This window comes from Azolla caroliniana, unplaced genomic scaffold (assembly GCF_043228905.1).
Source record: "Azolla caroliniana isolate FFs.n. ecotype wild unplaced genomic scaffold, voAzoCaro1.0.p SCAF_5, whole genome shotgun sequence".
NCBI lineage: Eukaryota > Viridiplantae > Streptophyta > Polypodiopsida > Salviniales > Salviniaceae > Azolla > Azolla caroliniana.
Genome location: NW_028230440.1, coordinates 2256711 through 2328799, shown reverse-complemented (window position 1 = coordinate 2328799; position 72089 = coordinate 2256711). Strand labels below are relative to the sequence as shown.

Below are 72089 nucleotides of genomic sequence, written 5' to 3'. Positions count from 1 at the left end.
TCGGTGTCTGTTCGCGTTCTCCGTGCTGAAGGGCCGTGTCCCTGTGTATCCCCGGTCCTGCGTAGCCGGTTCTCCCTCTTTCTCCTCCCTCGCTTGCTCTTTGGTTCGAGACCCCCGCGGTCCCGCCTCATCTCCACACGCACTTGCAAAATATCTCGACAACGGGATATTAAATGGTCATGCCCGTAACAAGATCACACTGACGACAATGTGTTGGCCAATAGAAGGACATTCGAATCAGCTATCATGGGACCCAACGATGTATTTCTGGAGAAGTCAAGGATGAATTGAGGGTGCAAAGTTGGTTCAAATTTTTAGGTACAAAACGAAAATTGGGAGGCAAATTATTCTAGAACAAGAACACGACAAGATTGCAACCCATAAATTTTGGATACAGGAGGCCATTAGTGAAAGGAAATTAGATAAATTCTGGAAAATTATATGGCATGATAGTAATGATCGCAAGATAATGATGTGCTTATGGATTATTGTGCATGGAACCTTGCTAGTAGGGACGTGGGGTAAAGGCTCCAATATAGACCTTAGATGTATAGTCTGCATGTGGACAATTAGAAAGCATTTCCCATTGTCTATGGGAATGTCGTGAGGCAACGGTTGTATGGGGAAGGGCATTACATTTGTTATGCCATGCCTCTAGCTTGTTCACCCTCAACTGAGAACATGCTTGTTGGAACTATCTTGAGGATGATGTGGCGAAATATGATAGCACATGCAAAGCAATGTACAGAGGGGAGAATGGAATTGTTCGGTTGATCGTTGATAACAGGGTACATATAGTTATTGTGCAGAAGCAAAAATTTGGAGATCTGTGGATGTTGCTTGCACCCAGTACCATATGGTGCATATGGATAGCAAGGTGCACTAGGGTATTTTCAACAAACAAATGCCCTCTAGCTAAATTGATTAAGCTAATATGGCACACACTAATAATTACTACATTAAGAGCACAATATGAGCGGATTGATGGAACTAATGATGTTTCAGAACTAATGAGGTTGAATTTCAAAGAACGTTGGTGTATTACACCGATGACTACAACAAATGGAATGGATATACGATGGCAATATGTAGTACCCAAATGGTTGTTCCCCCCTCCCATTAGTTGAAAGAAGGGCATGAATGAGATGACATGTGGGATATTGAATGCAGGTGATGTGTATGAAAGTTTGGCTAGAGACACATGTGAAAGTGTAAGATAAATAAGTGAGATCGCTCATGAATGATAGGATAATTTAGGCAAGGACTAATTCTAAGATGTGTACATTTTAACTATATGGAGTATATTCTTTTTTGGTAAAAAACAAAACAAAAAACTACGCATTTGCATTCCTTAACTTTATTTACGAAACACATTACTGAACGACATTAAGTAAATACAAATAAGTTTCTACCATTGTTTATTATTGTGTTGTGAAGCTGGGGCATTTGTAACTAAGTCAAATCCCAAACTAACGACCCTGACTATAGTATGAACTATACGTGCATTCGCATTCGCGAATGTTTCAATCATTCGTGTAAGAAAAACACCCTCAAAGAATGATAAATACCATACTTTTGGATTAACTATTTATTATGAGGTAAATAAGCCTATAAAATAGAAAAAAAACATTAAAAAAATGGGAAAAAAACAAAAAAAAAAACACAAGAATGTTTGAATAAAATTCGCATTCGTTTTCCAACGTCAAAAAACGAACATTATGCTAGACGAACATGAATTTTACGTACTATGAGGTCCCTTACAATGAGCTCTCTTGCTCATTGTATAGCATTTTTTAGCTCTTGTCTCATAAATTCTCAACTTCTACATGCACCACTACTTGCTCATATTCTCAATTTCTACATGCACTACTACTTTCTTTTATGAGCATGCAATTTGTCCTTATCCTTGCATTATCTAATTTGCCCATCAATCGACAAAGATTATGATGGGGGTAAGCTCCAAGGAGAGGATCCTCTTCCATGCTCATCACCAAGCCATCAACAAGCAATTGATGGTGTGAACAACATGGGAGAAATGCACAACAAAGCTTGTGCAAAGGTTATGAGGAAAACTCTAGCCAACGTCAGGGTGACCTTCAACCAATGTTGTCGTAGTGTATCTCATACACTAAGTGAAAAACATACGGAGTACCTGATTGAATAAGTTGTTACATGCATAGGGCAAGATTCTAACCCTGTACCTCCATGTCAATAATTTGAAACCTTACCATTATACTAACTTATCATGCACAGTGTAATTATCCTCACATATAAATTCTCGAAAAGCTACTCATGCACAACTATTGTGCATGAAAACTTTAGTTAGAAGAAAATGAATAAAGCTTGCCATGTGGTAATATATACTTAGCCTCTCCCATCACTATATACGGAGGGAGAGCAAAATGTAATTGGTTGTTGAATTTTTGTGATTGATTAGGGTTCCAAGGGTCGATTAATATAATACATTATACTCGTGGGATTCATGAGTTTTCTATCTCTCTCTCTTTCAATCTACTCATATTTATATTTGCCTCAAATGCATCCTCCTCCTAGTACAAAACCTTGACACTTTCCACCCGACTCACGCAACGATTCGGCATCGAAAGGCATTACAACGTCGGTCACAGTGTGCACCATGACCACTTTTGGGCTCAACAGATTTATTAATGGGATATTTGCTAACATGAGTATTTGTAGATGATTTATCACTATATGTCTTTATATTCTAGAGTTGATTAGACATTATATGGTAGGGAAAAATCAACATATGTATTGGACATGATTCATCGTTAGATGCTAAAGATGATTATGAAAATTGAACTTTTTAACATTTATGTTCTCCATTTTCATACGAAATACTCTTCTTCTTCTCAATAAGACAAATTTATAGTACCATTGCTTATCCTTTGGACAAAATGCAACATGAGGTAACAAGGGATTGCCATTGAACGTTGCATAGGGTTTTCTTAAAGGTGTCTCGTTTTTTTCGCTCAAGGTGAGGAATGTCAAAGTCACACATCTCAATCTCGACCAAAGGTATACATTGTCATTGGGGTCATGTGGTGGGCATACCACAAACTACCATTTTGTTATCGACCATTTGGAAACTTGTTAGTTATTTAATTTTCCAACAATAATTGGTATCGTAAATACTACTTTCAATTCAAGATATAAATTTACAACCAATTTACCAAATATCCATATCTCCATGTGTTGAATAAATCCATTTCATTTTATCTACCCTTACATGCACTTGTATTGATACCCACATACATGCATTTAGATAGAAAGATGTGAAAATTTCTAGCCTAGGCCCTAGTCTCCATACGATCTTGTTTCTTGTGTAATTTATATAGAATTGATTCTATGCTCCATGCTCGTTTTATCGTACAATGTTTTGCATTAACAATAAGTAAATAAATAGATATTATATCACATTTTACAATTTCAAGGAATTCATAAATAAATCCTAAGCACCATGGCCCAATACATAACCATTCCTGATGTTGAGCTCATGATGTTAAAATAATGTAGTCAAAATAAGAGGATGCCTAACTAGATTTCTTGACCCGAGATGTATTCGATCTGGGAAATCTGATTTATTGATAGTAGCGTAACAAATGAAACCAAATTGATTGTTAACATTATAATGTTAAAATAGATAACTTTATATGGCATTTTCTAACCATGTTGGAACCAAATGGTAAAATCCACACCTTCAAGGAAGGTTCAAACCCTTTAGTTTTTGACAATGGATAATTTTATGCACGATTTCAGAGAAAAGTTTGTAAAATTTGTTGACTATTGATGCTATAATTCTCAACACAATACTTATTGGCATGAGTTTGTCGGGTGTTGTTCCTGAAGTGATTGGCAAGGATGACAAATACCCAAAAAAAATCATGGACACAAGTATGAAGTTTTGGGCACATTGGAACGCATTACATGCAAAATATAATGTGATGCACCGCCTCTTATTTGTGTATTGATATGCATGAATGAATCTGGTTGAATCTTTTCTTCTTATTTGGAGGAACATCACAATCAATTTGTATTTCAATAGACAAAACATAATTTATTTCTCATTATCTTGTTTGTAATATGTATAAACAAGATGAAATAGGATAGTAGAATCTTGATACATACATCCAAATATATATAATCACAATAATAGTTTTGAGCTCTTGATACATCCCTAAAAAACAACATGAAATAGCATAGTAGAATCTTCGTGCATTAACCTAAGTTGATAATAAGGTTAACACATTGACAATGTGTTATGCATGTTGTTGCAAAAGCATCTCCATTTCAAGTTGCTCTTATGGAGTGAAGTGTTATGTGATCAATAGCTCGAACATGTAAGCAAGAACATCTAGTTGTTTCAATTAAATAAAAAACATAACATTTGAAATCATTTTTTGAACATGGCTTCTCAAAACAATAGGATGTCTCTTTAGAGATTCATTGCTAATGACTAACAAAAAGTTTAAATTTTTTTGTTTTCAATTTATGATCATTATCATGCACAAACAATGTATCTTTATTTATTAACTTAAATGTACATTCATCTACTCATATACGTTGGAATATCTAATGACTTAACAATAATAATTGGTCTTAATCTTCGAGTAATAAAAGAGTGTTACACCTAGTTCGTCAAGTGTATGATTACCAAATACATATGTACATGTCTTTTGAATGTTCCAAATCAGATTTGCATGCATGTGAATGTAGACTTAACGACTCGTAACCCGATATCAAAATGCTCGTCATGAGATTTTACGTTTTACAATACATTGTGTTTCTTGGAGTATTGGGTAAAGAGATGTGCGAGAAATTAGAAGAATGGGACACCAACAACTTATAGATGCAAACGATAACGCATGTTTTGTTTCCTTTTACATGGTTTACAATCATAGGTCTATTTTTTTTACTTCAACCATTTCTAAATTTTACTACTTTCCCCCCGATTAGGATCAAACCATCAATATGTCATTATATAACTCTGGTTACACAAAAATGCTATGTAGTATGCAACATTATAGTTCTTGCAAATTTATGACACGGGAAAATCACATCACAACTGTGCTACGTGAACATTGCCAAGATAACCAAGGCTAAATTCTAAACTAATCTATAATATGGCTCATGGCAAATATCATAATATTAACGAGGATTAAATTCCACACACCCACGTGAAAATTCTCAGAGCAAAAAGGTAACATCCAATTTATGTTACAATTAATAACATAACTAGAGCTAAATCCCTAGGTCTCGTGATCTAATCGTCATATGCTCAATCAATTGCTTGTTCACATAGATTGTCTCGATTCAACATTATTAATGTGATTAGAGTAAGATTTGTAACTTCCCCATGCATATTGCACATGTTCCAAAATGATTACAAACATTTCATATAGTCTATGTTAAGATTACAAACATAACCATGATTAAACTCTTAGTTACATGTGCAAGATTATATGCCATATATTTCACTCACTTTATGTGACACAATTTATTGAGATAATGTAGGTTAAATTCACGACCCTCTCATACCAATGATGAATACCTTCATGGTATTCAAGAATTGTGGGACTTGCTTGGTTCATCCACCCACATGTTTTGGTTGAATTTGTAAATCACTTATGAAGTTCTTAAATGTGAGCATTATTAGCCTAACCATGGCCAAATCCCATGAAGAAATAGTTTATGTCCACTCTTGCCTCATAGATAGAATAGCAAGAACTAGAAGGATTTTGTGGAACGAGTGTTAAATGCTCGAGTTCCTCACGGAAAAAAATCTTATAACATGAGGTACGAGGGAGAAAATTTTGGGAGTTAAAAGAGTCCAAAGTCGGGCACGAGAAGGCCTTTGTGAATATGTGAATATTGTCACTGTAGGGAGGGTTAAAAACGATGAGAATTCCTCCCGACTTCCTCCATTGAAAGGGGTCATACATGTGAACACGAACTTAGGAAACTTGGGTTTTATATGAATATATGTATAAGAACTCAGTAAAGACAAGTTTCTCATATACATATGTATACTATACAGTATAACATTACTAACCTAACCATGGTTCAAATCTCAGCTAGCCACCATAGACGTAGTAGTGGTGGTGGTAGTAGTAATAGCAGAAGTAATAATAGTGGAAGAAGAAGAAGTAGTAGAAGAAGAAGAAGAAGAAGAAGAAGAAGAATGGTATCATGAGAAGCCCATACCATCCTCGTAATGACAAGAAGAGAACTATCGAGGAATACCATGGAAACTCGGATAGCTGTATGAACCCATCACTAAAAAGATCATTACATGATGGGTTAATTCCACCCATTCTTCCACCACAACCGACATGGTGTCAATCTTACTTAAATAAACCTAGAAATCTAGATCTTGGACGCAATAGAGATGACAACATCAACACAGTATGGAAACACTCATTGCTATGTCATGATCCTACCAATGTAAGTCTCTCGAAATCTTCAATACCATCTTGACATTTAATTTATTGTATGTGTGAATTTTCGGGTTTAATGTGTATCAAACTCATGAACACGGTCTGGTTTATTAGAGGGAAAATGTGATGCAGTCATTTTGTTAGCAACTCTTTCATCATCATTCTATGTGTGCTTTCTCACATCTAAGTAAGGTTGAAATGGTGCAATATCTATGGAAACCCTTTTGAAAGGCTTAGGGAATAAGTAATATCCCTTGAAGGAGTAGGCATTTGTTGTTAGTTAGGGTTTTCAATGCGATCAAATGAAGAAAAACTATGGCTATGCGTGAGAAAAATGTTCTTTATGATTATTATCTTTGTTTTTTCTTGGTTTCTCTGATATATTCCACATTGTTTTTGGTCAGATACAATGTGGTGAAGGCATGGGGAATGGGGCCCCAATGTTTGGAAGTCATATGGATGGTATGTTAACACAGTTATCTGCAGGTTGTGATGTCGGAGCCAGCCTTCCGGGAACAGCAAGGCCACGGGTTCGTGCCCGGCGAGGTCAAGCCACTGATCCTCATAGCATTGCCGAACGGGTCTGAGGTTTTCTTCTCTCAAAGCACATGTCACACATACACATGCATATATACACATCCGCATGCATAGATACATCATACACATGCACATGCATATACCCACATCCACATGCATATCATATAATTTGGTCTCCTTCATTTATGTGTATATGTTATTCTGTAAGTGAGCTCTTCTTTTTTTCAGCTTCTTTTGTGTGTTTTTGCAGCTATATGCATATACACACATGCATGCATATCACATTGGTCTCCTTCATTTATGTGTATGTGTTATTCTGTAAGTGGGATTTTTTTTTCCAGCTTCTTTGTGTTATTTTGCAGCTTCGTAGGGAACGAATAGCAGAAAGGATGAAAGCATTGCAAGAGATGGTTCCTAGTGCCAATAAGGTACAATTCTGTCTTTTTTCCCCCTCGATGAACAATCTTTATAGTTTTCCTTTTATTTTTCATTTTTCATTATCATTTTTATTGTGTATGCATATCCATGTAATGATTCCATGTATTTATTTCCCATTATCATTTTTATTGTGTATGCATATCCATGTATTTATTCTGTTATATATGCAGTCAGACAAAGCATCCATGCTCGATGAGATCATAGAGTATGTGAAGTTCTTGCAGTTGCAAGTGAAGGTTCTGAGCATGAGTAGGCTGGCAGGAACAGGGGTCGTAGTACCTCTAGTTTCCGATCTTCACATTGATACCTTACGAAACATCAAAGATGTAAACCCATGTGAAGATGGAATCTTGCTAGCTGAGGGGCAAGTTGCTAGACTAATGGAAGAGGACATGAGCTCAGCCATGGCATTTCTACAAGCCAAAGGACTTTGTTTAATGCCCATTGCATTGGCCAATGCCATGTCAAGGAAAACAGTAAGACCCATGGTTGGTCATTGTAACGAATTGCACGTTTTTTCAACAACTGATCATTCTAGGTTAAATGGGCCATCATCTTCATGGAGTTGCTCTGGTGTAGAAGGAGATACATGATAAAGGTCAACAAGAATGGTCATAATCATGGAAAATTTGCATTAATATTAGACTAGATCCTAAAGAGTCCGAAAAGGATCTTACATGATTATCTTCGAGCTTTGATGATTGAGAAGATCTTGTCCTAATGCAAATTCTAATGCACTTGACATGTGAGAAGTGTTTTTTGTTAATTACTTTGGAAGCCCAATCTGTAACTAATTCATAGCAATGGAATTACATTCTCGTCAAGGACTTCGATTTTGTGTAGCCACCTTTGTTGTGAGAATCGTAGTGGGGATTCATATCCAATCTTTATCATTTTGGCACTACATCCTCTTTTAGCAAACATTACTTCAAGTACAATGTGATTATCATTATAAGCATGTTATAAGCTTTATGTTTGACTCTCATTCATCAACAACAGAAAGCGGATGCCCAATTGATGCTAAGTATTTGCTGGGCAAAGATGGGTGAATTTGCTCATTGTTAACTGTGAAAGAAGAAGTCATATTCAATACAATTGTATTGGGTCCTTTGTAAACTATGAAACCCTAGGTCTTATGTTTGCATCACTAAGTCATCCTTATTGTATTGAACCATGTGGTCATCCATGAACTTATGGGTCTGTTATTGTCTTAATGACTCCTAATTTGTGCTACAATCTGAAGGTGTGCACCTACTAATAGTTATTTGTGAAAAACATACCATGGTACCTAGCCCCTCACATGCAATGAACCCTAGGTTTATGTCTCGACCAATATGAGCCACATCTAATGCATCGAGTTGTTTAACTTAACTTTGGATCCAACTATGGGGAGCAATAAAATCCAAACTTTATCATACGATTGAATTCAAATTTGACCTCGTTTTTAATCCAGTGCAATATGGGTGAGGATGCAAAGAAACTTGTAAGCTTGATAAACTTTTCCTCACATTTTCAACTTGAAACTTCCCAATGCAATCACAATCTTAATGAAAACATTGTAAGGCAAGGGAAAAAGAAGTTTGCTCATAAATAATGATGGGTCCTATCTCAACTCAAATTGAATTGTAGGTAAGCTATGGTTTAATGGTTTATCGATTCAAATATAATTAAACTGTTTGATTTGGTTTCAAATATCATTAAATTCTTTGGTTCTAAAACTTGGGTTTATCTGTTTCCATTGTTTAGTTTGATGGTTTGTTAGTTTTTTGCTTAACTTTTCTTTATTCCCCTAATGGTTTAATTAGTATAACTTAAATTCTTTTTTTCTTATTGTTCAATTAATTTGACTTAAACAGTTTGGCTTAGCTTTGTGATTAATTGGTTTGCTTTCTTTTCACCTTTTTCTTAAACAGTTTGGTTTCACTATTTCTTTAAATTTATTTAAATTGCTTGATAGTTCTCTGTATTTGGTAGAGCTCCACAAAGTGAACCCTCCAATTGATAGTTAAGAGCAAAGAGGATGGTAAGAATAGAAATTTGGGCAACCTTATATAATTAAGATCTCAAAACAGCCCCAACATACCTATCCCACATGGAAAAATACAATAGCGTAAGCCCTATAGAATGATATGAACTGCCAAAAGAAGAAAATACATCCAATGGGGAATATGCCACTTCATAATAACACTACTTCGTAACATGTAAGACATTCATGACATAACCTAGACCTTGTTAAAGAGTATGAATATTGTAAAGAACTAGGGAATGCAACGTTATGAAAGAACACATGCATACACACCTTAGAATAAACTAAAGAAGATATGTGTTATGGGTGTGTCTGTGTGAGTGAGAGAGAGGTAGAAGGATAAGTAAATGGAATTTATGATCATCTTCAAAGGTCAAGTATGATCTATGAGACAAAAAATATAACATTGTCACATAATACATTTGCATGTGAGTAGTGATTCTCGATGTTCAAGAAATTTAATAATTGCAATTGAGAGTACATACAATGACTCTAAGAGAAATTTGTGCAAGGATTGGGTTTGATTAAGGTTGTGTGGAAAACATAGTCAAATGTCATAAAAGGTAGAGCATTGTATTAAAGTGTGATACTCGAACTTTGGAACTTATTTAGGGAAAAATGTGTATAGTCGAGTACTCTAATCACTAATGCCCTAACATCCTTTCTCATATTATAATCGGCGTTCAAAGACTTGGTACATGAGATATACAAAACTCAATGAAAACATAACAATGTTGGTATTGATGTATCCAAAATTTCAACTTTACCACCAAGAACTAATGTCGTGTGTCAAGAATATTTTCTTCAATGTCCAATCAATTCATGAATATTTTCTTGAATGTCCAATCAATTTATAGGCAAGAATTGATTGGACATTGAAGAAAATATTCTTGACTATGACATCATAAGTTTTGTAGAATTTATTGTACGAGGATTACTGCCAGGAAATGAACCGTGGAAGATGCTTCTTCAATTGAGAATGAAAGAGGTCTTCCCGAAAACTGGAGGTGAATGGACAAGGTCTCTCCAATGGTGGTTCATTCCTAACTTTCATTCGCATAAGATAGTGTTTCAAAATGATAGATTCTTCGCTGCGATAAAGCGAGCCTGGTGGTCCATAAAGCATAACTTGTAACAAGTCCAACCCAAATCGGTGGATGAATGGTTACATCAGCCATTGGTTTGGAATCCTTTATTTTTAGATGTTGAAGGGTCTTTGTTGGGGAGGAGAGTCAGATTAAATTGGGCTCAAGTGGACTCATCTTTTGCCTCATCACTTAGTAATTGGCAACAATTTGTTCACAACCCTACTCATATTATTCAACAAGAATGTAGAGGAATAAGAGGAGGAAAGGTGATAGTTGATGAGTTAACTCGCAGGATAATATACTTTCTAATTGTCATAAGTGGATGGGATTATTTTCAAATTTTCAGGTTTTATTGGGAGTTCGTGGCCTTAGAGATGATGGTACTTTCTTAAGTTATGATGTTCTATAGGATGGACGATTAGGGATGATTACTCGGGAAGATGAATGTTTGGCTAAGGCTATCTTAAAACCTATTAGAATTCTAGCTAACAGAGATAAGGGTTGGGTTCTTGACCCTAATCCTAATGATGTGCATCCATGGTGGGATCTTGGGGTAGTGGGGAAAAAACCATTATGTGAATTGGATGGGGACCCAGGAGAATGGAAGTGGTTGCCTACATCATATTCTGGGGAGGATGTTAGGCCGATTCCGTTTTTTCAGTATTCCGTTCGATTGGGAAGGGAGATGATAAGACGTAGGGTACCCCATTGGCCGACAACATCAACAAAATGGTTGACTTATAATGTGGATCCTACTCACAAGACAACATTTTGGAAATGGCTATGGGCTATGCAAATCCCAAAGAAAATTATTCTATTTTAGAAGGTTGGTTGTTAATTATGCGGTTCCTGTTAGGGCTTGGATGTATTGTAAAGAAGTGGATAAGATGTGTGATTTTTGTGGTTTAGAAGTGGAGTCTCTTCATCACCTATTTTGTTCATGTATGGCTGCCAAATTGGTTTGGAAAAGATTTTTACGTCTCTTGTATGAGGTTTATGGCTCTAGAATATATAAATGGGGGGCAATTATGTGGGCTAATATTAAGGGTGAGGTACAAGATTATGAAAAAGAAAAGGTTAACTTTGCATTATATACAAGAGCTCGATATGTTGAGGAAGTGTCACCATATATGCCTATTAATTCAGTCCAAAATGGCGTGGTTTGGGAGACGATTAGTTCAATAATCATATGGGTTTTGTGGACTAGTAGATGTCGAAGGATATTTCAACAAATTCAATGGAATGTTGTGGATTTGGATGACCTTAGTGCATACACTAAAAGGAGAATATGATGCTATCAAAGGTGATCCAGATGTAGTCTTTCAAAAGCAAGAGGTTTTTAAGAAGAGATGGGAAAGGATGAAGGTATTTTGCATGGTTAATGGTGGTATACGTTGGAGGTATCAACCACCACTCTGGGTATTTCCTCCACCGACACGAGGCATGTGTCAATGTATAACTATTATTACTTATGCTTTGGGACATACATAGGTCTATAGCAGTCTAAGAGTAGTTGAAAGGGACTATGCCGAATTTTTTGACCTATATTTTTACCTTGAAGGCATGCATAAGCCTAAAAGCTATTAGAAGAGGGCAATAAATCCATAATGAGATCATTGAAAGGGAGTTTGATTCAGATCCGTGTCTTGTGGTGATTCTAGTTGATGCATATTATGCTAAATGTGGCATTTTTGAAGATGTTATTGCAGTAATCGGACTACTATCAGCTAGAGGCAAGGTTTTCATAAATAGCCTTATTGAAGGGCAAAGATGTGTCACTATACAATGGGATACATCAAGTTGAAAAATTCATGGAATCTCATACATCCAATTCGAAATACAAAGTGCAATTTGTCTCTTAGAAAACCAGTCAACCAACAACAAGATGTACATTTTAATTAGGAGACATTGAGAAAGTACGAAGACTATAGGAAGATATTATATATGTTTACTGGCATCTTCATGTAAAAGTTTATTGGAAGAGAATGTTATGCTTGATAATGCTTTTGTTGACATGTATGCCAAATGTGATGATTTGGAAAAAGCTAAGTTGGTGTTTGATGAACTTCCTATTCAAGATTTGGTTTCATGGAATTCATTGATCTAAAGATATGCTCAGCATGGAAGGTGCATTGAAGTGTTTCAAACAGATAGGCATCACTTTCACTTGCATCTTGAAGGCATGTGGAATAGATAGGGGGAAACAAATCCACCATGAGATTATCCATATGAACTGCTTAAACAAGCATGTCGAGCTCGGCAATTTGTTGGTGGATATGTATGCAAAATGTGGCGAACTAGAAAAAACCGCAAGAAGTTTTTGATGATCTTTGTGTTCGTGACATTGTGTTTGTGGAATGTTTTGATCTTTGGATATGTTCCGCGAGGGGAAGGAAGCAAAGCTAAAACTTATTTCAAGAGGATGTAGCGGAATTAGTTCTTGCCAAATACAATCACCTCTATTTGCATATCGAAGGCTTCTTCAAGCATAGGGGCTTTACATAGAGGTGAGCAAATTCACAGTGAAATTGTAAGTGAAAGATTGATCGGTAAAGTTCAGAAACTAGATACTGCTTTGGTGGATATGTATGTCAAATGTGGTGAAGTAGGAAAAGTACAAAAAGTGCTCAAGGGGCTGTTGGTTCAGGTTGTGGCTTCTTGGAATGCACTAATTTCAAGATATTCCCAAAGCATAGATTTGGCCAGGAAGCATGGAATCCTTTTTAACAAATGCAAAATTATGGTCTTTCTCCATATGCAAACACCCTTGTAAGTTTGCTAAAGGCCCGCGGTAGTGCAGTGGTGGCTGATAACGACATAGAAATTCACAATGAAATCGTGAGTACGAGATTGTTGGAAGACAATATTGAGCTTGGGAATGCTTTCGTGGACATGTATGCTAAATGTGGTGAGCTTAAAAAAACCCCAAAAACATTCAATGATCTTTTAGTTCAGGTGGGCTAAACAACGGATGTGAAACCTATGAGCCACCAACCAACCAATGGTTTAATGCATTTTGGATTATTCAAGCCCTTCAAATCAACATCGATAGTCACTACAACATACCTTATATGATGACATTTTTGGGTATGTTGAAAGCATGTGGCAACATGGGAGAATTGCTTGTACATACAAAAATGAAATTAGATTTTGTGATGGATGGAGGTGTTGTGGGATAGATTGGCTTCAATAGTTGCACAATCTCTACGGAAAACATAGCATTGTAGATGATGTGCCTTTTTTTAAAACTAATGAAAGGATATTTTGTTTAAAAAAAAAGAAAAAGTTTTGTAGGATTTGACAACATATGTTGATATAAGAATTTATCACAACAGGGGAATTGTTGATGCAACTCAAGAAAAGCCACTACGATTGACACGAGCTCTAAAGGGTGGAAAACGGGACAACCGATGCAATAGAAGATCCAACTAGATTTAAGTGAGGACTTGTTCTAAAGTCAATGGGTATACTATCATCAGGGACATGTTGCTGAACGAGGTGAGCAGTGAGAACTATCAGAAATTGTAAAAAAAAATGGGGGGGCAAATAGCGCTTTCCGTCAATTATTTATTTGGAAAACAAGTTTTATATACATCTTACTTTAGGAGGCAAGGATTGTTGTACATTGATTGGAGACCATTTGAATAAGATTAACAAGCTTATGAGAGTTTGATCTTTCTCTCTCCATGATCAATGCATGACCTGTCCATGACCATGCAATATTATATCCTTGACATATCCATACTTATCACTATCCAGTGTCCACTACATGTGTAGCCACAAATTCTCATAATTATATAATATTCATGAAAGCTTCTTTACATATCAATGACATTTTTTACTTTCTATGTGCAATTATGGGCTCTTGCTCATACAATTATCATGGGATATCCTTTCAAACATCCATGACATAACCATGAACATCTATATCTTTACATTTCATGTCCATTGTTTCAGTTGAAGCATATACTTAATATAAACTCAGCATTATCATATCATTAACAAGAATCAAGCAAAACCGTCTTTCTATTATGGTCCGCTTGGATACTTGACAAAAAGGAGTGTAACGACTTTGCCATCTAGGTCTTCATGTAATTTATCTTTCTCAACTTTATGTTAGTGTGAAATTTCATACAAAATAAACATGAATGAGCTTTTAGAGGTAGGAATTAAGCAGTATAATATGCTTGCACATTGTTGAGTTGCATACGAAGCATAGTGTGAACCACTTCTAAACCAAGCATATATATTGGTTGCAAACAAGGGTCTAGCAAAGGACTATTAGACTAGGATATACACTATGAATGGGGTTTGAACCTTACATCTACACAATATGAAGCATTATAAGTACCATTGAGCTAAAAGGCATAAACAAAAATATGATGGAAACTCCATTACCATTAAATCATAAGTGGATGGATGCTCACATACCACCTTAAAATGAGGAACCCTATATAAGGGAACTCATTTTGAAATAAGGAAGAAGGACAAGAGCAGCGAAAGCTCTTTACTGTTGTAATCATCTAAAATTAGACTGTGACATACAGTATGAATGGGTTTGAACCTTACATTTACACAATATGAAGCATTATAACTAGCATTGAGCTAAAAAACATAAGTATAAATATACCATGGAATATGCATTACCATTAAATCGTATACATGTGTTTAAACTAACTTAAAGCTTGATCGCCAAGTGGATGGATGCTTGCACACCATCAATTTCTTAGAACGAGGAACCCTATATAAGGGAACTCATCATGAAAGAATGAAGAAGAAAATGAGCAATGAAAGCTCTCTACTATTGTAATCATCTAAAACTAAAGTATGATATGCAATCCCTATTCATGTCTTGTTAATCAAAATCTTTCTCTCAACATATATCTCTAGTAGTTCATCATGACTTCCCTTGTCAAACATCTCCTAATCCAAAACTTTGATGGTTCCACTCATGCACACACAAATCCATTGCACTATTGTCTGACATTTTGTGAGCTCAATATAAACAAGTTGCAAGGAGATAGAGAGTTAGAATCTTTATCCTTCATGCTCATTATGTTTGAGTAGATTCAATGATGGAGAAGGCTATGATGGATATAGGGATGAAAATCAATGAAGTATTGGAGTAGGCGTGTCAATTGTATGGAGGCAACATCAGAAAATAATTATGAATCCACGATATTGAGACGGACAAAGAGAAATCCTTGACACATTGCAGATCTCTTCATTTCGAAGGGTAGATATGGGTAATCTCCAAGGAATGCCATACACCAAAGATTGCTAAAGTAACAAGACATGGATTCATCGATTAGGTTGAATTTGTGTATTCAACATGACAACAAGAGAACTTCATTCTAAGTTTCGTAACCAAATCAATCATTGAGAATATGAGACCAATCAATCCTTCATTATAACAAAGTTAGAATATTCCTCTAAGTTATCAAATTGGGTATTCTCATAGAGGAAACTTGCAGACTAATGGAACAAGTCAATGTTGGAGAACAAATACTTTGATAGAAAACAACTACGGTGACCAAATTGTCTATATAAGTGCCCATTAAGCTTCATAAGAATCTTCAATATAAATAAATAAATATCTTGAAGGAAAAATGGGGCATCACCAATGGCATCCCAAAACTAAGAAGGTAGTTTGTTGCCATGATGTCATTTTTAATCAGATGAGAATGTATAGGAAGCTTATTATGGTGGATGAGATGATAAGGGTAGACAACAAAGACCTATCACAAACTCATTTGGTGGTGACCTTCATGAGAGGAAAGGCAAATAACTCTAATTGTTGAGCCACTAGTAGAGCTAGTTGATGACTCATTGATACTATTTACAAGGATGGTTCATCCTCTTCAATGATTTTTCCTTGGTGAGGACGAACTTATGTTAAGAAGTGTGGTGAGCTCTTGTGTTAATGAGAAGGCTATAAAGTTTGATGATTAACCCAAGCGGGGTCATGCTAAGAAAATAAAAAAGTTGCCTCAAAGGCGGAATAAATAACACATGGGACTTTATGTGTTTTCCTCAAAGGCAAGAAAGCTATGCTTTGGAAACATGGTCTTCTAAGTTGAAGGCACTTGAGATGATGTCTTATTGAAATACAACGCTAAAATGGCTAATATGAATTTGAAGCAAATGAATGCATTGACTTTGATTATATTACACACATGAAGTCAAGTTGACTACATTGTGATGTATGCTTTGATCAATAATCATGATAGACATGGAGTTGGTCCAAATGGATGTGAAGACATTCGTCTTGGATGAAGACCTCCATGAGAAACTTTATAAGTAGCAACCCACAAGGTTTGAAGAGAAGGGTAAAGAGGCCATGATATGCAAGCTTAAGAAAAACCAACACTCTATGAATTGTAACATGAATGCAATGCATATAGGAATTCCGATGACTATATGTGCAACAACGATGACCATTGGCTCTAGATGAAGAAGGTCAAAGACAATGGCTTGGTCATTTTAAAACTATATGTGGACGATATGGTCGTTGCTTGACAAAACAAGATAACTTTGGCTTGCATGTTACATAGAAGCTCAATAATATGCATCACCCTCTATCACATTTAATTAGCTAGTTGCGCGTGTTAAATACTATCCAAACAAGGAGAATTCGCAAGAACATGTTGTTAGAGTCTAACTAATTAAGCAAAACACAAGGGTTTATGGACCAAAGAAACAAAGGAGGGGTGCCAAATCACCCAACCACCCCCTAACAACAACGTGAGACGAACCCAAACCTCCTTGATGTCCCATACCATCGAGGGTTGATGCAAATCATACTTTGGGTTCTGCAAGGAACATCGCACTTAGCTAATAAGAGGCATAGCCGCACTATCATAGTCTCAACATAAGTCAAGCCTCCTATCATGAGAAGGTAGCTAGCCTCCTTGTATAGGCAGAAACCTTAGGCCCTAGTGTGTCCACACTTGACTGCTTTATTTAAAGTGGTCAAGTGATAACACACTTAATAGTTATCCCACACGGTAGAATTGAATATAACAATTCATAGTACCCTCATTGCTTTTAGAATTAACTCACACATTTACATCATAAGATTAGGGAAAACTACGGAAAACCTATCTCATGATAAATTATGGTTATGCACTTAATACACATTGCCCTTATTTGACGATTATCATGGTTCAATGCATGTGGTCTAGTAACTACCTTCATGGTGAGCTAATCTATGAGACCCATACCAAATCCCATAATGGGACATTCCTTTCTTCAATGACAAGTCTCTCTCTCTCTCTCTCTCTTTCGTAATTATCTTACCCTAATGGTAAGTTGTTAACACTACAAGCATTGCCTCTTGGGTTCGAAACCCAATTTTCTCACTTCTCTCTATTATATACTTCATATATATCTCTTAATTCACTAGATGCCACCGTAGAATGTAGGGGTTCTCTCTCTTCTCTCTCTCTCTTTCTCTCTCTCTCTCTCAATGACAAGTTTTGGTCTCATAGGGCATATTTGACCTCCGAAGACGATAATATAATCTATCTATCTATCTCTATGATATGAGCTACCTAGAGGGATGCCTCCTACAATAGAATGAACCAATCATTCTCTTTCAACTCACACAAAATAGGCCACACAAACAACACATCCTTATTATGGTTAGGGTTTTGGACAACTTGTAGATGGATTATGCCCTTTACATGGATGTGGTTATGGTGAGTCATGGGAGGTCATATTGCAGTCCAATAGTGTCTCTAGTCTCTTTGTTGTCTATTTCCCTTGCTCTGATGTGGACGTTACAAAGATGTTGATCTATCTCCATGGTTCTCCCACTTAACATTTGTAGGATTGTTGAGTTGTGTGTGATTATTTTTTGCTCCTTTGTTACTCCAATGTGTAGGATTGTTGAATTGAATGTTGCACTTCCAATGGTCACTACCAAGCCTCAAGGGGTCACATTTCTCACAATGTGCTAACCGAGGGATTGGGGGAGGTCATTCTCTAGTGGTAAAGACCATACTTTAACATGTAAAAGCACTAACATCTCCACTCCATGCAACAACCACAGAAGTCTTCAAGGCTTCTTAAGTTAAACTAAAATCAACATGCACCTAATCATTACACCAGTTAAGAAATATTTTTGGCGTGAATTAACACGCATTTAATCCTTAAAATAGTTAAGACATGTGCTTGTCTTAAATAAAAAAACAAGTATTAACGTGTAAAAGCTACAAAGAAGAAAGTGGCACTTGGTGGATACAAAAGTGAGAGAATGAGAACCAAAAGGTAGCCCCAAAGTTGTGGCACCCAAAGGCCCTTTTTTGAGATGAGAGCACTTGCCCTTTGAGAGTGAGTTGGAAACCTTAAAGGTTCATTTGTCACATTACAAGCTCATTGGACATTAGCCACTCCTACTTAGTAAAGGGTAGGTAGTTCCCCATGGATGATTACAGTATGTATGATCATATGCTTCTAGTAATAATACATTTGGGGCATGTAAGGAAGGCTTGGAAGTATTAAGCCTTATTGGGTTGTTAGAACTAAAGAAGACGACACCGACAATTAATTCCCTAGCGATGAAGAGATAAGAGGTAGCAACTGTTATACAAGCGAGGGTCCCGAAAAATACCGTGAAATAGCAAAGTTGTGCCATACGATGAAAGAGAGAAAGGCAAAGAGGGGTGGAACACGAGGCGGGATCGCAAAAGTGAAGTTGAAGTGTGAGTTAGGGGACGGGGGGTGAAGATCTTTGTCAGGTGGAAGAAGGTGTGGGCAAGAGGAGGCAGAGAGGAGCGAGGAGCCTCCCCAGGGTGAGAAAGAAAGAAAGTTATATTAACGTCTTCTAAGGCCAAAATTGGCCCATGAGACGAGAGGGAAGGAGGCAAGAACACAATACATACATAATAAATAAATAAATAAATAAATAATAATAATAATAATAATAATAATAATAGGATTGGGAAAGGGAAGGGAAGCTAAGCGGTTACATATGTATATATGTACATACACTAGGCATAATTATAAAAAATTATAATTATATACAATTTACATATGTACATATATGTATATACATATGTATATATATATATATATATATTTATTTATTTATTTATAAATTATAAATTTATATAATATATGGGTGTGTGTATAAATAATATCTCTTCTTCCTCCTCGCTCCCTTTCCTCTTCTTCTTCTTCTTCTTCTTCTTCCCCTTCCTCTTTCTCTTCCATTCTGCCATCGCACCTCCTTCTGCAGACACACACGCAGAGCTTTCTTCTTCTTCTTCTTCTTCTTCTTCTTCGTCTTGGCGCCAGGTAATCTTCTCTCTCCTACTCCTCCCCCTCCATCTCCATCTCCATCGCCCTCGCCTTCTTCACGTCTTTACTCTGATCTCCTCCTGTGTTACCCTTACCACATCTTCCTTCTTCCTCTGTGTTTTTTTTTGTCTACGATGTATGATTTACCGCCTAATCTTCCTTCTCTCTTTTTTTCTCTTCCACACCCCCCCAAAAATAACACACACACACACACACACGGTTTTGGATTAATCTCCGTTGCCGTTCCGCTATCCGATTCATGCTTTTGGTTTTTAGTTTTTGCACAGATTTCCTGTTGTTTTTTTTAGGGTTCGATTCGCGCCTGTTAGAATGAGCATTAACCCTCTTGTTAATCTATCGTGGAAGTTTTAACTGTTTTGTGTAGGGGTTGTTTGGTTCATGCCTGCTAGCTCATACTCGTTTCCCTGGGTTTAATTCGTATCATCTATTTGTCTACCATCGTTTTAGTTTTTGGTTCGTGTTTTTGCTATCATTATGAGAAGATCTTCTGCTTCCTTTTTTAGCGATTGATTCGCACCCGCTTCAGCCATGGATGCTTAACATTTCTGTCATACGTTTTCCGCGTTTTAGAGTTCCCTCTTCCTCTATTGCAGTGTACATTTCCTTCCGTTGTTACTAGAGGTCGCCTCCTGTCTGTTTCATTTTGCTAACTATTTCTTGCCTTTTCTCCCCGGTTCCATTCTTCTCTGCCTTCAAACTATTTTTAGGGTCTCGTTTATCTCTGATGCATTTTTCTGGCAGGATTTCTCACGGGTTTCGTTGTCGCCATATCTGTATCATATTTTGTTGTCCACATTCAGCCATGGATGCTTCTCTTTCCAGGCGTTCTTTCTCTTCGTCCTTCTCTATCTACATTCTGATTTTATCTTGCGCCTTACTTATTTCTCACTTTTTCATTGATTATATGTTTCTTTTATCATCATGCCTTAAAAGAAACAGTTTTTGCTTGGTTTTGACAAAATTTGCTGTGTTTTCAATCGCTTGTTTTTATAGAAATTTCATGAAACTATCATTTTCACCTTTATGTTTAAGGTTTTCGATTATTTACTTAACAAGTCTTTTTTCGCGTTTAGGTTTTCCTTTGAACTAGATTATTGTTCTTTTCAATCTCTCATTCGATACAAGATTCGCTTCAATCGACATCTTTCACCTCTATGTTTTGGTGATTTTCCTGTGTATTTACTGAATTGTTTTTTGCTCTTTAGGGCTTCTTTCGATCTTGAATTTCTTTGATCTCACCATGCCTAAGGAGAAGAGTCATCGCTGTGTTACTAATAGTCAGCAACAGAAGAACCGGTTACATCCATACAAACACTCTGGTAAAGGATCAAAAAGTGATAATGGAGAAGAATGTGATGCAAGGAGAGATTGGGATGATGCTATATGCCCTATATGCCTCGAGTTCCCTCACAATGCTGTACTTTTGCTATGTTCCTCCCATGATAAAGGTTGTCGCCCTTATATGTGCAACACTAGCTATCGACACTCTAATTGTCTTGATCAGTATCGCAGAGCTCAAGTGGCAATGAAGAAATCTCAGGGCCCGATTCAAGTGATTCTTGAAGCTGAAACACACCCAGAACTTGTTTTGGAAGCAAGATCTAATGGAGATGGTCGAGACATGACAATAGTAGACTCAAATAATTCTGCTACATTTTCCCGTAGGCTTACAAGGAGACTTGCTAGTGTTACGAACCATCACAATGACTTGCAAAATGTTAGTGAAGACAATCATAGAATTGCAAACATGGACACCATTTCTACCCGCAGATTGAGAAGAAGTGTTAGTATACCTAGTAATGGAATAACAGATGTGGTGGTGAATTCCATGGACCTTGAAACAGCTTCAATGAGTGAAATGGAAGGAATGGAAGAAACAGACCAAACGAATCACTCGACTGCTTCTTCGTCTGGTGAAAAATGTGATATAAAAGATCTAATGTGCCCACTGTGCAGAGGGAAAGTCGATGGGTGGAGAGTTATGGATGTAGCTCGGAAACACATGAATGAGAAGTCGAGAAGTTGCGCACATGAATCTTGTTCGTTCGTTGGGACATATGAAGAGCTTCGAGGCCATGCTAGATGTCAACACCCGTTCTCTCGACCTTCAGAAATTGATCCTAACCGTCAGAGGGATTGGCGACGTCTCGAGCGCCAGAGAGACATAGGAGATGTGTTAAGTAGCATAAGATCGGCAATGCCTAATGCATCAGTGTTTGGTGATTATGTGATAGAGAATGAAGTTGAAGGTGGGAACGACCATGAAAATGATGTGGATCTTACAGGTGATGATGGACACTGGTGGACGGTGTTCTTGCTTTTCCAATTCTTTAGTCCAACCTCAACCATGGCTACTAGTGGGACTATTGCATCTCGATTGAGAGGCCATCAACACAGACGGCAGAGGAGAGGTGGGAGTGCTCGGCTTAGACAATTTGTTGAGAGTCTACACCGCGTGAGTACCAATGATGCAACTAATAGTGTCGGAAGTATTGGTGGAAATAGTGTTGGAGAACAGGGTGGAGAACCGTCTCGTCGCCGTCAAAGAAGCCAACGGAGATATCACGGAGATCAAAGTTGATCGACAAAAATAAAGTTTTGTTCTGATTAGTGAAAGATTTTTATCGTGAATGTGAAAAGAATCCTTGTGAAGATGAAAATGAATCATCACGATGAACAAGTTTCTTATTGTGCTGATCAAGATGATGAATCATGAGTGCCTGTAGCCTTTTGCCGAGTTTGCCAATATCAACCATCAATTATGATAGGCTGTCTTGCTGAATTAATACCCGTCATAAATGATTGTGGATATCTCGAGTTAAACTCATCATGAAGGAATGCTATTATTCGAGTTAATACAATCATAATGATGGTGGTTATTTGAGTTAAATACTTGTTCATGATGATTTTGATTATTCAACTGGTAAAATGGTCTTTATAGGATCTAGATAGGAGATGATCTTTTTTATTGGATTATTCCTGAGGTAGCTGCCTGCAGCATCAAGCACTCACTCACATTCCATGTCTTATTTCAATGACATTGAGTCTTTGGCTATCGGTGTTTTGCCTTATTATCACATAAAATGCATTAAAAAGGATTACTTGATCCACTACAAAATATTACCTGGGTCTTGGTTTTTTGGGTTATTTAACACACAAGATCCATTACAAAATGTTACGTGGGTCTTGTTTTTTTGGGTTATTTATCACTGAAGATCTATCACAAAATGTATGGGTCTTATTGGTAGATTTTATTTTTGTGCGGTTTTAGGACATGAAAACTACTAAAAGTATATTGTTTTCCTAGAAAGAAATTTATGATTCTAATTGTATACGGATTTTAACTATTTCCAAAATTCACATAGACATAGTTTGTCGGTTTATTTTGAAACAATTAAATTGTTGGTAAAAATCTATACATTCATTCATAACTCTGGTGTATATCATGGGTGCTGATGTTTTGATACAATTGTGATATGCCACACTTATTTATAGAACCTCAATATTTGAGTATCCTTTTTATTTTATTTTGATTAATGCTTTTTGCCTTCCACAATGCGTTCTTTTTCTCAATAATAAGATTCTCAATAGCTTTTGCCTCTCCAACTTTCTACTCGATTTCTTCATGGGTTGTGTCACAATTGCTTATGTTTTAACCCTTTTTTTACTCGGTTTCTCATGAACTTCACTTTTTCTGCTTTATTCTTTATTTTTAATCCTTAATTTATGTTCTTTGTCATCTTTGAGCACAATATTGCTAGTGAAAACGTTCTTGTTCGTAGCCAGCATCACAATTATATGATTTGAAATTTCTTTAATGCATATAATAACCTTAGCATGTACGATAGTACACCATGTGACCTGTTCTAATAATGCTTTGATAGCATTACATTTAGACTTGGTACTATAATATATTATTTTAGATTCTTCTAATTGTGAATCAATGGGAATGAGAGCATTGATAGCGAAACTTTCTTGGGTGATTAGATGCATATATTTTTTGTCATTCTTGTCAAAATTGTGTTATGGGACCAAATTGGAACATTTTTATAGATTGTGTGGAGGTAATATTCCTAGTTCTCAATTGTCAATACAAGCTTATAATTTTGGGGGAAACAAAGCTTAAATGTGATTGAAGATGGAGCATCGAGTGCATTTAATGCGATTTGCTCATTTGAAGATGGTTTTGTGATTTGGTGCAACATATGTTAACATTGGTGCCTATGCCTCCACACTTTTTTATAGATTGTGTGGAGGTAATATTACTAGTTCTCAATTGTCAATACAAGCTTATAATTTTGGGGGAAACAAAGCTTAAATGTGATTGAAGATGGAGCATTTGGAACATTTTTATAGATTGTGTGGAGGTAATATTACTAGTTCTCAATTGTCAATACAAGCTTATAATTTGGGGGGAAACAAAGCTTAAATGTGATTGAAGATGGAGCATCAAGTGCATTTAATGTGATTTGCTCATTTGAAGATGGTTTTGTGATTTGGTGCAACATATGTTAACATTGATGCCTATGCCTCCACACTTCTGAGGTCATGATACATTAGCCATCATCAAGTGCGTATTCTATTGAGTTGTATATCAAATGCTTTGGAATTTTCTACAATTTGGAGTACTTGGGGAAGTGTTCTGGAGTTTTCTCTTCATCATCTTCAATACCATACCATCAGTAAGTCATGGGGATCTCCGTATCTCTCCACCTTGATTGTTTGCAACTATCACGAGCCCAATTGTATATGACCAACCTTATGCATAAGGATGGCAATATGCTTATTGGTTAGGATGGAAAATCAAAGGACAATTATATGTGAAGACCCACATTTAGACATCACCTGAAAATGTATAATTCATTATGAATAATTGTTTACAAAGGCCATATCATGGGTCAAACACAAACAACTAGTCATGTCCTTGTTTTGGGCATAACCCTATCGACCAAATCTTACGTTGGATGCTAGTTACTGTGGTTGAGCGCCCTTAAGCCAATCTTTCCCTTGATCTTTCCATTGTTTTTCTTACTAGTAATATTTTCTGGCAATAATCATGTCTAGAGAAACTTAAATAATAAGAAAAAATGGGCAACATTTTAGGGTATAAAATTGAGGAGTTTTTAATGATATAAACCTTTATAAAGGAATAAGGGTGTTAGAATCTTAATTAATGTTAAGCAAAATTAAAGAGGAAAATAAGGAAGAAAGGGCGCTAATCCACCCGACCACCCCTAGCGAAGATGAGAGATAGATTCGAGCCCCCTACGAGTGTCTCGTACGACCGTTTACGGACATGGATCGCACCTTAGGTTTAAAGAAGGAAGCATGCTTGTATAAAACTAGAGCTTTGCCACACTAGCAAAGTCTCTTTCAAGACATTAAAAAAAAAAAAGACGCCCCTTCACGAAGGTAGCTAGCCTTCTTATATAGGCTCAAACCCTAGGCCTTTATATGTGTGTTCTCACTTGGTTGCTTTTCTATTATAAGTAAGGCTTTGGATCACACATACAAATGTTCCATGCCACTTTAGGTTGTGACAAATCCAACTTAGATCAACATTGATACCGCCTTTATGCAACATGAATCGAAATAGCCCTACTAGCATTGCCGATGCTTACGAGGATAGTTTAGAAAGTTACTGCGATGCTCCATTGGTTTAGAGAAACACCAACAACAATCGTAAAGAAATTGTACTACATAGGGATTTCTCGAGTAAATGTATTCCTATGTAAAAAGAAAAGCCCGACAAGTTTGGGTGGGGTAACTACTTCCGATGGGCTCCGTCCGGAAGCTCTCTGAATTTCCTTCTTCTCCCTCCATCTTTGGATGAAGTGTGAATCCAACAACACATTGTCTTATGAATCCAACACAGAAGAAGAAAACAGAAGCTGAAGAAGTAGCTGAAGAAGAAGAAGAAAGAAGATCAAGAAGAAGCTGCATAAAACGAGGACCATTGCCCTAACTAAAGGTAAGTAAGATCATCTTCCCTTATGCCTTTGTGCTGTAACAAGTTCTTAGAAATCAGAAGCTCCGTAACCTTCCTTTTTAACTCGCCTGCTCTCTCTGCCTGCCAGGTAAGATGCCCTCTTTCGTATGCCATTCTATGTGTTTGATTAGGAGAAAAAAAGAGATGTTTTTTGTTTCTGAATATGTAATTTTGGAAGAATGATATATAGTGTAAATGTGTAATAGCAAGCCATCAACTAAAGATAGATAGATTTTGTTATCGTCCTTTGGAGGTAAAATATGCCACGTGGGATGAGAATGAATCGTTTTCATGTAGTATGTGCAGAGTGGTTTAGTGACTGTTGACGTTCAAGAATTTTACCAATGAACCGTTAGATTGAGAGTGCACATTGTGAGTGAGAAATAAATGTTCGCAGTGATGGGTGAGGATTGACAATGTGGGGAAATCAAACTTAGGAAATCAAACGGTTCACAAGTCTCCTTGCTTATCATTCTCATCTTATCTTATGCCCCAACATGCGGTCCATGCAAAATAATATATCTAAAACTTGTAACAATGAGTAAAGAGTACCTGAATGCATTGTTTTTTAGGATTAACAGTGACCTTAACAGCGATACAAGGGTAAGACTCTTACCTTGTACTCCACAAAAAAGAAAACAAAATGGTTATCATCATCCCTAATGGCTATATCAATCACCCTTCATGCTATGGTATACCTTATTACAATATGGCTATATGAAATATCTGCCATTGTATCAATCTTCCTTATTAAGTTACGGTTAAAACAATGTCCCTTCCTAATTATTGTTAAGCAAGGGTCCCTTATTAAGTTATGGTTAAATCAATCCCCCTTATTTGTAGACAAACCAATCTACCTATGAGATATGGTTAAGCCAATCTCCCTCACAACTTAAGCCAATCACCCGTACAAACTATGATTAAACATATCTCCCTTATTATATTATGGTTAAACCTATCAATCTCTCTCACGAGTTGTAGATAACCGATATCTCTTATAGATATATTAATCTCCCTTACAAGTTATGGCTGAACCCAGTATCCCTTATAGCTACAGTTTAAAAATAACAAACTCTTAAAGTTTTCAGAAATGACAATTCCTTTTGTTTTGTTGTTCGTAGGCTTTGATGAGGAAATGGGGTATCAGAGCCGTGTGCCGCCTTTCTGTTTTTTTAGACAAGGTGAGCTCATTCACTCTCATATTGGAGCAAATGAGGATGGACTACGGACAAATTTTCTTACACATTATGCACAGCCCCCAAGTGTGAGGTGGATATGTGTACATATCGTGCGAACTATCAATGAAGTACTTAAGTGGCAGATTCTTGAACTTCATTCCATTCAGTTGCATTATACTTCACTTGTACAGTATTGTAACCTTAAAAAAGATGTACAGTGTCAAACGATGGTTTCAACATGATTTTATTAAGGATTGTAGTTTAATGATTATTGAATTTCCACTACCAATAAAAGAATAACAAATGAACAGCCTGTGTCATATGAATTCATGCATGGTTGTTTAAACCAGACTAGTTGACAATCTTTCAAATCAAAGTTATTAACCTCTCATGATCATTCAGGTGGAAAGAGGTGTGCAGCCTTTGCTGAAATGCAGGGAAACAATTGTTAGTTTTTCACATGAGAAAGAGAAGAAAGGTTGCACAAAAAAACAAATGTGGTTGCGTCAGTTGGCTGAGCTTCATTGTTTACCATTACTCTTGGAAACAATGCAGAGTCAGTGTTTTTGTTTTCATCTTTATTACACGGTATACTGTATCATTTAGCTGTTGAAGTACAGTTTACACATTAGCATCCAAGCACTTGTTTTCATGACATGATTTGAGCAAGTACAGCTTCCACTTGACACATGATTTAAGGCGTGAAGTATCATTTTATATTGGGATCCAAGTTCCGTATGTTATGAATTGATTTGAGCTGGTGCCGTTTCCATTGAATTAGACTATTAGTGTGTTTTGAGATATAGATGGTTCGTGTGCGCTCTTATTTATTGCCTATGAAATTGAACCATAGCATGCGAAGCTCTTGTATTTATATCTTATTCAATGTATACATTGACCAAAGATCCCTTACACATTGAACACGGTGAGCACATTGCATAATGATGAAATTGATCAAACCCCTCTTGCATATTAATTAAAGAGGGGATGTTGCACCTTGTGTAGTAGTGATGTAACTGAAGATTATGTTGCTTATAGGGGATAGTGGTTTATGCATGACATTGAAAGGGTGTGTAAAGATATCAAGACTTGGCATTTGGGTGTAGTCTTCAAGTTGAGCTACTGTGTGGTAGCTTTTGTTCTGAACTTTAGGAGTCTATTATGAGAATGGATTATATCAGCCAATAGAAAGACAAACATCCTATCACAAACATTGATAAATAAAACTCTTGATACAACAGTTCTTTCTATCTTGCGAAATGATGCAAAAAATGTTTAATTTATTTAAAAAAGGTATCAATACACAAAATAATACATGAGAACACATTAGAAATAGATGATATATGATCAAGACTACAATATCTTGAATGCATCTAGTATTTATTACAAGACCTATGCATAGAGACTCAAGATTGGTATTGAGTAGGAATGGATCAACAAGAGATAATATATATATATATATATTAAAGAATTAAGTGTGCAACATCTTGACGGATGTAGAAACATAAGAAAAATGCCTAGAAAGATTGAAGATCGATAATGAACTAGAATGCATAGATAAAAACAAAGCAATGTTATAGAATTGCACCATTACAATGGAGGAGGTTGTGCGAAGTGGTACACATATATATGTAGGTTCTAGATTGCTTGAAAATCTTTTGGAAACAATTGCTATATGAAGATGTGAAGGGATATATCTTCTAACTCATAGTTTCTAAATCATATATAAATTAAAGTAATAAGTCCTAGAACAATTGATAAGAAAGTCTTAGCTATACATATAGTTTCAAATATTTAAATTGAAGTAAAGATGGAAAGAAAAAGGGAAAAACAAAAGAATATAAATAAATCATGTGATATGTCATATAATTACAAGTACCATATAAATAAATAAAGTAATAACTCACACAATCAAGTAGTACATCATATGGTTATTAATTATTTGTATCCGCCTCTCAATTCCATACTAAACTATATTAATGATGGTGATGGAGCCTCACCATGAAGCAAACCACGACGAATTTGCTCTGCAACATCGCGTACAGCTCCTGGTCCATGAGGCATAAAAATTGTAGAAGATTTTGATGCTGCACCAACCTCTTTCATGGTGTCAAAATATTGAGTCACTAGGACCATATCCATCACATTTTTTGCACTTGTACCAGGTACATTATGAGAGAAGTTGAGAACACTTTCTCTTAGACCGTCTACGATAGCTTGCCTTTGTCTAGCTATACCCACTCCAGAGAGATACTTAGATTCAGCTTCGGCCTCAGCACGCTTTACTTGAAGAATCTTCTCAGCCTCCGCTTTCTCTTGAGTTGCAAGTCTCATTCTTGCAGCTGACAAGAACAAGCGAAAGAGCATAAGGTGACATATTGTATGCAAACATTTAGGAGCTCAATAATAAGTATATATCATGTTTACCTGCATTTATCTCATTCATCGCCCTCTTCACTGTTTCGTCTGGTATTATATCAACTATTAAGGTTTGTACAATCTCGAATCCGTAGTTAGACATTGCCTACAAAGACTTTTTACAATCTCAACAACCATCTCATCTCTCTCAAAACAGAATTTCCTTTCTTGTTCTTTTTGTATTAAGGTTCAAACTGACACATGTCTTACGAGCCACGATGAAGTGTCCCTTAGTTAAATAAAGTGTTCTACTACACCCTTAAACACATGTAACAATCGGCAGGTTCGGTTTGAACCGCTAAACAGCAGTTTAACGGCTTAACGATTTCAGCGGTTCGGTTTCAACAGTCAAAAACCGCGGTTTAACGGTTTTTTATTTTATATTTTTAAAAAAATTTAAAAATTGTTTTTAAACAATCTTTTCATTTTTAATAACATCTTAAAAAAAAATTTTAATGAAATATTATAAATTTTAAAAAATTAAAATTTAAAATTTTGACCTATGTTGAAAACCGAAACCGAACCACGAAACCGCGGTTTTTACGGTTTAATGGTTTAACGGTTTTGTGGTTCGGTTTAGGTTTCAAAAAATTTAAACAGTTCAGTTTGGACCCTCTCAAACCGAACCGAACCGTTGCCAATTGTTAAACACACGGAACTTTTTCTCATACCTTAACTCTCAGTCAGAACAAATGCCCAGTTTTCTTATTTCTCTTGACTATTGATAATAAAGTTTCATAGCTCACATAGTTTCAAAGCACGAGTGCGTGATAAACCCAAACAAAAATATTTATGCAAAAATATATCTGTAAGATAACATACCTTTGCAAGTTCATCGGCCACAGATTTTGCTATCTCACTTTTTTGCTCGAAGACATCGTCCAAGTTCATTTTTGGTACAGTAGCTCTTACCACTGCAGACATATCCAGGACCAATTTTCATTCATGAAAAGAAGAAACTAGTGACAACTACCTGTTTGCTGCATGATGCAAGATAAAAAACACTGTAATCAAGTGAACAACTAGTTTACCATCAAACACATATGACTGGATCTGCTCCTTTGGATTTGTGAGCATGTAGAATGCATCTTTTGCATTTTCTCGAACAGCTCTATATTGTACTGATGCCACAACATTGACGAAAACATTGTCCTGAGATACAAGAATCACCACGGTTCCCTTATTACCTTTTAACACTCATGAGTGACATGATTATGAACAATTGGGAAAATAATTACAAACATAAAAAACATATCCGTCATAGAAGGAGAAATATCAACTCTACTCCATCTTCTAAAATTTTCAGAATTTACCCCAATAAGGAGTTAAAACATTAAATTCTTTTCCCCTTTTACTGAGTGTAAGAGTTTATATTACCCCTTAAATTAAGGGAGAATGTTAATATTATCCAGAAACAGCACGCATATACCGCTACATACCTTGGACTTAGTTTCACATCTAACATCAAGTTGTTGTACTCGCAAGGATAATAGACCAATAATAGCACTCCCGACACACCAAGGTACACAGTGACAACCAGGTTCCAATATATCGCTAAATTTCCCAAAATTCTCTTTTACAGCTACTGTTGATTGGTCCACTTGCACACATCCAAGTATCTGCCCCATGTTAAAATTTCTCTGCGAAAAATGCCAAGATGAAACTAGACAAGCTGAAATTTAGGAAACAACAAAACACGATGTTAAATAATAAAAATGTTTAATACATAAATGCAACCTGATATGCTAATTTATATATTTGCCCTGGTTCACAAACAGAAAATGGCAAACACAATTTGCAATATGACATTCAAAAGCCATCACTGAAAAGTGGTATAAAGAAGACTACATCTAGAGGCACCATTATAAATGGGTAATCTATATGCAATTACCCCTACACCGAAACTTCTTGTTCTTTTGAAACCTGCCCAAAGGGCGGTGCCATTAGGTTGGTGTAATCACAATCCTTCTGAATTTTCAGAATTCGAAATTCCAGCATTTTTTTTCGTATTTGAATATCGATATAATGTCTTTTGTTGTTATTCTTTGCAAATTTGATTTTTTTTTGTTTTCTTTGGAGGAGAGGGAGTGGTCAAAAAGTCAAATTTGTCTGGTCATGTTTGTATTCGTAAATTTTGTACTCTTGTATCACTGGGGAATAAGCGTTAAATATGTTTTTCATCTCTTACCTTTGGGCTTGGGACTTTCGATCATTGTTAATTAAGTTCCTCTTCCCTCTTACTAATTTGTGCAGACTTTCCTTGATTTCCATGTGACTACTTTTGTAATTTAGTAAATTCTTTATGTTTATTTTCTCTACCTTATAATTGGACCATGATATAGCTAATAATCCTTCATCATTGATAAAGAAGGAAATCCATGCAAAAATATCGCCTTGTTTTCTTTGTCAACATACATGCCCATCTTTTCCACTCTATTTCTTGTTAAAGTCTTTATCATCATAACATGATGTAGTTGGTAATATATCTTAAAGACAAGTCCTACAAACATTTCCCCTTGTATTCTCTGTTCACATGCATGTATAGATTTGTTATATCTTTTGATGTATCAATGTATGGATATTCCAAGTTTGAGCAATCACAAGAACATATCTATATGCATATACACATACGGTTGTCGTTTCCACTCATATAACACCATAGATGCATTCCATTATTGATAGTGGTTTCTATTAAAGATGTTGTTCAACAGTATAATGCGCGAATTGATTAAAATATTTGAATCTGTTCACATTTTGCCGATTTGGTCGGAATCGTTCATTTAAAGACAGATTAGGTCAACCCCCTGCCATGTAGGATTCAAACCTATGACCCTCATGTTACTATCAGGATGCTTGAACCAACTCAGCCGAGATGCTATTACATCTCTTTTCTCCTTTGACTACAATAGTTAAGGATGTATGCCACCGTTATTTATCCAATGTGCTAAACGTAGCAAAAAGAATCCTCAATGGAAATCAAGGAATTGGGTCATTCAGTGGCTCACAGATCACTCGCTTATCAGAGCAAGAATTAGGAAATTCGGTTAGACATGATTGTTCAACATAAATAGTTAAATGGTGGATACACCTCGAAAGTAAGGTCAAATTTTAAAGTCTTTTTCTTGAACCTCTTGAGGAGATTAGAACGATGTTTTAAATTTTAAAGTCTTTTTCTTGAACCTCTTGGGGGAATTAGAACGATGTTTGGGAAAAAACGGTTGTACTAAATGGCCATGTTTCCTTCTGATGCACGAAAAGAATGAAAATTTATAGGAATTAAGTACAAATGATAGATTTCATACCACAAACAAACGAAATAATAAGAAATGATCAGGAACTACTTAATACCACAGAACTTATATGAATTTTAGCAGAAGTTTTAGTTCGATTTGTCTTGCATGAAACAAAAGTACAGGAAATTTGATAAGGATTCGGTAGAACACTTGTATATTTCTCTGGGATTTTGATCTCTTTGGAGACGTTTTTTTCCGGATCAAGAAAAGGAGGCTGATGGGATCAAAAGAAACAGGAAACAGAAAATAGAAACAAAGAGAAAAATCAACAGCAAAACATGTAAGACACAAAAGGGGAAGAGAGACAAAAGAAGAAGAAGAAAGGTCGAATATATGATTTAACCAAAAGACACAGCTGAGAGAAGAAAAACTTGAGCAAGGCAAAGAGAAGGAAAAGCATTTAGGGAAGGAAGAGGGGAGGGAAGGAAAAACACAGAGATGGAGGTGAAGGAAGTGTAGCGTACCTCTGAGGGAATCGATTCGCAGGCACTTGTGCTTTTGTTTTTTGTTATTTGCTCTGTTGTTTTTAACGCAGAGAAAGAAGAAAAAGGAGAAGGAGTCTTATTATAATGAATTAAAAGACAGAGTAGAAATCTTAAGAGTTTTCTTCTTCTTCTTCTTCTTCTTCTTCTTCTTCTTCTATAGGGTATTTTTTGTTTGTTATGGTAGAAGAAGAAATTGTGATGTGGTGTGTGTGTGTGTGTGTGTGTGTGTGTGTGTGTAGGCACCAAGTGGCACCAAGTCTTCTTCTTCTTGGGTATTTCTTGTTTGTTCTAATAGAAGAAGAAATTGTGATGTAGGCACCAAGTCTTCTTCTTCTTGGTTATTTTGTTTGTTTTAGTACAAGAAGTTGTGATTGTGATTGTCTCTATGTGTGTGTGTGTGTGTGTGTGTGTGTAGAGCTTGAGCGCAAATGTTCGAAGAAAACATCAGCACAATCAGATGGATCCATGTGGCGCCACGCCCTCCATCCCTCACATTTGACCATCTCTCCCACCCTTCATGTATTACCATTGAAATAGAGATATTGGTAGATACATAGGTTTTATTATCGTCTTCAGAGGTCAATATATGACGCTTTCATATAACATTTTCAAGTTGTGTGTGTGTGTGTGTGAGTGTGAGTGAGAGAGAGAGAGAGAGAGAGAGAGAGAGATATTTTATTATCACCCTTGTCGATCAAATATGACCCTAGATCCTAAAAGTGAAATGTTTGTCACGTAGTACATGTGGAATCGAGTTGCGACTCTAGATGCTCAACAATTTTATGAACAAGAATTGAGATTGGGAGTACACGTTGTGAGATTGACAATGTGTGAGAAGCGAACTCAAATATGGGCGGAGGTAGTGCGTGGCAACGGAAGTCTGATTCTCAAACTCACAAAATTGTTTAGGGCAAAATATGGATAGTTGGCAAGTTTGCTAGCTTGAGCGACAAACCCCCCCCCCCCCCCCCCCCTCTAAATATCAAAGAGAATGTGAACAAAGTGTTTGGAAGCAATGGTGTGGAGTCTCGACACCTAACAAATGGATGAACTTTAGCATGTACCAATGAACTCATTTTCAAATTATTAGAGAGAGAGAGGAAAGAAGCTTGTGTTATTGAAGACATAATTGCGTTGAAAACAAAATATATAAAGAAGTATTTGCCAGAGTGTATTTCACAAAGTTGTCTTCATCATTGTCTTTATATATATCCGGAATGGCAATCCACCCCTCCATACTAATCACATTTTGTAATTGTAAATTATAACATGCACATGCCTAACACACTTAATAGAATTGATTTTTTGGAAAAAAAAAGAATTGGTTTTCCAAACTTATTTGGTATCACTTATAGTTATAACTTATAACTTATAACACAATGTAGATATTTTATACGCATTTATTTAAAAGAGAAATATGCTCCTTTAGAGTGGTTCCTGTATGGGTTGACATGAAAGAATTAGTGTGTATGCTATCTTGTAAATCAACACCATTTAAGAAATCTCAATCAAAGTCATACATTAAAATTTATTCTACACGTCAAGACCATTTGTCTTGATTTTTTTTGCCATGATATGGTGCTCTTCTTGTCATAAATGTCTTATTATGTGTTTCCAGGTATATTTCAACCGAAACGTAAGACTTTCATAACACACATTTTGAAATAGATAGTTGTGCATCACATCTCTCTTTTATTTGAGCAAATCCCAAAAATTGACTAGTGTGGTAACAATGAACCTTTCATGGTCTCACGTTGCACCACATGGAGAAGACGATAGAGGATGAGAAATCTCGTTGACTAGAGTGTCAACATTCGTGTGACAAATGCAAGGGTTTTGATTTCAAGGAACCTTCAGTTATTTGAATGCGTGTTTAAATCCTTTATATGCCACGGCTTACCCTTTTCAATTGTGCCCTAAATATTTGATTGTGATTCTTCTTTCCAAACCCAACACAAGTACGCATTTCATCCTAACTTAAATAATGCTATTGATGAGATCATGTTGTGATTGTCTATAGTGATTAAAATCTAGCCACACCATCTATTTTCCATTTCCTTGTTATTTTATATTGAAAATTTATCCTCAAAACACTAATTTGACTTTTTCTTCCAATAATTAGGATTATTCTCCTTTCTCAATTATGTTAACACTTTTTCATCAAATTGCATATACACTCATTGTGATTCACAACTTTGTTTTAGCTTCATATAAATCTTATCGAGAATATGCAAAGGGGCGTTGTCACTAGATGGTGTGGTGAGATTTCTTTGTGAAACCTGCTTTCCATCATCATCCAATGCCTTCCTTTGCTTTTTCGAAGCATTTACTTGTGAGGACTACAATATTCCCTTCAGTTTTCACTTATTGTAAGTTCCTCATGTGGCATGTCCCATGATACATCTTCATAGATTTTAACATAGTTGTATAAATTGGAGAACTCGTTTGAGAGTAGGATAAAAATCTCACATAGAGAGAGCTTGATGATTTGCATATTGTTTGCATAAATTTTCGTAAACATGTGGGCAAGTTCATGGCCCATGACAACAATCAAATATGTTGCTTCAATTTCCAAACAATATGAGCCATTGTCTAGTCCTTCACCAAGAAAGTAATGTGTTCTATATCAGGCATCTTGCCTCTTTCATTACCAGTATTTGATTTACGTCATTTTCCCAATGTTTTTGGCTAGGCATTACTCATAAATCAAGTTGAGGTATGATAAATGGATTAAGAAGAGATCAATGAAGGGATAAGGGTAGAAAATGGATCTGAAATAAAATCATAGTCAAAATGTTGAATTAGGGATGGATGACCAATTGCAAGAATAATCTTTGAATGACTAAACATGACAACATTACTCAAACAATATAAACACAAAGGATAATGATGGTTATGGACTTTATTAAGGTTTGGGGAGAATGTGATGAAGTGTTTTTCGTTTTGGAGTGTATGAAGCCAAAATTATTTGTGGGTATTTATAGGCATACCTAGAACCCTTGAAACCCTCGATAATAGATATTTTTTACTTGACTAATGTTCATACAGATACAACTAAAATATAGAGCAATTATATCAAAGTATGAGTAAGTTATTATTGTAAGGATTCGCCTTCATATCACATGTCATGCCAATATATACGAGCATAAGATTTTTACATCACTAAACCTAATAAAGCAAGCCTTGTAAACAAACTGTACAAAGCGTATGAGCTTTTATATTTGTTTCTTTATCACAAAATATAACTCATAACCTCAATAAAATTCTAAAATATAGAATCGTCATGCCAATGAATCCCAAACTTATGTTTGATTTACACTAACACAACATGAACAAATGTGACCAATGTGTGGCGCACAAAACAAGGAGAAAAAACTAAAAAATAAATTATGTTTTTGGTTCACTCTAGTATTGTCCACCTGTACAAGAAACTCATAGCGTACCAAGTTCCAAAACATGTCTTTGCAAGTCACATTGTTGGGCAAACCATCTAACATGAAAGCTTTTGTCTAATCTATTAATAAATTCACATGAAACATTTAATTTTGTTGATATTGGGACAATGTTTTGGGCAACTACACCCCAATGAGCATGAAATTGTACTACTTTATGATTTCATTAAGTGGGTATTTGTTTCTTGTTATTGTTCCCCCCCCCCCCCCCAAAAAAAAAAAAAAAAAAAAAAACTCCTTCCATTAGTTATAAAAATTTACAGATGAGAGTGTTATATACAAATCCCTGTAGGGATGCGATAGTTCCATCTTATGTGGATGTCCAATTATTCAAGAAAGGGAGAGGATGACCATTGTTGGATGAAGGCTAATCATTGTCTTTCAACTCCATCGGAGCCGCCCTTGAGGCCATCGTATTGGCTCTTTAGAGTGGCTACAACTTCACTCCATATCGCTTGCATTAACATTACCGGATGCATTGTTTGGTTGGTGAAGATCCGTCTACATTGTTGTTTCCATAGAGTCCAAAGAGTTATTGGTTTGACCAATTCCAACACAACTTGAGATTTGGTAGTAATAGGAGTTGACCAATGGTGGACAAAAAAACCTCTTGTGCTTTTATCACCAAAGTAATGCCCTCCTCATGATGCTCGTACCCGTCAATTGGGGCTTGCCATGATAACCAACATACATTTCCCCACTTGATTGTGCCTTGCACCTAGCATAATTGCAATAGGCGGCCAACCCCCCGCCATATTCGATGGGTCTCTAGGCATTCCCACAAAGTGTGTCAGATTGATTCTATTGCATTTGGGCACGCTACACAATTAGGAAAGCTAAGGTTCCCACACTCCAACCGGTAGTGCATTATGTATTAATAGACATTGGAACGTGGTAATTCGCCTCGCATGATGTTGTTTCCAAATTTTCGACCAAAACTTGGTGATAATTATGTGAGGAACATGATATGTGTGCCAAACCTTTACAACCCGACATTCACGTGGTTTGAGTGGTTAGAATGTGGCAACCCAATCTAGTCGTGAATTGGAAGAAAGGGATGGGTTTGCTTCCTTGACTCGCATAAGGATCACGCCATGTCCATTGCAAAGGTTCCCAACTGACCTTACGTAGCCATGTCTTCTCATGAGTACATATGTGCCATTCTAGTTGTACTTTCATCATATTGGGATCTATAATCCATTTATGACCAATATATGCAAGTACTCGAATTGTTGTATTCAATGTTAGTGCCTCATTGTTTCGCAATTCATGGCCTTTGATCTCGTCTAGTGGTTCCCTAACTATTGGGGTCAAAGAGCTCTCTTCCTTGTAGCCTATCCACTTCTCCATTCTCGTCCTTTGATCTTGTCTAGTGGTTCCCTAAATATTGGCGTCAAAGAGCTCTCTTCCTTGTAGCCTATCCACTTCTCCATTGTTGTCCTTTGATTAGCAACTTCTCTAAGCAATAGAGCGTTAATGATTTTAGATCTCATAGTCCACCCCCCTCGATTCCATGGAGTATGTTGGCTTGATCTTGTATTGGCAATGACATAAAGTGTCTCTAACATTCTATACTCTTTCCTGAACCTTCTACAATGTATCCCCATAACAGTCCCTTACTTGAGCCAATTAGTTGATCAGATTCATCTATGATACATGGGTTCCATAGGATGCATTGATTAAGCCAGGCAGGTTCGGAATTAGGTTGATCGGACTTGAGCACTTGTCTAATGTCACTCCACGCCTTCCACATGGATGCACTGAATCTATCCTCCAATTGGTGTGAGAAACTAGGTTTGAGATCCATGTTTGGAATCCATCCGTTTGACGGGCCCAATTGGCCCCTTTTCATGGCCTAAAGTAAGTGAAACGTAACCTCAATAGCATTTTCCAACATGTTTCTTGTTATTGTTAAAAATTCAACAACTAAATTATAACTAACAATTTCAGAACAGATTTTGCTCATGTGTCACTTAATGCAAGGACGGAAATTTGGCACACGCAATTATTCATTCTTTGTATTACAACAAGGTGGTTATTAACTCCACATGATGATATATACAACAAATAATTAATCTCAATCTTATAGAATAACGTGTTACAATAATCCCTTGCTATTTAAATAAGCCCCTTCCCTTAAAAATATAAATTTTTTCGATTTGTTTTGATGGAAAATGACCCCAAATCTAGAGTGGTCTTCAAATAGAGAGCATTGTTACATCCTAGAAGGTAATGCTAAAGTATAGAAAGTTGGTAGTGTTTTGAATAACTCCAATAGTTCCAATAATGCTTTCAAATCCACAATCATGGGTCTTCGAACCATCTTGCAATTGAAGCTTGTTCACACAAGACATTTAAAGGATGCAGTACCACACCAACAATACACATGATTGCACAAATCATTCTTTGGACCACATAAAAAAACTAAATGGTCACGCAAATCATACTATACTTACGTGATACACAATTAGGTTCATTTGTCAATATTAGATCATCCTATAGCTAAGCTAGTAATATAAATTTCGAAAAAATCATATGATCATTTAGATAGTTCCCTATAGCACCATGTGAAATGATATTCCAACACACATAAGGTTATAACTTGTGAGGTCACGAAATGCAATGGCAAGTTACTTTGTAGTGAATGTGTCCATGTAAAGTTCTATCAAATTCTTAACTTTGTGCTTTGAATTAATGGATAGAGGCAATAAGTAATATAAAAAGAAAAAACAGACCACAAAATGTTTATAGTGTTTTCGAACTGAGTTTGGAGACATTTGTCTCCATAAGAGAAACCCCCCAAATCACAACCTTAATGGCCAAGATGTGGGTTATGCTCCAGGAAAAAGTTCTTCAACTCTAAAGACAAACACTTTAGTATGAACTCACAAACTTTAGGTAAATTCACAAGAATTCCTACTTGGGACTACATAGAACAATTGTAACCATGGATATATTGTTTATTTATTGATCAAGGAATGCACAATGTACACATAGATGCCAAATCCTAGCAACTTGATTCTTTGACTCGATCTTATCTAAAGAACATTGAGGTACATGATTATAATTAACCTTGCCGCTCAACCGCTCCATAGAATCGAGTCACCACCATCTCAACTAGCTAGATGCATAGACATATCATTCTATGCCTAGGCCACACTAGCTCCCTCACATATCTCAACCTTGCTGAAATGATTGTGCGTGATAATGCCACGCTTTGATATATCCACAAGATAGTCAACAAAACCAAGTTGTTTCACACACTTGCAAAGCGAGGAAAGCACCAAAAGAGAGTGGTATAATAGAGGCCTCATTAAATAAGTCTTGGCCCACATGAAATGATGATTTCGATTTAAAATTGATTTCATCATGATTGTTCACATGCATTTTATAATGTCAACAACTTCCCAAGGGAAAATGTTCACATGGATGTGATCTTAGTGGTAGAAAGATTCTCAATTTCTCCGTCTCCACACTATAATCTTGTTTCCTTCTCAATGTTCAACTTTGACAAATAAATTATATTCAGATTTCAACAAATAAGTGACGTGGATCGCCATGCCATTTCCTCTCTTCAAACTTTCACTCGAACAAACATCAAATTTGCTACCATGCTTCCCCGCCACATGTGAGCATGCACTCAAACATGCCTTCACATCCGATTTTAAGCAATACATGATTTGGATCACCATTCCATTTCGTCTCTTGCGACTTCTATGCAATCACACATCAAATTTGCCAAAATGCTTCTTCACTACATGTGAACACACTTCACATATACAATGGCACATACACGTTGCCTACCTAAATTACCTTTTCCACCCTCCGTCTATATGGACAATATGCATTGAAAGTCCCCTGTGCAATGTTTTGACATGTTGTCAATGTTTTGGATAAGAAAAAAACTCTACTTGCAGAATGAACAGCTAATGACATTGTGTCTCTTGATAAACAAAGACTAGAGCCCAAAATAGTTCACCTAAAAAGAAACAATAAAGCTCATTATGAACCAAAATTACAAGGAACATTTCAAAGAATATCAACCAATTGCATTAGCAACCATAACCAACATGTTTCCTAGATGCGTTCTTAGCCGATATGTACTGAATCAAATAAAGTTGTATACATATGAACAGAGAGTCATTATCATATAGAAGTTTATCTCCATGGATATAATCAATAGAAGAAAAAAATAAGGAATGAAAGAATTGAGGACATTATATCAAGCAAGACATTCATTTTCCTTACACAAAGACATTGCCCTGAAGAGAGATGTCCTTCAGAACCTACTGGGCCTCCAAAAATTTCCCCATTCCACTGCTTTCATTATAAGGGAGGGTCGAACACGTAACCTTTTCCATTTGCTATGGCTTAGGTGCGGGAATAAACTGAGAATGTGCTCGGCCATGAAATCGTGCCGTGTCAATATACCAATAACTGGTGGACCCTACAAATACAAAGTATGTGCATATATAAGTTTTGATATACATGTAAACTATACATGCATGCATGCATGCACACACACACACACACACACACACATACTTACATAATATGTGCATACCCATACAAACACTCAATATCACATGCATTTCAGGCCTAATTTCAAATCCTTTTTTGGTAAAATTCTCATGCATTGAACTCTTTCTTTATTCTATTTGTAAATATAGACATTTTATAGAGGCCAAGGCATAAAAAATGTACAAACGAGGTGCCTTCTGTTAAACACATAAGTTACATATTTCATCATGCCCCCCAACATAAACGTACAAACACACACATGTATATATGTATGTATGGATGCATGCCTATGTGCAAGTATATAAGCATCTATAGTAATGAATGGTTCGACATACATCCACAGAAAGCCATGAAAAAATGAGTAACATTCGAGTGCAAAGAAACTTGAAAGGGCTTACAGTTTGGACTTTAGGTACAACACATAGATGTCGCAACCCCAAGCGCCGGAATAATGTAAATGTCTTGGCCAATGACATAGTGTCAACAACCGTATAGGGTGAAGTATTTGTATATGGATGAAGATCTATATACATTTCAAGCTCATGTGGACTGATCTCAATATCATCAATTGTTATACTCTTCCCTGATCCTGGCTTGCCGAAATCCGAAGAGCGGAAATTTTTGCTGATGTCATATTCATTATCAATATTCCGCGATGGAAGAAAAACTTTGCTTTTCAACAATACCAATAGATGAGATCGAAGGATGAGGCCATAAAGGATGGGTTTTTTTGATGCCATGTCGATGCCGATCACTGGAAATGCATTATGATTGGTTCTCCGTAAGACATCGACAACATTTATAACCATCTCAACAGTGCTAAAAGTGTGAAGTGGGCGGCTACACACATCATAAGCTATCAAATGCTTCATGTATGGTTCAGGATGCTCTTCAAGGAAAGGCAATGCCTTTATATGGACAATTTGATCATATACACTATGGTTGAACATGTCACCAATTGTTTTGGAGATCAAGAGAACCAGCATTGTCAACGGAAGCATTAAGAGGTTGTTAGTGAGCTCAAGAAGGATAACACATATAGAAACAGTCATTCTCATTGAGCCTCCTAAGAAAGATGCTGCACCCAATATGGCATACAGACCTTCATCAAGCTGTGAAAGGTCACTGTTTAGTGATCTCATGACCATGCCAATCATACGACCATATGTAGCTCCAGTGATGATTACTGGTATGAAAAGACCTGATGGAACCGGGGTACCATATGTCAAAAGAGCTAGCATATAACTTGAAGCAAGATATATGGCTAAAGACCTATATTGGAACTCATTGGTTGTGCCAACACTAAAGAGGTTTCTTACAACATCATCATTTATGTTGAAAAACAAGCCGGCGAGGTCATTGTAATGGCCTTCCGGGCATGTAAATTGTTTGAAGTTTCCTGAGCTCCCTGTGCTAGGGCACTCTTCATCAAGGTCGGAAGGACATGCGGTACATGCACCCAACCATGGAAGACCAATGACACATGCTGAAGTAATGAGTGATATGATAACAGCATGAAAGATCTTCAGCATTGGTCCATGTCTACAAAAGAAAAAGAAAAGAAAAAAAGAAAAACAAAGGTCAATGAATGTGATCCTAAAACTTGGACAACTAGGTATGTGCTTTGTTACCTACTTATTATGTAAAATAGAGTAGAATTCAATGATCTTTCCATTGAAGTAGGTGAACAAGCTCCCAAGAAATCCACCAATCAATCCTAGAATCACAACAGGCACGAGCTCTACAAGTCCAAATTGAATTGATATATCCCCAATGTTGTACAGTATCAAGCCCCCAGTACCATATAATCCACAATTCCCATCACCGCAATAACTAATAGTCCATTGAAGTATAACAGCAACCAATGCAGTAGTGAAAAATGCTCTCCACAAAAGCGCACTACGCCACCTGGAAATAAGAGACATCCACCAATTAGATCTAATAACAAAGGATTGTTTATAGATTCACAAGTCAGGGCTGAACTTCGAGCAAGCTAATTACGTGATTGAAAAAACTTACCACGAAGCTACTTCTTCTAGTGCAAACAAGACACCACCAACAGGTGCTCTGAAGGCAGCCGCCACTCCAGCTGCAGCTCCACATGTGACTAGATCTCTCCTGTCTCTATCGTTCTTGAAATATCGCAACCATCTCCATGATATGTTGTATCGCTTTGAACCCCCTTGGCTTAAAAATGCAGCAATGCAAGCCCCCGTGTGTACCAAAGGCCCTTCCTTTCCCACATCAAGTCCCCCCGCAACAGAACCTATGCTACCAAAGACCTGAAAATTTATCTAATCGTAAACAATTCCCTTTCTTCTTTTTGCTGCTTCTTTCCTCTTTTAGAAATCACTTCTTTACATAACCCTCAATATTATGCCAGAACTCACAAAATGATGCTAAAGTGTGCAAAAGACAGTGTGGATGATGTATTGCTTAAGAAACTCAAAAAAAACAAAGTCTATAAAAAAGTTTAGCGTGGAAGGTCAAAGCTGAATTCCCTTTTATAACTTATATTACTAGGGGAAACCCTCAATAGGAGGTGAAAAAACCCCAAAATGAATGTCAATATTGCTGGGGAAAAAATACTGCTTAACAGCACTCTAAAGATTATCTGAAATGTTGTCTAAGCATCTTAATGGAAGGCGAAAACAAAATCCTAATCAATACAAGTGCACCTGCCTGGTTTTGAAATCATCTACAATTTTTTCAAATTTCTCAAAAAGCAGCACATTACGAGAATCTCTACTAAAAGTGTTTAGGGTTTAGGACCAAACCACAAAGGATGATTGATAAATGAATAGATCCAAGGAAACCCAAATGATAAGAGATATATGAAACAAAATGTTGAGATTTGAAAAATACCTTCACTAGTAACGTTCTAAGGGAAAGAATGTTGGGAGCATCAATGCCATTGAGATAAGCTTTAACTTCTGGAATTCCAGAGCCAGCTGCGGCAGGGCCAACAAACGTACATAGCAATACCGAAGAGAGCACCAACAAGAGATTGCTTAAAACCAATATAGCAAAGCCAACAAATATCCTGGAAAATCAAAACATACATGCTTAAATGGCATAAAACTCTTCATGATCCCAAAATGGTTAGATTTTCTAATTTCAAAAGATCCAGAGTGTATGTGCTACACGAAATTATTTCCACTTCACAACAAACTACATATTCATTTTAAATGGGTAAAATCATGAAATGGTGGTTCTCGGGTATTTCTACAAATAAAATTGTAGTAGTATTGTATCTTCTTTTGCATATTTTTGTAGTACGATCCCTTGTTGGAAAGAAATCGTCAAGATAAAAACCAATATTTGGTACGATAAAGTTAAAAAAGGTATGGTTTAAATAATGATCACTTGGGTTGCAAGTAGTTGGCACCACCATTTCATGCTTTTGTCCTATTTTTCAAACAAACTAACTAAAATAACATGATTACTAAACAAAGTAAAAACAACATGATTTCTAATGACAAATTGACACCTTTATACATGTACACAAATATACGAGGTTAGCATCATGCCAAAGTTCAAAAAACATTCCTGTGAAGAAGAAGACCTGTCATTTTGGATATAGCTTGTAGCTTTGAGGAGCTTGAATCCAGCAATGTTTTCAACCGCAAAGTTGATGGCGATGCCAGTGATGCCAGTAAGAAGACCGACGAGACAAGCTAGTGTCCATTTTAGCGCGATGTACTGAAAAATCTGCCCTCTCGTCCTTGTCCGCCAGTCTTGCTTGAACACGTCATTCTCTATAATTCTACCGAAGAGAGACAAGAAAACAGATTCATAAGACCCACATTATGTATGTGCCTAGACATATGTATATACCTGTCATCTAAAGCAGAAAAAAAGGCTTGGTGTAAGACAATCCATCCTTCATATTACGATCTAACGGTCCAGTTGGAAATGCAATCCAGTATAAACGTGCATATGTCTATCAATGTCTATAGCTATATGAGGATACGCTTACCAATGGCATTCATTAGCCATATAAGCTTCAACCTTCCATTAAACATGTAAAGAAAAGAGATTTAATTGCCCACTAGAATCTGCTTTCTAGACTCTTATTGAGATGATTGATTATAATGGATCGGGATATTAGCTTTCAATGTACTCGCCGATCTTATAATAGTAGAAAATGGATCAAATAATGTAAATTAGTTTTAATGGACTATTCATAATCAGGTAATTAGGGGATAGATAAAAGAAAATGCAGAATAAGCTCTTTGGTGTACTTACTCATAATGAAGAGTTTAAGCTGGACAAAAGCGCAAGGTCATATTAGCTTTTAATATGTATTGATCTAACCAATCAACATGATAATGATGGATCAGAAAATTAGGCAACAAAAAATAAGCTTTCAAATGTATCAACTCAATCAATCAAGACACTCATAATAACATGGGTTTAAGATGAGCCAAGCAATGGAAGGAGATCAATTCTATACTTACTCATAATCGAGACTCTCTACAGGAGCATATTTCGAACCAATAATTGCGATCTGGGACGAGCCACGGTGTAGATTGATAGGATTCTGGAAAGATGAGAGAAAGGATGATGTTTTACGAAGTTCTGACACGTGGAAGGAAGGAAAGAAGACAACATCATCATCATCATCATCACGGCCATCGCCATCGCCAGATAAATACTCTGTTTGGGGAAGATCGAGGGGAGAGAGGTCTTGAAGGTCTTTTGATTGCTCTATGAGCTCTTCTTGAAGCTCCGATGGTTCACCCATGGATAACTGGGGGTGCACTATCAGAGATGAGAAGAACAGATACAGAACAGAAGCAACTTCTTTATATTTCCTATGTTCTTTTAGATTAGACAGATGAAGAAGAGATTATATATATATAAATCGAGGGAGAGAGAGAGAGAGAGGTGTCGACAGAGGCATTTCGTCTTGTTCTTTTTTACTACTACAGTCTGGTTCTACTCCTACAGTTTTCTTCTTTATCGTAAGTATCTACAGTCTCTCTCTCTCTCTCTCTCTCTCTGCACAAATTTCGTATCTAACAAAAAAACAGAGGAAAAAGAACAAAAGCTTCTTAGAAAGAGGAGCAGAGAGAAGGGGCCCAAATTTGGCCTTAGAACACGTTAATATTTCTTTCTCTCTCTCTCTCTCTCTATGAATGGGTAAAGTACCCCTCTTCTTCTTTTTTTGTAAACCAATTGTCTCATGGGCCAATTTTGGTCTTAGAAGACGTTAATATATCTTTCTTTCTCTCTATACATACATACATACATGTATGTATGTATATATGTATGTATGTATGTATGTTTGCATATATACATGTATGTATATTATGTATGTATGTATGTATGTATGTATGTATGTATGTTTGCATGCATGTACATATGTATGTATGTATATATGCATGTATGTATGCATGTACCTATGTATATGTGCGTGTATGTATGTATCTTACACACTCAATACACACACACAAAGAGCAAGCAAAAGGAAAGGAAAGGAAAGGGACACGCATCACTCGTAGCTAAATTGATGGGGAGTGGGGGGGGGGAGGGCGGCTCTTTGGTACCACAAGACGGCCCATACTCGTCTTCCTTTTTTCCTTTTAATACTATGCCATGGAGATCTTCTGAGTTAAGATAATGAAAAGACAAACCAAGCCCCGAGAAAGCCAAATTAGCTTACAATTTTATCAAAACTTTTGACCCCCCCCCCAACACACACACTCACTCGCATAACTATCCACAAGGGTACCTTTTGTAATTCTTGATAACCATCTGGCATAACTATCCACAAGGGTACCTTTTGTGATTCATGCACGATAACCATCTGGAATATAAAGACTTCAAATTCATCTCTTCTTCTTCCTTGTCACGCTTTTGATTTTATGTATGGGTCATGCTTTCTTGAGTCATGTACCTTGTTATATGTTGTTGGTAGTAAAGAAGGGGGGGGGGGGGGGGGGACAAAAGAGTGATGAGAAAGTAAAATTATTGGAGGATTTTATTAAGAACAATTCGAGAAATGTTATTTACCACGATATATTGAATAATATTCTCTTTCTCCATGTTTTGGTGTAAAGGGTTGTACTTCCTTTGGTCGCATGCCATGCGATACGTTGTGTTAAGGAAATATAGATTTCTCGGAAAGTAAAATTTATTTGGAGAAGTGTTATTCACATAGATACATCGAGCAAAAAATTTGATTTATATGAAGAATTGTGATGGATATAGATAGTCAACATCATTATCTCATGAAGAAGGGAAATTTTGGATGGTTAAAGACTCATATCTAGTTTTGAAGCTTTCCATCCTTAATATTTTAGTTTTATCCAAATACTTAATATTAAAGAATTTGTGTTGGAAGCCTAAACATGCCTTTTCTTGAGAAACAACACAAGGATGAACATAGAAAGCATTTGAAAAATGTCCCATGTCTACAATTGCTACACGATGTCCACATCGACAACAAGTTTGCCCAAACAAATGATTCTTGTTAAGGTAAGCAATGAGCATATCAAATAACACAACATGATCACAAGTGTTCTTCTAAATTGCAAAAGAAGCTAAAACAATTATTTCAAAAAAATAAAATATAAAACACTTGCGAAGAAAAGCATTGGAATTCTTCTCTTATAAAAAACAAATTAATCAACATCGAAAAATAACTTTTCGGTGCTAGAGAGGTATAGAATTGTTTTTGAGAGGATAGCGTGAATTAATTATTAGACCGTACATATTGGTTTTGTTTTGATTGGAGGGAGAATGGCTGAATCCATCAAAACAAGTTGAGGTTGAGAAGTTGTAGCACGAATTTTACAAACTCATCTTGAAAAAGTAATGCCAATGAGTTACAATCTAGACAGGAATGTATTCGTGCATCAACGTGGAGCGATTTTTTGGAGTATAAGTATACATTAATATAGTACATATACCTTCTCTATCTTGCATTATCTTTGACGCCTATCACTTTTTTTAACACTTTCCCATTTTTGTGAACTCAAGAGACATACGTTATTGGACTCATGGATGGACTTATAGTTTTGTAAAACTCACAAAGAATCTATAATCAATCGTTATTTTACTTATTTATCGAGAATATAAATTTCAAACAACTTCCACTCACCATTCTATTCGCCGCACATTTTCTATGCCACTCATGGAAGTTGGACAAAATTAAACATTTTGTCATCATTGACATTGGAGGAAAATTATGACCATGACGTTATTTATGTAGTTGAAACAAGCTACAATAGAATAAGTGCATGCACCAATCAAGAATGAGTCATAACTTTCATTGGTCTATCTCGAGGTAATCATCTAATAACATATACATACGAGTTACTAGCCTTTGGCTAAATCATAAGGGGTAAATGCTTGATCATTTCAATCGCACTCAAACTCATAAGGTTCATTCTTTCAAATATGTGCATTGCAAGTTGCACCAAATGTTTATTTCTCAGGAACACTTAACTAGCAAATGTACTCATACAAGAGTTTTGAAGAAAGGTGTCGGACCTCGGTTGCATGCATAAAGTTGAATATATTTCCTAAAAGCCATATTTATACTATCTTGATGTAAAGGAAAAAAACGATATCAATGACTAAGGAGTTTTGAATAATTAAAATAAATGAGAATAATATAGATTGAAAAAGAGAGTTATAATGTGGGTAACTCTTAATGGTTTTTCTCCCATGAGGAGGTCCAAATATGTGTTTTGGGTCGGCATCATATTAAAATCATTGGCTCCAAATCAGTGGGCGCTACTCAGACTCACAATAGTTGGAGGGATAAAGGCATATCAGATGACTTGTTGAAGTCGTTTTGGAGGAGACTTTGGGCATTGGATATGCCAGAAAAAATAAAGGTTTGGTTTTGGCTTCTTAGTCATAAGGCAATACCCGTAGGGGAGTGGATAAGGTGTCGTGGTGGGGAGGCTGGTTGTAAGTTATGTGGTCACTCTTTGGAATCGATACCTCACTGTTTTTGGAACTGTGCAGAGGCAATAAGCATTTGGGGTAGAAGTCTCAGGATAGTGGCAGCATGTGGTGTGAATGGGAGAGTTGTGTGGGGGTCCTTACATGGTTTGAAGCTAACTAGGGAAGGCTAGACGGAACAACTAAATCCACATGGCAGTGTATTCAAATGTGTTGGAGTGAAACCTAGTACAAACTCTAGTTTTTTTGAGGAGATATGGATGTTGGTGGCATGCTTCTGGATCTGGCACATTTGGACCAGACGATGTATGTTTGTTTTTTAGCAACGAAAACTCCCAGCGGTGAAGTGTTGTTAAACATTTGGTTCGAGCTGGTATCTTGGTTGCGCGGACAATACAACTCAATTGAAGGGAACTCGGATGAAGCAAAAAGGGCTCGGTCAAAGTTTTTGTTGAAATGGGGTCGTTCTCCTATGATGGTAAATTCAACGCCAGGGCCTAAATGGAACTACCAAGCACTGAGATGGTTGTTTCCGTCATTGGCTTCCATTAGTGGACAAAAGATGTAATTATGTGGTTACCATGTAAAAAGAGTTAGCGGGATACTTTTGTTGTAAATAGCAAGGTCGGGATTATGCTTAGTTTTGTGTGGAGTAGTGTGAGTTTTGTTGATTATGGCTGAACTTTGATGTACTTTGTTTGCTAACTAATGGAAAGTAGTGTTTTCTTTGGAAAAAAAGAAGAAAAAACATGTGTTGACCTCTTCATAAAATGGTCTCCTACGTAAACTTCAGCCCATATTGAACATTATGGTTTCTTGATTTAAAATTCTTTGTAGTTTCTTTTGCGTAAATAATTTACACACACACACACACACACACACACACACAGCATAAAATAACAATGGTGGTGGTGCGTACAAACAATGTCAATTATAAGTTTATTAAGGCAAAGCATGGTTAATGGCGAAAGGTGTGCTTTGCCCAATATGTATAGACAAGTGTGCAAAAGCATTATTTTGGTTAAACACACACACACACACAAAGGTCTCCAATTAGACATTACTTTCACCTTCTAAGCCCAAGTGTTTTTTGTTTTTGTTTTTGAAAATAATTTTAGAGAAAAAAACCTTGCATCCAACTTTTGAATGGAAAAAAACAAGGTTATTTCCCCATTGTTCTTGATAAGCTAAACAATATCAATTATTGTTTACATTCATCAAATTGAAATTTGTATATGATTTACGGAAATGCATGGTTGGATAGGAAACAAGGGTACATATTGACATGGGTTTGGCGTAGATGCAACAAGGATGTCACATGCATGCATTAAGCTCGGTAGCTAACCAAAGCTTGACAAGAAATTTTCCATGGTGCTCCAATGAATCTCATTTTCCACACATATGATATAGATATGAAGAATCTCCTTAACAGGGGATGCATACATACATGAGCACTCTCACTATCATAAGAAACAAATTGTCATATGATAAAACATGAATCCTTATTCCATAAGTTGCTAAGAGACTCATTAGATTATGAATAATAATAGAATTCTCATTAGTTGCACATTATAACATCTCACTAATCTCTCTGTTACATATATCATACATTCTCTCTCTAGTATATTATATGTAGTATATATTACATATATTATATATCATATGTTTGTGTTTAACGATACATTGAGTGGTTTACTCACTCCAAGTCCATCACGTATCAATATAGTGAGGCCAACTAGTCTAACTTCTATGGCAAGCCAGTCGTGATGGCATAGGCACAAAGATTGGTTCTTGTGGACGTTGAGGTGGTCACTAGAGGTTGATAGAAGGCCAACTTCGAGGCAAGAAATACACACGTTTAATAAAAAATCATGCAATATACTCACATAATTACTTTAAACAACTTAAATACAACACTCAATACATAATATTAATGGGGGAGTTGACTGTCACAAATATAATACAATTTATTATATGAATGATGACTACAATTCGTTGGATATTTGCTCAAAGTCACACACACATACCCTTTATTTACTCTTTGTCGTCTACTTAAACAATCATGATAACTTAAATGTGATAAGATCCATAAAGTTACTACTTTGTTCAAGCAACCTTAACAACTAAAGATATTCATAAGTCATTAGGGCATCATATCTAAGTAGTGCACAAAATGTTTGGGGGATATACAAGGCATCCTTGTGTTGTGTCATCAAGAGAATGTCACTCATGATACATATTGTCATTGCATGAGAAAAGCATAATTGAACCAAAGGATCCCCTAAAAGCTTTATATGAGATTATGCATGCACAAACGGCAAGTTACAAATGGATCGATGTCGGATGAGTTTCACTTAGAGGGCAAAGTGGATGTTTTTCTTTATGTCAAAATCGAAGGTGATGATGTATATAGGCTTGTCGAATTCTATCTAGGGCTAGAGGTATATCATAGGGATGGAGATTTTGGCATTCATATCAAGCAAGTATGATCACTTAATTCACAAAATGTGAGGATGGAGGAATGCAAATTAGGTTCCATGTTGATGGAAGTTAATTGAAGCTAATGGAGACGAGAAGTAAAAACTGGGATGGGGTAAAGTGTCAAAGTCTAATAACTTTATTTTAGCTTGTGGTTCAAAATATTTTCTTGAACCTACAAGAAATAGTTGGGTGTATTTGTATTTTCAACAATTTATAGTGTGATGCATGATGTGAAGTAGCACCCCTAAGAATGTTGCTTCCATGGGGGAACCAAACTTAGGGATGCTACTTCACACACAATTATTAATGGAAACTTCTTCGGCATGTTCATATCCAAAAGTAGGTATGGATTATTAAAGATATTCTGGATGAACCTAATGAACAGAACAATCTCACTATTGAGTGTGAAATTGGAGGATATAAGGTTGTGCCTTTCTTAATGTGAAATTATGGCCTCAGTCACATCTAAAAAGAAGTCGAACCATTCATAACGGCAAATAAAATGTGGTAGTTGTAGGTGCATACTGATTGCAAAGAATCTAGTATGTTCAACAAAAGGACAAGACATGTGGAGGTAAAGGATTGGTGTGTGTCAACTCATTATGGATGACACTATTCAAATTAACAATTGTTTGAGTATGGAGAACTTGCATAAGACAAAATGCATAATTATCTTCGCTTATTTACACTGGGGCAGTTTGAGGTTGCAATGACTTCCCTCCCGTCTTTCAAAGACCAACCAAATAGAATGCTCGTAATGCATTATGACAAACTTGCAAAGGAATAGTCTTGGAATGTTAGAGCATTTGAGTTGAATCAATTTATGGTAATAACTCTGCAAGTTAATGTTGGCGCCAACAACTTGAGTCATCATGTTCTTTGTGTTGTTGGGCTATTCTATGCTAGACGTAGTGAAGCCTTCCTCACTCATGAGTAGATTGTAGGCTGAAAATTATTATGCATTCCCAAGTTTTCCTTGCTCAAGAGTAGATTGTAGGCTAAAAATTCTTATACATTGCCATCTTTAGATCTAATAATGTATATTCCATTATTTCATTGTGCTTCAAAAATATTTTAGCTTACATTTATGTCATTGTGTAAGGTTCCCAATTATGATTTTGCACGCTAACAAAAACCTAATTAGAAGTTTGAAAACAACATGATTTTCCAATAAAATCTTGTTGTTCATCCTTCTATAAACTACATGATGTTCAAACTGTTTGTTAACCTAAAGCCTAAAGTATCTCCATCCATTGGCTTATTGTGCTATGGTATGAGATTTGCTTTTACTGAACTGTGTTTTCTTTGTCTCACTGCATGCTATTATGGAATGAGACAAATTTAGATGGCTAGATTTCTGAGAACTCTAACGAGAAATTCCTGAAATACTTCAGCATAAAAACAAAAAAATAAAATACATATGGAGGATATTGATTAATATTATACAACGAACTACTCTAAATGCCCTCTTTCCATTCAAGTCCATAATTCTTAATCCGTGAAATATTTCAGCATAAAAACAAAAATCAAATGCAAATAGAAAATACAGATTAATATTATACATGAAATTAAAAGCCCAACACAGACATGTTTGACAAACCCACTCTCCACTCAAGTCCATAAATCTTAATCCTTGGCTTGTGCAAACCCATCCCATACGTTTTGAGTCGGATTGACCATGTGCATAAGTTAAACGAGCTAAAAGAAACAAACGAAAAAATACAATATGATACCAAGATGTTAACAAATTTGTCAAAGAAATACCATGAAATTTCATGATAGCAAAGAGACTATATACAAGTGCATAAAACATATGAGAACTACTGAGTTTTGAAGATTGACGAAACCATTTTCAAATAAAAAAGCAAAAGGAGTGAGCATTTCAATGAAAATATATAGATAAACACATTAAAAAAGTTCTTTCTCATTGTGTGTGGGAATGTAAATCAATAAACAATGATTATGTATCTGAGATTTTGTTAAGCCACATTACAACCCTTGCTCAACCAAAAATGAAATATCCGAAAAAAGGAAATAAACTGAATAACAAAATCGGTTGCTCTTTTTTAGGTTTGATTGGAAAAGCCTCAGCGAATCTGTACTCGATCAACCCCATTTCCCAACTCTTCTTCACTCGGAATATCATTGTGAGTGAGAAAGATTGCAACAGGGTTTCCAGGTGATGGTGGAGATTGATTCAAAACAGAGATACGGGATCCTGTTCTACGAAGAGCTTCAGCATCCATAAAAGAATAGACATAAAGTTCATCTAGGTTCAGTTGCTTCTTGATAAGGTCCACATTCTCGATAAGAACTTGCATTTCACCAAATGGTAGTTTCACATCAAGAGCTCGAGCACCCACCAAACGAGCTTCATCCTTCTTAAACTTCAAAAAAGAAGCACAGACCTTCTTAATCTGCTTTAGATCACCTATATTTCCCACTGATGTCTTCTGTAATGCATCCATTATCTCCGAATCTTGAGCAAAGGTTTTGGTCTCACTATCAAAGTTTTGCTTCAAAACCTGCAAGCATTCTTCCTTCCATCCATCATATCTCTCGGCAACATATATGAGGCCAACAGTAGGCTTATTTTCGATTGCGACAGTAGCTCTTCCCTTTTTAGAGACTGACTGCTTTTGGAGGAGCTTTCGGAAAAGAACAATAGTTTCTTGTAGATATTGGTTGGCCCGTTGTAATGTAAAATCAGCAGGATGGGCTGCTGGCCAACCAGCTCGGATTGCGAAACCTTCTCTTCCAAGGATAGATGACCATACATGCTCAGCATAGTGAGGACAAACAGGTGTTAAAAGCCTTGTTTGCACATCCATAAACCTAAAGATAAGATCTCTATTCATCCCAGCCGAGCTACAAGAAAGACGATATTCATCTCGCGCTGTTTGCAAATCATAGAAACCTGTTTTAAGTGCTTCTCTGAACATCATCGATTCATAATTTTGCTCTGTTACATGGACTGCTATGTTGATCTCATTCTCAAAGACCTTATCAGCAAAGAAAGTAGGAGGTCCACCTCTCAGTGAGCTTTCTGCTGCTATAACTTCCTTCATCCACGTGATCTCTTTAGTTAATCGAAGAATCGCAGCATTTGCCGTGTCAAAAACAAAGTTTGCATCATCCATTAGATCTCCTGCATCAGCTAATGCAAACCTAGTAGCATCAGCTGAGAACTCTTCTATGGCTTGCCTCAATGTGAGGAAATTTCCAGTTGATTTAGACATCTTCTGTGAGTTGAGCATCAAGAAGCCATTGCATCTTACAGCTCTCGGCCATTTCTCCTTTGGGAATATTGCAGTATGATTGTATAAGCAGAAGGTAAGATGATTCTGGATCAAGTCCTTACCTGAAACTCGGATATCAAAAGGATACCAATACTCGAACTCTCGTTTCATCTGCTTCAGCTTATTCTCAGGGATCTCAGTCATTGGGAGGGGTCCATCAAGGAATATATAATTCCAAACGTCATCAGTTAAGTGCTCAGCTTTGATACCATCTTTTTTCTGCCCGTAGATATCACCCTCTTGCAAGATATGGGCAACTGAATAGTAGGCCATATAAATTGTAGAGTCAGAGAGAGACTCTATAAGAAATTGTTCGTCCCAAGGAATCCGAGTACCCAAGCCAAAGGATCGAGAACATGCCCACTGATTAAGCCATCCAAGTGTGTGTTCAAATCCATGTCTAGTTTCATCATTATAAACTTCCATCATTGATAAACATTCTTCAGTTCTAGATTTCCATTCAGCTTCACCATAAATAAGATACCATTGGTCTGTCAATGCAACGACGCATTCATCCCCAGATCGCGACATGACTTTGCTTTCTGGTTCACTATATTTCACGGCCAATCCAGTTTGTAAGAGCATTTCTCTGATCAATGGCTTCGCATCTTGAACTCTTTGGCCTTTATGTTCGCCCACAAGCATCACACCATCTGTAAATCCTTTCAAATATGTCCGCCTTTTCGCCTCGGCCAAAAGTTCTTTATCATTTTGGCTCTTTATCTTCAGATCTATGCATACAACCTCAGCTGATTTATCACCTATATCTGGAATGTTTATGATAGGGATGACTTCAAATGGGAGGACCCACTCATCTTTAATACCATATTTAGCACGGAGAGCAGGCTTGCTTTTTAAATCAGAGAGAGCCATGTAATCATCGGGTGAGTCGCTAGGGACACTTGTAACTATACCCGTTCCTTTATCAGTAAGGATAGACATCATTGGAAGAGCGTAAACAACCTCGTTTAAAGAAAGTGGGGCAATGAGAGGCAAGCCAATTAAATCCCGACCCAAAAGATTGATCAAACACGTGGGATTATCAGGCAGTTTAGACAAGAATTGAAAAGCCATGTTTCTCGCAGCTCGGCTAGTAACCACAAATACATCACTTTCATTGACCTCATAAGCACCATATTCTCCATCCGGCAAAACCCACGCATTGGTCTGACCATACATGGTTTCTGGACGCAATGTGGCCGCTGCCAAGAACACATTTTTTCCATTCAAACACTCTAACTTACCTGAGAATGGTGGCTTTACTCTAAGTTTAATGAGGGTATATTCTTGTGGTTGAACTCCTTCTCCAGAAGCCCTGTCATGGTCAGCACATGGTTGACCATCAAGTGGTGAATAGATAGCATACCTCAAATCTTTCACAACTTTCCCTTGGCTTTTGAGTAGCCGAAATTGCCATTTTACAAAGGAATCATAGAAAGGATTCAAATTCGTGGTGATGAATGATCTTCTCCAATCTATACCCCCACCGAAGGCTTTTAAATCATCCATAGCGACTGCAGGGAAATAGTTCAACCAATAGGCAGGGTCCCGGAACTTTGGAATCTCTTCCTCCGAGATCCCAAGAGAAGACATGATCTTCCATTGATAAACCTCAACGCCCGTTTTAGCTTGAGCTTTCGACTTCTTGCTTTTGAATTTTTCTGGCTCGGCCTTGAGAGAGCCTGCTTCCAGTGGCGTGGCGTCGACGGCATCATTCAGTCCTGCGGTTTCTAGTTCTTTCTCCTGTGGGAAACATGGAGGGTTACCGAATCGGGAAATCTCGCGATCGAGCTTATCTGCACACGCCTTGATCGGCATCCCAGTGCAATGGAATCCGAAAGGGAGAAGAACATTGCGACCTTTGAGACGATAGAATGCGGATGCAAACTCGAGCTTGGAGAAGGAGAATGCATGGCCCACATGGAGAGCACCGTTCATGTAAGGGTAAGGAAAATTACCAAAGAATTTGTGGGTGCTAGGGCCGGGCAGGGGTGGGGCATCGATCTGAAAGACTTGAGACTTGGCCCACTTGGCCTGAGCTTCCTCTTGGATGCGAAGGAGTTCGTCTCGCCTGGCGAAGCTCTTGGTGGTGGTGTCTTGAGCAGCAGCAGCAGCGCTGGCCATGGCTCGCCGGCTCTTGGGCAGCAGAGATCCAGAAGAGGAGAGGGCAGCAGAGATCGAGAAGAGGCGGCAGGAGGGGAATTTCAGGGTTTTCATGAAAAGGCCTTCCTCTTTCTTTTTTATATGTAATCTAATTTTGTCTGTCTTTTTTTCTCTGTGTGTGTGTGTGTGTGTGTGTGATACAAAACCCTTGCCAGTCTTGGCCTCCAATGTCAAAGTCAAGTCAAGTCAAGTCAAGCCAAGCTTACTCTAAAAGGCTTGTAATAAGAAAGACCGCCGAACCTTCTCGCTAGTGTTATATATCGTGGGTGAAAGGTCGACCGCCATGTGTGGCCAACGTTCTTTTCCGTATCGGCCTTGCCCACAAGCTTTACCCTTGCTTGGCCTCGCCTCGCCCTCGTTCTCCTGTGTCAAGTCAAGTCAGGTCAAGCTTACTCTAAAAGGCTTGTACTAAAAGACCGTTGAACCTTCTCGCTAGTGTTATCGTCGTGGGTGAAAAGTTGACCGCCATCTGTGGCCGACGTTCTTTTTCCGTATCGCCTCTGACCCCACAAACCTTATGGTTGCCTCCTGTAAATCTGCTTTGACCCCTTTGTCGTTTGTACACCTTGGGAATACCACGCAAAAAAAAACAAAATTTTATGATGCTTCATGACATTCTTATAAGTCGATAGCTCAAGGATTGAGATCATACTTCTACTTCTAGTTTCGTGCCACTGCCAAATTTAGAGATGGAATAGAAGGAAGTCGTTGATTTCCATGTGGTTGTTAGGAATATCGTTAAGCTTCTTTGATTTCATGTGATCCTCTATTTTCTTGAAGTTGGATTCTTCTTTGCCAATAACTAAATGCTATGTAGGGATGTTACCCTTTTGCCTTTTGGGTGTCAAAACCTAGCCTTAGGAGCTAGTCCCCATAATTGTTACTCCCTTATATTGACACGCACATGGCCAAAGTTGAAACTATGGTGCCTTATATCAAACGATATAATGCATGTGTTGGCTAGTATTATGTTGCAAACCGATATGTATGGATGGACAAATGTAGACACACAACAATAACGTTGAGGTGAATTTGTAACAAACAAGATTTGTTTTGGTCTCCTAGAGTTTGTAAGACTAGAAACAGTTTTTAGGGTTTTACAAATAAGCACAGATTTTATTCAAGCATATATGTACTAAAACATGGTTTCACAGAAGTTTGTATTATTTAGGGAAAACCGTAAAATACTTTTAAGCATCATAACGAACTATCCTCAACTTTCTCAAAACTATCAACACATACCTTACATTTTTTTTTGTTATGTGATTGTTTTACTAGCTTCTTTATAACATGAGTTCATAACTTACTCATGTCTAAGTAATTGTCTAAACTAGTAATATAATGAATTTGATTGGTTCTCATTTGAAAACAATTGGCCAACTTACCAAATTGATTCAAAAGAAATTGGTCTTATTGAGAGAAAGGGAAAGCAATTGGCAGTGTTAATAGTGAGGGGTCTGTGATATTGGGGATTGCATCCTGATTGGGATATGGGCAATGCTTTTGTATTTGATGGTAGCATGTAGGCATTGAGTCATAGCATACATACGAAAGTAAGAAGGGAGTATTGATGTCATAGTTTTTTGTCTATTGAGTTAGAATTCTTTTCAAAATGGAGTGTTTGTCTCACCTATTGGTGTTGTAGCATTTCCCACAACACATCTAATGACAACACCACTCAACAGTGGTACCATAGTGTTTTTCACATACAACTTCATAATTTGTAAAAATATGTATTAGAGAGGTATGTGTAAATATTAGAGTGTATATTCATGATAATATTTATTCTCGTTCAATCCCAAAACTAGAACATGCATCTTGGATAAAATTATATACATACATGGATTTTGCCCTCTACCTTAATGGACAACAAAAGGACAAACCTAATAACGATTCATTGGAATTGTTGAAAATAAAGGTCGTCAATGTTGTAACTTTGTATTGCCATAGATTTCATCTAGACAAGAAATTTCCAATTCATTATATTGCTTCAAAACTTGCAGTGTGTGAAACTTATTTGGTTTGATGATGGACGAGCCTTACTATGATTCAACCTTCTAAAAACATTTCAATGAATACTTGATATTGAAAGCAAAATACCTTGGTTCATTACTTCATAATTGCTTAATATATTGCAATATTTAACTATTGCAATAAGTGTTCAATGTACATATTGTTAACTACATTAAATATCATATGACATGTCTTCTTTTTTTCCAAATAGAAAACTCCTTCCATTATGTAGTTATAAGTTATAACATATGACATGATGACATGTCTTATATTCACGCATGCTATTATAGCTAACCATTTTATATGAAGCATTTTACCTCCACAACAATAATAAAATTTGACACACCATCACAATGTGTGTTGTATTTATTCTCAAAAGGCACTTGTTCAATCTGAGGAGTAATTTAAGTATGTGCACAATAGAAGGGATTTATCAGAGTAAAGAATGGTTGTTCAAATGGATTGAGATAAATCTCAAGGATTAAATATATATACGTATAAGAGCTATTTCCAAAATTTAATTGATTTGAGATTAATGCTTTCATTTCCGCCTTGACTATGAACATTCCATATGCTTGCTAGTGTGGCTTGGTGGTGATATACACATTAATGCAGCAATGACAGTTAAACATTGCGTCATAACACATCACTATTGCACGCACACATAGCGTATACAAGTTACAGCATTGTAAGGAAACGAATGCACAAAAAGAACACAGATGGCAAGATTGTGGTGGTTTTATCACACCTACTTATGATTTCATTTACAAGGCTTGAAAATTTCATTTCATACATCATGAACAAAATTTTCAAGGCTGATGTAATGGCTATTCATACACCAAGAAGGGCACTCAAACAACACACTCTAGCATCATTCGGACTTTTCCGTCCAGCAGAAATTTCACAAGAGTTGAAACCTTAACAAGCATTCATTAAGGTGTTCAGGGCATCAATGAAAATCAGCAAGTGACATTATCAATTTCACACATTAAAATGTATAAATGGCTTGTTAAGCTCAAGTGTCTTTCCGATTTTTGTACATTGTAAAAAAACATTCCCGATCAGGAGATACAGTTGAATAAAAGGGTCCAAACAAAATCAGAATGGTGAAGGCTTTCACTCTTTTTTTCATGAAGCCCACCTTTAGAACCTTCAAAAGTTCATCACCACAAAGATCAGCCAGCACAGAGTTACGGCTTAAAAGTACAATACCGACAATCAAACTCACCACCAGACTACTGAGGTCGCCTTTTTCTCTCGTTATAGATCTCTTGACTGGAAAGTTTTATAATGGAATTTTACAAAGGGATACACATCACGAGAAAACCCCAATAACCACCACCGCCATGACAACGAAAAACATATCCTTAACACTTACGATCTGTTCATGTTCATCATGCCACTGGGGTTCACTCCATAGAAACCCAAATACCACTTCACAAACTTCTTCAAACCCGTCTGAAGATCCGTGGTGGGTTTGTAACCTAAGGCAACATTTGCAAGGGTAACATTTGCATGAGTGAAAGGGACATCTCCATTACCTGGCATCTGTACAATATTCTTGATTGCTTTCACTTTCAAGAGCTTTTCCAATATACTTACTAGCTTCAGCACAGTGACTGGAGAGGTGTTCCCAAGGTTAAATATCCTAAATTGGGCTGGACCCTTCTTCTTTCCACCAGTTCCAGTGCTCTCCAGAGCTGTATCGAGGGCTCCCACACATCCTTTTACAACATCATCAATATAGGTAAAATCTCTTGCCAAATCCATCCCATGGGGCCCTTGATAAACCGTGATCGGCTTGCCATTCAATATGTCTCGTGTGAAAGAGAAATAGGCCATATCTGGCCTCCCCCAAGGACCATACACAGTGAAAAACCTCAAACCAGTTATAGACAGGCCGTAGATGTGATTATATGTGTGAGTTATCTCTTCACCTGCTTTCTTAGTAGCTGCATACAAACTAGCTGGACGATCTGTCCTATCAAGCTCTGAGAAAGGAACTTTGGTGTTCAGCCCATAGACTGAGCTCGATGATGCCCATATAATAGCTGGCTGAGGCTGAGCTGTCTTGCAAGCCTCTAATAATGTCACTAGCCCTGCAATATTACTATGGACATATGAAGATGGGTTCTCGATGGCATATCGAACTCCAGCCTGAGCAGCCAAATGCATCACATGTGTGAAAGAAACTATCTCGAAAAGCTTCTTCCACAGCATCGCATCGTTGATATCCCCTTCCACAATAAAGATACCATGCTTCTTAAGAAGGCCCTTCCTAGCTCTCTTCAGAGAAGGATCATAATAGTTATTGAAATTATCTAGACCCACGACTCCATCACCTCTTTTCTTCAATGCAAGGGAGACATGCATCCCTACAAATCCAGCAGCTCCAGTGACCAATACTATTTTTCCATCCTCTTTTTTCACATGCGAAGATCGCTTAACTTGATTTTCCCACTTTGATCCACCCCAATGAGATCGACTTTGCACTGCCTTATAGCCATCTGAAGAGGTGGAAATAAACACTAATACAATTGCTACAAGAATAAGGCCAGATACCCAAACAAATGGGTTAGAAAAGCATAAAGACTGCCATCGGTGGTGTAATAATACACCAAAATAGCTTCTCCTTTCTACTTTCACCTTTCCTGGAGTTGAAGGAAAGTTATCTACTACCACCGATGGTGGCATTGTTATGAATCTGCAACAAGAGAAGAAGTAAATATTTCCCCTCCAATAAATAGAGTGCGTTTTCAATTTTATTCATCTCAAAATAGGGTTCCCAATGGCCTTGCAAAGAACATTTTTAACTAAATGAGAATTATCAACATTTACCCTGCAACGAAGCATCATGCTTTTGGGCCTCAATTTTGGGAACATTTTGCAAAAAAAGAAAAAAAACCGACCTGTTCTACAATTATTGATGACAGATTTGCTGGGGGGTTTCTTCGGGCTTTTCTTAACTAAGTAAATATGCTTCTGAGACCTGTAAATTAATTTACAATAATGCCCACTTTAGCATTATACAAAATGCTTCTGGTGTCCTGTATATTTCATTAAATTATAGCACTCACAACAACTTCCTAATTAATCACCAACATCAAACTAGCTATTTAGATTTTCTAAATTACACCCAAGTTATTGCATATAAACATAAAAGACCATAACATAAACATATCAAACTGAAAGTTAATCCAAGCTTTAGATATTTTTGTGATCCTCAACGTTACACCCGAGTTCAGCTGAGAAATTCACAAATAATGCCCCGTTTATAGCATCTCCACTGAGACAATATACACATAAAATAGGCAGTTATCTGTTCTTGTGGTGCTCATTTCAGCCTCAAAATTTAAGACAAATGCCTATTTTAGCACTGCCATTAGAGGTTATGTTTCGGAGCTTTTCTTACATGTAGATATTCTTGTGACGCTCAGACTAGAACTTCACAATGATGCATCAATTACTGGAGTCCATAAACACATCAAATTCAGAGTCCATCAACGCTGTTAGAGATTCTCTTGACCAGTTTAGATCAATCATTAGAGATAGAAATACACATCAAATGCAGAGACCATTAAAGCTTTAGATGTTGGTTTGCCCACTTCAAAGCTGCCATTAGAGTCTCATACATACAACAAATTCAGAGTTCCTTTAGGCTTTCTATGTTCTTTTATTTGCTTTTGTGTTTCGATTCTTTCTCTCAAGAAAAGTTTCCTAAAGGACTAGTTTCTAACCTTGAGGAAAAAAGGCACTACAAGGATACATTCCTGGTCTCTTACCGATCAAATCCATCCTATGAAGGTACTGAGAAAAAACAGAGAAAATTGATAACTCATCAATTATTTCAAGTACGAATATATATTATTGGAACAGATTTCGGAAAACCCTAAGAAAACACAGTCTTTTATTTTTATTTTTACAAAATACGGAAAATGAACAGAAACTAATTTAGAAGGGAAAATACGAAAAATCCAGCTCATATACAGAGAAATGAAAAAGAAGGAAGGAAGGAAGGAAAGAGAGATCGCTAGAAAATCGTGTAAAAGGGGGATCTAAAAATGTTATAAAGCAACGAGGGTTTGTGGCAGAGAAAGCAGGATGAGGCGACGAGAGAAAAGAAAGAAACAAAGAAACAGAGGAAGGGAGGGAGGATGGATTGGATTGGATTGGATGGGTCTATCTTACCTCGGAATTTGCTTGGCTGTGAATAGCGATGGCGATGGCGATGGCGATGGCGATCTAATGTGAGACGGGCTTTCCTTCTTCTTTCCTCCTTTAACTCTGTGTACCCTGGTCTCTCTTTTTCTTTCTCTCTCTCTCTCTCTCTCTCTCTCTCTCTTTCTCTTACACTTCATCCAACGGCTACCACTCTGTCGAAGCAAGAAGAAGAAGAAGACGAAGAAGACGAAGACGAAGGCATCGTTTCCTGATATTCCTCTAATCTCCAAAACTGCCCCTAGCGGTTTTTGACAAATTCAAAACCACCCTCCTCCGCCTCCCCTCCCCCCCCCCCCCCCCCCCCCATCACCGGAGATTCATTTTGTTCACGTTTTTGACTCGTTCTAGTTAGTTCTTCTCTTCCTTCCATATCCATACATATAAAAGAACCATATCCTCGGGCCCATTTCAAAAACCAGCTCGCCTTCTCGGCCCAACCCAAGAGCGGGCATCGAGACATCATGTGAGAAAAAAAAAAAATCCTCCTCTACTACCTACCGTATACAGTGTCGTTAAATCGCATCGCTCGACACTTGCATCACATGTCAGCATCATCACCCTTGCTGCTATAGGCTTGGATACCTACCTGCCGCACACCTCTCCTCGGAATAAAGAAAAAGAAAGAAAGAACGGGGAATGTGGTCGAGTTAGAAAGAATCGGTAAGTCCATCTCCTCATTCTCGCTCCTTTCTTCGACAAGCAGTTTGAACAAGAAAGACATCGGCCTCCTCATTCCCATCGAATGACCCGGCCCTCTTGGCTCGACCAACATGATTGTTGTCATGCTCCAACGATTGGAGACCTCTCAATGTGAAATGTTACGAGAAATTGTGATCGTGCTCGAGATTGGAGACATTTCAACGATTGACGTTGTGTCACGAATGTGAACAAGGTAGCTTGTTGTCATGGTTGAAACTTGGGGATTTTAGAATGAGAGACTCACTCGATGGGTATGCTATGAAGGATTGTTGTCATGCTTAGGATTAGAGATTTTCTCCCAAGCGTTCGTATTGTTACCGACTAGTTTTTGTAAGGATTAATAGATTAAGTGCAATAAAATGGCCTTCATATTAACATTTACTATTGATGATTAAATTGTTGGCTTTTCTAGTGGCCATATATTGATGTATGTATTCCTAATTTCCCAAGACTTTTTTCCTAGTATAAGAGATGGTTTTTAAATATTCTCAACTCTTCTTAACATTCTTTCATAGTATGTGGAACAATTTTAAAAATTTCTGTTCTCTTCTTAATTTGCCTTAACATTCATCCACATACACCAAATATCATGGAATGTTGGCAAAAGTCACACTTGGAGTGATTGCTTAATCTACTTTGTTAATGAAAGCAATTGGAAGACGTTTTCTTTAGTAGCATTTAAAAGAAGGAACCTTTGTTGAGATTGGTCGAGAGTAATAACACTTGTAAAAACCAAATCGATGACTTATCCTTTTTGTATGGCAATCTCTCGAGGTGTTCCTCTTGCACATAATAGTAAAGGTTTGTGAAGCGATGTTGCATAATAGTTCTTGAAAAAAGTGGCTTTGAATATGTCGCCTACGGTAACTCTTTTGGAGCAACAAATAGTAAAAGGTTGGTCTTTAGTATCCCATGGAGCTTTCCATTCCCCTTCTTAGTATGTATCCCCAAAGATGGGTTATCCCCTTTAGGTGGGTAGCTCCTCACGAGATGGTGGTGCTCAACTAATTTTGAAGTAGAATGACCTTATGAGCTTGGATGTAAGATTCAAACTCGCAAATTTCATATTCTTAGCAACACCTGCATATGCTTGATCTTCCATCGTTCACTTGACGATAACATTATTTAATATGGTCTTAAATTTATAGTCACACATATCATTACATTCTTATATAAAGCAGAAAGCAAGTTGCAAATAGGAAGTTACATTATATTTTTCTCTTTGGGAAAAAAACGAAGTTTTGATTAGCTACTATAAAACATGGAGAAATCATGGCGTGTAGGTATTTATGGTTATTTAATCTTGGTGATTTTTAGTTATTAAGAGTTATTAAACATTCTAAAGGTTAGTGGACCTTTATTTAAAGAGTCGGAATATGTTTTGTAGAATATATAAATCTACAAGTTAGAGAAAGAGGTGAAGTTACATTTGAAGCATCATAGTAGCCCCATTCCCACGGAAATGGCATATAGCTTGACTATAAAATGAAGAGAAAACCATAGAGGGGCAAGCAACATACTTTTTATTAGTTGGGAAGTAGAGATCGAGGGGAAATGAGGAATCCTTTTACCATACACTATATTAGAATAAGTGAAAAAGCTCATTTAGGTGTTTGCACCATCATTATTTTACACATAAAAAAGGCACTATAGATGTGTATAGATCCTAAATCAATGCCATGGGGCAAGGGCATGTAAGCTCCAACGAACATGCCTCGACTTCATGGAAACTTTATTCTTTGAGTGATGTCAAATCTTCTTGTTGAGAAGAAAGAAATGGAGATTCTTTGGATACCCACGTACACTGCCTAACATCAACCCCACAATCTTTGACACTTTTGGAGCAACTAATTAATCGTTGGTAATAGGTATTCACTTGGTATGCGCAATTAAGTTTTTTCCTCGTACCTACTTTATCACTAATTTGTTGCCAAAAGTACATCTTTGATTTTCCCGGTTTCTTATCTTTTGTTACGCTTTTGGCATTTATTTAGCTAATTCTAGCATAAATTTGAGATGTGATGAGAGAATAAAATTGAGCTAAATCTCTCTCATGTTACCTACGAGCAAAAGAAACTTCAGGATTAGACATTCTTCATTAGTGCATGAATCGTAGCTCATTCATTTTGACTAGACATTCGTCATTTCTTTATTTTGTGAGATTGGAGATATTTTAAATGACGTTGATGAGTGGAACAAAATATTAGATCCATTTCAAACTCGTATAAAATTAGATAAATCATCTAATAATAAGCTACCTAGGTAACCCAAGTAGTATCAATATTTTAAAATTTGTGGCACTGAAGAGAAATGTCCGAGAAAACATAAGTGTGAGATTGAATATGAATCTTTAATCCAATAGAATGATTATGATATAGTTCATGCCAAAAATATATCAAGATATTAAATTGGTAGCATTAGTGTTAGCAGCGACCATTTCAATGTTGAAGGTGATGTCACCTACCACCCCTTTATTTGAGAGGAAACTTCTATATTATTGCAATTTATTGAACCGATCCATAAGATATATATGATAACTTTTTGGAAAAAAGAAAAAAAGAAAAAGATATACATGATAACAGGTTTATGATCTCAATAAGAAAGGGAATATGTGATGAAGGATTTGCTATTAGTATAGAGGTTTGGGCTTATTCACAATATGAGCGAATGAAAAACCGAGATAATGTTAAGACTTATTGAACTAATAAACACTTAATTCTCTTTATTTTTTCTATTAAGTTTAGGCGAATCTATCTAAGTTTGTTTTTTTGTCATAAATAATTGTCACAATAAATTTTCAAAACTATTAAAACACTTCCCAATACCAAATTATAAACAAGTAAGTTTCCCCCATCAATACTAATTACAAAATATTTGAAAATATATATGACATTCCATATGTAAAGGATGACACAAAATGTTTTAGGATAAATTGCCTAATGGACCAAGCAAAGCTTTAGAGAAGAATCCAAAAACAAGTCTAGCATTGAATGAGATGAGATGCATAGAGAACGAACATGTGGGCTATTGAATGTAAATGATGTGTATGGATAGTGGGTGGATAACTAAGGAATAAACATAATCAGGTATAGATCAGTTAGAGACATATGCGAAAGTGTAAGATAAATATGAGATGCTGCCTCGATGTAAGTAGACGTATGGTGGTGAGCTTTTGTACAATCAACATAGGGTATATAGTAGCTAAGGATGATATGATAATTTAGGCAAGGACTACCCGACAAAGAGACTAAAGTTGTGTATAGAAGGACATTTTTAACTAATGCAATATATTCTTTTTTGGGGAAAAAAAAGAATCCAAAAATAAGTCTAGTATTGGTTATTCAACCAAGATGGAGACAACCTTGGAAGTTGGAGTTTCCGAATCAAGTAAGGATGATATGCTTCAACATAATGGTATTGAAAATATATTGAGTTGAACTATAGAAGCTGCCAACTGTTGCCGATTAGGAACACGGTCCGCGGTCAGTCCTTCGACCTAGACCTCAAAGTGGGTGTGGAACAACGAACAAGTGTTTAAGCGTAATGGGTAGGGGAAGAATCCCTGTAACCTATCAGCGTATAAGGGAGATGGCTACAACCAAATCCCTATCAAGGGTTACACTTACGTACTTAAACGCTTAGGTATTCAAGACACACACAGTGAATTAGCCGTAGCTATACATAGGAAATTAGAGAAGATAAAATTCTATTATCAGGCGTTTCTTTACATTCCCAAAATTACACACACCCTCTATTAGAGGTTTTCTGCCCTTTATATATATAGGGTCTATTTAGCCGTTCATGCTTCCTGTGTGAACCGTTACATGCGTTATGCTCCTATATTATTTCCTATTCCTACGTTTTTTTGTCCGTCGGTTACTATTCCGGTGGACAGCACCTGGCATGCCTGTGGGACAGTGCCTTGGCACGTCGGACCCATCCCGTTAATCCTCTTCCAAAATGACCCGGATGTTTGGCTCTGCTGCGGTGTCCGCGTCCGTAGGTGACGTAGGGCCCGTAGGTGCATCATGGTGTGGCTCCCCTATTTGGTCGGGCTGGTTTCTCTCGGAGTTGCCTTCGCCGTGTGTGGGCGGTTCGGGTACAATGGACTCTTCTTGAGCTAGTGGGTTGGGCTCCGCTGTTGTCGTGCTTGCAGTCAGCTGTGACTCTACCTCTATTGTTGCGTCCTCCATAGTGTCGACCGTTTTTGTACGTTCCGGGGAGTGGGGCGGAGATTCCGCCTGGCCCACACCGTTCTTCGTGTGGTCTGATGATAGTGTGGGCTCGTGCGGATGAACCTCTTGTTGTACAGTGGTTTCGCTGTCTGGTCCTATGGGGAACTCCGCTCGTCGGTCCCCGCTATTCTCCATCGTTGTCATTTCTGGTGATTGGGCCTGAGGTTCCTCTTCTTCGGATGTGCCCGGAATTGGCGTTGCGCTGGATTCCTACGTGTTGCCGGCTTGTGTGATCTAGTGAAATAGCTCCTCCTGGATTTCACCAAAATCATCTAAGAGCTGCGCGAGTTCTTCAGAGTGTTGGTCCACTAACGCACGATAGTCTTGCGCTAGGTCCTCCCGTACAGCCGCAATGCTCTCCTCATTTAGTTTATAGAAACCTCGACCGTCTTTTCGCCGGTTCTCCCAATCCGCACGATACGCGTGCAATTCTGATGCTTGGGTTGCCCACGCCATCCATCCTTTGTCCAACGCCATTTTCAATTGTGCTGTGAACCTCTCCCGATTTGTTTGGAGAAGGATACACACGTTATCTGTGATGGCCTGGCAACAGGTGCGTGCGTCTTCCATCGACTTCTGGAGATTTGCGATTTCCTGCTGTTTAATCGCTGCCGCTTCCTCGTACGTGGCCTTCAGGCCTGCCCACAACTGGGATTCCTTTGCATGTTGTTCTTCTAATTTCCCCATTTCATCGTTTAGGCGGATTTTGAGTTGATGCCTCCTGTCTTGTTCGACCACCAACTGCTCGTCGAACCATATCTTCTTTTTTTCTAATAAGGCCCGAAGTCCCGCTATTGCCGCCTCCGATTTCTTTGCGTCCTCCCGTAATTGGGCGTTGTCGTCTTTTGTTCGGATGTGCTGAGCTACCTCTGTAGCAAGTTTCTCTTCAAGGGTTTTTACTGCCTTTCGGCTGTTAGCCCGTATCTCCTTTTCTCTGTCTGAGGATTGGCGTAGTTCTGCTCGAAGGCGGTCAATTTCAGATTCCGCTAGTTGCACGGCCCTTTTCGCTTTTGAGGCGATGGCGGTCTGAGCCTCTATTTCTTCTTTTAGAGTGTCGATGGCGTGGTTCGGGGGCGGGGTTGCGTGTTGCGCCGTAGTCACGTGAGCTTCCAACTCCGCGACGCGTGCGTTGGCTTTTTGCAGTTCGGCTTGGGTCAGTTTAACCTTCTTCCAGACATTCTTATTTTTTATGGCCATCTCCTTGGCGCCCGTGCTGACCTTTGCCAGTTCCCGATGGACTTCGACTAGGGCCGTGTTTAATGGGGGTATCTCCATCCCCACTCGGCGTACCCCGACATTCCTCTGTCTGCCGACCCTGGCTACTCGGTCCTCATCGTCGCTCTCCGTTGTTTGTGTTAGGGCGCGCTCGATCATCTAGTGTTCCGCATGCTCTTCAGCCATTCGTTGGGCGGCTTTTACCTGTTGCGTTGCCAAGAACTCCATGAGCTCAAAAGAAGTACCGAACTGCAAGAGGGCGCTGAACTCGTGGGCCGTATCTGGGATATCTGGATATGCCAAAACCTCGCTTTCTGCCGTCAATACAACTTTCCCTTGTTGGGATTGGGTCGTAATGATCGGCCGTGGCTCCCGGATGATTTCAAAGGTGGTATTGGGTTCCGTAGCTGCGGAGCCATCGCCTTCGGTCGGTGTTTCTGTCGTCGTGGGGGCGTTTTTGACTAGCCCCTGCCCATCTTTCCTGTCCAATCTACGCCGTTTTGGTCTGGGGCTCTCCTACCGTGTTTCGATGTCTGGCTCTGGGGCTGCTTCCATGGAACGTGTCGGTTGTTCCTCCTGCGTTGTCCGTGTGTCCGGATGGTCGGTGGGAGGTGTTGTCCTTGGGTTTGGTTGGGCGGGTTGGGGTTCCTCTTCCCACTCTGGGGCCGATAATTCCGCTAACCTGCGCTTCGCGGATCGGGGCGGGGAGCGGCTGGGCTGTGGTGCCGGCAGGCCTCAAGGTGGAAATAGTACCGTAAGGTACTGTTGTATGATCAGCCTGAGCTTTTTGCTTGCTTGGTACGCATGCAGGCCTTCCCTTAACGCCGACCCTGTGATGACCCCCCAGTCGACGGCACACCCTTCGAAGGTATCGATAATGATGCCCGCCTTTTGCTTAGGCATCCATATGCGTTGACATGTACGCAGCCGACTTCTAGTAGGAACTTGGCAGCTTCACGGAAGAAGGGATCCGGAATCTGCTTTGTTCTATAGGCCTTGGCGGAGGAGGAATATGGACCCAAATACCGCTGCAGCGCCTCTGCAGGAGGTATTTCGAAATGTCTTTCGCCTAGTGAGGATAGGTCCAACTTCTTCCGGATGGAAGAGTTGGTGACCGTGTCGATGTTAAGCTTCCTGGCGATGTCCATGGCATCCGGGTGTGGAGGTGCTTCTGCGACTCGGATGTACCCATCCAGGCGTTTCTCCACGAGCCATCGGCGTAGGGCAATAGAGATGAAGATCGGCATCGCCAAAGTAGGTTCGTGGGAAGGAGACGGGTGGTTGCGGTGGGTTGGAGCTCTGTGATAGGATGGGGAGAAGGTGAGGGGGAGGAGCGATGGGGGCGCGGATAGCTAGAAGATGGGTTTCTGTTTTGTGCAGAAAATCTTTTGTTTCCTTCTATTTGTGGCTTAGGGTTCATTGGGCGGTGAGCCATCGTGGTGCCGCGTGTTCTTGAACTAGGAGTTTGTGCATGCCTTTAGTCGTTTTAATAGTCGCTATCTTCTCCATTTTTAATTTTTTTCGTAACGGTTATTTACCTATTTTTACATTATGATACAAGTGGGGCCGTCCATTTTACATTGCGGGTTCTTCGGCTCTGTCCGGTTCGGCGGTGAATGGGTTAGGTGGCGTAGGGCCCAGGTAAGGTTTGAGCCGAAACCCATTCACCTTTTGCCGTACTATTTCTCCGGCTAGCGTACCTAGTTGGAACGTGCCTTGTTCTGCTCCAATTATCTAGTATGGGCCGGTCCAACGGAATTGTAACTTCCCCGGCATATGGCCCATGCGCGTTTGGAAAACTTGCACCGCTCGACCCACGACAAACTCCTTTTCCCTTGCGTTCCGATGTCGATCCACAAACACTTTATGCCGTCGTCGTTCCTGCTCTAGCACTGCCATGTTGTGGATGCGTTTTTCCCCTAGTTCGAGGAGTTGGTAGAGCCGTATCTCCTCCGACTTGGCTTCTGATAGTCGGTTCCGTACCTGAATTCGCAAACTAGGTATCTGAAATTCGACCGGCATCACAGCCTCCAGCCCAAACGCTAGTCGAAACGGTGTTGACTGTATGCTTGTTTTGTACCTAGTTCTGTACGCCCATAACGCACTCTGTAGTTTGGTATCCCAGTTTGTTCTATTTTCATTGACGATTTTCTTCAAAATGGTGGATTCTGCTAATCCATTCGCCTGCGGATAATATGGCGTGCTCTTCTTATGGACTACGGCGTAATGATGTGTTAGTTCCCGAACCACCGTATTGAGAAAGTAACTCCCCTGGTCACTGATGAGCTCAATTGGGCAGCCGAACCGGCACTAGATGTGCTCGTAAAGGAACCTGGCTATGACGGCCGCCGTATTTTCACGTAGGGCCTTTGTTTCTACCCATTTGGTGCAGTAATCCATGGCTACCAATATGTATTTATTGCCCGTCTGGGCCGCCGCTGTTGTGAAGGGCCCCACAAAATCCAATCCCCACTTTTGGAAGGGGTCTAGTGGTAATACGGGCTGGTGTGGCATTTTTGCGCCCTCCGCGGGTTGTCCCATCTGTTGACACAAATCACACTTTCGACTATACTCGGATGCGTCCTTCTGCGTTGTTGGCCACCATAGGCCCGTCTGCCATACTTTCCGGGCTGTAACGT

At 37.7% G+C, this 72089-nt stretch overlaps 5 protein-coding genes, 1 long non-coding RNA gene and 1 pseudogene across 9 annotated transcripts; 3 read left to right on the top strand and 4 right to left on the bottom strand.

The window, feature by feature from the left end:
* The first annotated feature begins 6100 nt into the window (after nucleotides 1-6100).
* LOC147863600 (transcription factor LRL3-like) lies at nucleotides 6101-8263 on the top strand. 2 transcript variants are annotated; one of them, XM_087319140.1, is made up of 4 exons: nucleotides 6101-6462; nucleotides 6860-7036; nucleotides 7334-7420; nucleotides 7601-8263. In XM_087319140.1, the coding sequence occupies exons 1-4, from the start codon at nucleotides 6208-6210 to the stop codon at nucleotides 8021-8023; spliced, it is 942 nt and encodes a 313-aa protein (XP_087175266.1). In that variant the 5' UTR covers nucleotides 6101-6207; the 3' UTR covers nucleotides 8024-8263. The 2 variants fall into 2 exon arrangements, with proteins under 2 accessions (XP_087175266.1, XP_087175267.1); XM_087319141.1 differs by having other exon boundaries at nucleotides 6107-6462; nucleotides 7355-7420.
* An 11453-nt stretch (nucleotides 8264-19716) lies between these two features.
* Nucleotides 19717-22750, top strand: LOC147863599 (uncharacterized). Its single transcript, XM_087320042.1, has 2 exons — nucleotides 19717-19844; nucleotides 21074-22750. Exon 2 carries the CDS (start codon nucleotides 21109-21111, stop codon nucleotides 22447-22449), a length of 1341 nt encoding a protein of 446 aa, XP_087176168.1. The 5' UTR covers nucleotides 19717-19844; nucleotides 21074-21108; the 3' UTR covers nucleotides 22450-22750.
* Nucleotides 22751-26356: 3606 nt separating this feature from the next.
* LOC147863598 (uncharacterized) lies at nucleotides 26357-27155 on the top strand. The gene is made up of 2 exons (XR_015529824.1): nucleotides 26357-26460; nucleotides 26979-27155. It is a non-coding gene; the product is annotated as an uncharacterized LOC147863598 (long non-coding RNA).
* Nucleotides 27156-28861: 1706 nt separating this feature from the next.
* LOC147863597 (hypersensitive-induced response protein 1-like) lies at nucleotides 28862-31122 on the bottom strand. The gene is made up of 5 exons (XM_087319653.1): nucleotides 30893-31122; nucleotides 30485-30605; nucleotides 30276-30367; nucleotides 29463-29559; nucleotides 28862-29377 (listed from the first exon to the last, which is right to left on the bottom strand). The coding sequence occupies exons 1-5, from the start codon at nucleotides 31079-31081 to the stop codon at nucleotides 29007-29009; spliced, it is 870 nt and encodes a 289-aa protein (XP_087175779.1). The 5' UTR covers nucleotides 31082-31122; the 3' UTR covers nucleotides 28862-29006.
* Nucleotides 31123-40710: 9588 nt separating this feature from the next.
* On the bottom strand, nucleotides 40711-46148 carry LOC147863596 (putative chloride channel-like protein CLC-g). Its single transcript, XM_087319322.1, has 7 exons — nucleotides 45665-46148; nucleotides 44770-44970; nucleotides 44070-44247; nucleotides 43224-43486; nucleotides 42840-43112; nucleotides 41603-42746; nucleotides 40711-41130 (listed from the first exon to the last, which is right to left on the bottom strand). Exons 1-7 carry the CDS (start codon nucleotides 45949-45951, stop codon nucleotides 40963-40965), a joined length of 2514 nt encoding a protein of 837 aa, XP_087175448.1. The 5' UTR covers nucleotides 45952-46148; the 3' UTR covers nucleotides 40711-40962.
* A 7318-nt stretch (nucleotides 46149-53466) lies between these two features.
* On the bottom strand, nucleotides 53467-57083 carry LOC147863595 (ATP binding/leucine-tRNA ligases/aminoacyl-tRNA ligase). Its single transcript, XM_087319321.1, has one exon. It carries the CDS (start codon nucleotides 57026-57028, stop codon nucleotides 53693-53695), a length of 3336 nt encoding a protein of 1111 aa, XP_087175447.1. The 5' UTR covers nucleotides 57029-57083; the 3' UTR covers nucleotides 53467-53692.
* Nucleotides 57084-60090: 3007 nt separating this feature from the next.
* LOC147863594 (UDP-glucuronate 4-epimerase 1 pseudogene) lies at nucleotides 60091-63435 on the bottom strand (annotated as a pseudogene). Of its 2 annotated transcripts, none has more exons than XR_015529769.1 (3): nucleotides 63269-63435; nucleotides 61990-62069; nucleotides 60091-61784 (listed from the first exon to the last, which is right to left on the bottom strand). The product of XR_015529769.1 is annotated as a UDP-glucuronate 4-epimerase 1 pseudogene, transcript variant X1 (transcript). The 2 variants fall into 2 exon arrangements; XR_015529770.1 differs by lacking the exon at nucleotides 63269-63435 and adding an exon at nucleotides 62493-62736.
* Between the last annotated feature and the right edge of the window lie 8654 nt (nucleotides 63436-72089).

Excerpts from the sequence above, each read along its gene's own strand:
- LOC147863597 (XM_087319653.1), bottom strand. The coding sequence starts at position 31,081 with ATGGGGCAGATACTTGGATGTGTGCAAGTGGACCAATCAACAGTAGCT. Across the intron at positions 30,606-30,892 it reads GATGTGAAACTAAGTCCAAG|GACAATGTTTTCGTCAATGT; the intron begins GTATGTAGCGGT and ends CTTGTATCTCAG. Across the intron at positions 29,378-29,462 it reads GATGAATGAGATAAATGCAG|CTGCAAGAATGAGACTTGCA; the intron begins GTAAACATGATA and ends TGTTCTTGTCAG.
- LOC147863599 (XM_087320042.1), top strand. The coding sequence starts at position 21,109 with ATGCCTAAGGAGAAGAGTCATCGCTGTGTTACTAATAGTCAGCAACAG.
- LOC147863595 (XM_087319321.1), bottom strand. The coding sequence starts at position 57,028 with ATGGCCAGCGCTGCTGCTGCTGCTCAAGACACCACCACCAAGAGCTTC.
- LOC147863600 (XM_087319140.1), top strand. The coding sequence starts at position 6,208 with ATGAGAAGCCCATACCATCCTCGTAATGACAAGAAGAGAACTATCGAG. Across the intron at positions 6,463-6,859 it reads TATGTCATGATCCTACCAAT|ATACAATGTGGTGAAGGCAT; the intron begins GTAAGTCTCTCG and ends GTTTTTGGTCAG. Across the intron at positions 7,421-7,600 it reads TGGTTCCTAGTGCCAATAAG|TCAGACAAAGCATCCATGCT; the intron begins GTACAATTCTGT and ends TTATATATGCAG.
- LOC147863596 (XM_087319322.1), bottom strand. The coding sequence starts at position 45,951 with ATGGGTGAACCATCGGAGCTTCAAGAAGAGCTCATAGAGCAATCAAAA. Across the intron at positions 43,487-44,069 it reads TTAGAACGTTACTAGTGAAG|GTCTTTGGTAGCATAGGTTC; the intron begins GTATTTTTCAAA and ends ATAAATTTTCAG. Across the intron at positions 42,747-42,839 it reads TACTCTATTTTACATAATAA|ACATGGACCAATGCTGAAGA; the intron begins GTAGGTAACAAA and ends TTTCTTTTGTAG.